At 42.3% G+C, this 61,723-nt stretch overlaps 1 protein-coding gene across 1 annotated transcript; it reads right to left on the bottom strand.

The window, feature by feature from the left end:
• Positions 1-3,130: 3,130 nt before the first annotated feature.
• On the bottom strand, positions 3,131-39,804 carry LOC138854924 (cubilin-like; the record flags this gene model as incomplete). Its single annotated transcript, XM_070100833.1, is given in 5 exon segments — positions 3,131-3,332; positions 10,237-10,296; positions 14,988-15,113; positions 21,134-21,262; positions 39,688-39,804. Coding segments are annotated over 5 exon segments (623 nt in total), but the record flags the coding sequence as incomplete, so codon positions are not given.
• Positions 39,805-61,723: the final 21,919 nt, after the last annotated feature.

The following is a 61,723-nucleotide window of genomic DNA, read 5'->3' as shown; positions in this document are numbered from 1 at the left end:
CTTACTGTGTGTGTGTGTGTGTATGTGTACTCACCTAATTGTACTCACCTTGTCATAAAACTCAAGTAGGTTTGTGACACAGGATTTGCCTTCCATGAATCCGTGCTGGTTGTAGTTTATAAGCTTGTTCGATTCTAGGTGCTCCACCACTCTCCTCTTGATAATTTCCATGACTTTGTATACTATACACGTCAGTGACACTGGTCTATAGTTTAGTGCCTCGTGTCTGTCTCCCTTCTTAAAAATGGGGACTACATTTGCCGTCTTCTGTACCTCAAGTAGTTGCCCAGTTTCAATGGATGTGTTGAAAATTGTTGTTAATGGCACACACAGCATCTCTGTTCCCTCTCTAAGGACCCATGGAGAGATGTTGTCTGGCCCCACTGCCTTTGAGGTATCAAGGTCACTTAGCTGCTTTTTCACCTCCTCCTCAGTTGTGTGAATTTCATCCAACACTTGTTGGTACATCCCTTGTTGGTGTAACTCCCCCCCCCCTTCATGTTCTGACTTCCCAGAGTCCTTGATGTCTTCACTGTACATACTTCCTTAAATCTCATGTTGAGCTCCTTACATATTTTTTAGTTTTCTTTTGAGCTCCCCACCTTCTTTCCTCAGTCTGATCACCTGGTTCTAAACTGCTGTCTTCCTCCTGATGTGGCTGTACAACAGCTTAGGGTCATACTTGACTTTTGATGCTTTGTCATTCTTGTACTGTCGCTGAGCCTCCCTCCTTATCAGTGCATATTCGTTTCTGGCTCTTCAATTAGTCTCTTTATTTTCAATGGACCTTTGTCATCTGTGCTTTTTCTATTTTCTAGTGCACCTAGTTTTTGCCTCCCTACACCTTTGGATAAACCAAGGGCTCGTTCTGGTTATCCCATTATTTCTGTTGCCCTTGGAAACAAACTTTGACTCTGCTTCCTTGCATTTTGTTGTTATGTAGTCCATCATTTCGTTTACTGACTTGCCTACCAATTCCCTTTCATACTGAACTTCCTGCAGGAAGTTCCTCAACCTGTGTAGTCCTATCTTTTGTAGTTTCGCTTTTCCCATCCTACTCATGTTACCTTCTCCACTTGTAACTCTATGTACTTAAAGATCGGAACCACGTGATCACCAACTTCAAGGGGCCTTTCATATGTGATGTCCTCAGTGTCCGAGCTACTCAGGGTGAACATGAGGTCCAGTCTTGCTGATTCATCCTCCCTCTCTGGTAGTGTCCCTAACATGTTGATGCATGAGGTTTCCCAGTACCACATCCATCACCATGGCTCTCCATGTTTTGAGACCCCCATGTGGCTCCAGGTTTTCCCAATCAATTTCCTTGTGATTGAATTAGCCCATAACTAGTAACTTTGCTCTACCTGTGTGAGCTCTTCTGGCCACCTCAACTACTGTGTCCACCAATGCTCTGTAGCTCTCTTCATATTCTTCTCTTGGCATCCTGCAGCTCTGTGGTGGGTTATACATCTCTGCAATGACTGTGTTATGCCCCCCAGACTGAATTGTACCTACTATGTAGTCCCCTTTACCAATTTCGTCCATTTCTTCCAGTTCCTCAAATCCTCAGGATCTGCTATCTGAGTGGTACGATTGCATCTGTTAGCATCCTGGTGAACTTCGTTTCTCTGATTTCTATGAAGTCTGGGGATGTCTCTTGATTCTTTCATGCCACCCCTCACATTTATTTGTTATTCCATTCATATACTAAACCTTCAGCTTCTCTAAAACTGTGGTCTGGGGAGAATGTTGGGGCTGGGGGAACAGGAGACATGGCGGGGAACTATTGGAGGTTGCTGTGTGAGTGAAGTTTGTGATGAGGGGGGTGGGAGCAGAGGGTAGAGAATGTTGGTTTTGGGTTAGATTGTTTAGTTGCATTGGAGTTGCCATGATTAAGGTCCTTCTGTGGGTGGTTATGAGGGAGCTTGACTTGCTCTTCCTCCTGAGTCTGGGTTCTCCTGCTCATCTCTGTCTTTGCCTCTCATGTCTCCTTGCATATTTGTACCCCTCTTTCAGTTTCTGCCTTCTTGTGTTCTGTTGTGGACGACGAACACCCTCTGGTACTTTGGTATGCCCCTTAGGTGTGCTTTCTCCTGCAGGATCCTGTTTCAAGCTGATTCTGCCTTGAAAATCATTTTGACTGGCCAATTTTTTCCTCTTGCAAGCCACCCTATTCTCAGAAAATTTGTCAACTGGGTCGTGTCGTCCTCTCATATTGCTTTTATGATACTTTCAATCACTTTTTTCTCCTTGTGTCTTCTTGCTTCATAAGTTTCCCCTTCAACTTCTTGGCCCGTGTGTGTATGTGTACTCAACCAGTTGTGGTTGCAGGGGTTGACTCACAGCTGCTGGCCTCTGCTTTGGGATTTCGTCGAATGCATAGAATAAATAACACACAAATACCACTGAAGAAAGTATACAGAACCCCGACGACAGATCAGAGCATGCGGGGATTAAGAGACGTCAGGTTCAGGGGACGTCGGTGTGTGTATTGTGAATGTGTACTCACCTAATTGCACTCACCTAATTGTGGTTGCAGGGTCAAAACTCAGCTCCTGGCCCCGCCTCTACACTGATCGCTGTGCTCCCTGAGCTTTGTCATACCTCATCTTAAAGCTATGTATGGTCCCTGCCTCCACTACCTCACTTGCTAGACTATTCCACTTCCTGACAACTCTATGACTGAAGAAATACTTCCTAACATTCCTTGGACTCGTCTGAGTCTTCAGCTTCCAATTGTTGTGACCCCTTGTTTCTGTGTCCCACATCTGGAACATCTTGTCTTTGTCCACCTTATCTATTCCACGCAATATTTTGTATGACGTTATCATGTCTCCCCTGACCCTCCTGTGTGTGTGTGTGTGTGTGTGTGTGTGTGTGTGTGTGTGTGTGTGTGTTTAATTTCCTAATGGAAGCCATGCATGGGGTCTATTTTGCGTGCATACGGTCGTTTCCTGTTACTCAGATTGTGTGTGTAAGGTCGGAGGGTGTCAGGGAATGCCATTGGGATGGCACCTTTTGTAGGTTTAGACCTGTAAGAAGAGCACGATTATAAAGTATGAGTAAGGACATGTTGTAAGAACTAGTAATATTACCTCTGTAAGATTATTAAGACTGTTTTAGAACTTACCCATATTCTAGTTGATTAGTGTTCAAGTTCTTCACAGTTACGTAGTCATACGGGCAGTTATCTTTAATCTCCATGTCAATGTAAATCCATTTTAGTAAAATCTTGTTCCCGGCTGGAAGATTTATTATCCACTCACAGTCAATATTATTATCGTATTTACCTGCTTCTACCACGGCTATGGAACCGCTTGCCGCCGTCAGCACTGGTGGATAGTGGCAAGATAACGAAATATAGTTAGTTTCGTTAACACAGTCATCATCCTGTTAGTAACAACAATAATACGGTTATAAGTTGCTCAGTTAACTGGTATATAGTTAGCAGTGGTACAGTTAAGTGACAGTTAGTGTTGACAGGAAAAAGTGACGCAGTTGAAAGTTGCTGACAAAAGTGACACAGACAACAGTGACAGTGAACAGTGACAGTCAACGGTAAAATCGGACGAGAGGGAGCCGGTTGTGCCGACTAATGGTGAATCAAAGACACATATATGTATAGCATAATTTATTTAAGAGTTGTTAACTTGCTTTGGGATTTCGTCAAATACATAGAATAAATAACACACAAATACTATGGAAAATTTTATAGGGGGTTACCTGTATGTACCTCAACATTACATGCATACGAGTAATCTCATTGGGAGACAACAGCCATATTGTTTACCGTAAACATCCCGTGTAGACATGTGAGAAAACTTATCCACCCCTTGTCACTGCAGGTGATCCCTTCGACCTCGCAATCTTATCCATATCTATCCGAGACCAGTATAAATTGTATAGCACCCACAAGTATGGCGCTACTAATTAATTGTGGACTGTATAGATTATATTAGTTTAACTGAATGAAGGGGGGGGGGTAGGTTGCACATGTATATATCCATCAAGGAAAAAACACTTGTATATAATGCCACCACTTACCAGATATTCTCTGGTGGTCACTTGATGTAGCTGGATCACCCATAACCTATCCAATTACAACATACCTAACTGGCCAGTATCAGTCTGCTATAACTAGAAGGGTTACTTAACTGTGGATGACTGATGCTCCTTATTTCCTCCATTCACCATCTCATTTCGATGTCCTGCTACACCGACACGGTTCTTATTCCAGCAGGACGAGGTATCCGTTGGTTTATCCCGGTTTAGAAGTCGTGACTCCATAAAAACTTCACTATCCTCGGGACAGGAACACGAGGTAAACAGATGCTCACTCTGAGAACGGCGACTCATTTCACTTCACACATTCTCTTAACTTGGTGTTATTATCACTGATTACTTCTTAGCCCACCATACAGTTTAATGTCTCAAAATTATTATACACATTGGAGGCCACTCCATTAAGATCTGAGACCGATGAGTGATGATTAAATCATGGGTATTTTTCCCCGGGACACACTCCATGGCGACGCGCCAGTCACCACTGGTCCTACCATTATTCACTAATTTTGCCACTTTATTACGGTGCTCCCGTAAATCATGTTCCCCCACTCTTCACCAGGAACAGTTACGACACTTCCTATTATGAAGTGAGGCCTATATTAAACCTTAGGCCGCCCTGAACGCCAATTTCCTGGTCCCATGCTTTCCCAGCCTCTTAACTCCATTCCAAACACTCCCGCTCCCTGATGCCCCGTATCGACCTCCCCCCTCCCGCACATCCGCGCAGGTGCAGAGGGAACCCTGTTGGTTCTATTCCATTTTTAAATACATAATACATTTTTTGACACAAATCAACACATTAAACACGTATTAGGCACTATAGCTTCGGAAAATTAAAATATTTTCCACAAATACCATTGAAGAAAACAGAGAATCCCGACGACACATCAGGGCACGACGACAGTTCAGGGCACGCCGGGATTAAGAAACGTCAGGTTCAGGGGACGTCGGCGTCAAGACACATTGGGGTCAGGGAACATCGAGGTCAGGGGCTGCAGAACTCAGGGTCCATCAGGTAACGGGTAATGATACGGTTTGAGAAAAGTTTCGATTTCTCTATTGTTTACGAATAATGAGAAGAATGGACATCACTAATGTGCTATTTTCAGTGTTTTGTTCAATAGTTTTTGTAAAGTGAATGATGGCTGGGTGAAGTTACCATCATGTGACCTTATGGCACCCAGACATCACAGTGATACACTCATCTCAGTGGTACAGTCATCGCAGTGGTACACTCATCGCAGTGGTACAGTCATCACAGTGGTACACTCATCACAGTGGTACACTCATCACAGTGGTACAGTCATCACAGTGGTACACTCATCACAGTAATACACTCATCACAGTAGTACACTCATCACGGTGGTACACTCATCACAGTGGTACAGTCATCACAGTGGTACACTCATCACAGTGGTACACTCATCACAGTGGTACAGTCATCACAGTGGTACACTCATCACGGTGGTACACTCATCACAGTGGTACAGTCATCACAGTGGTACACTCATCACAGTAATACACTCATCACAGTAGTACACTCATCACAGTGGTACACTCATCACAGTGGTACAGTCATCACAGTGGTACAGTTATCACAGTAATACACTCATCACAGTAGTACGCTCATCACGGTGGTACACTCATCACAGTGGTACAGTCATCACAGTGGTACAGTCATCACAGTGGTACACTCATCACAGTGGTACACTCATCACAGTGGTACAGTCATCACAGTGGTACACTCATCACAGTGGTACAGTCATCACAGTGCTACACTCATCACAGTGGTACACTCATCACAGTGGTACAGTCATCACAGTGGTACAGTCATCACAGTACTACACTCATCACAGTGGTACACTCATCACAGTGGTACAGTCATCACAGTGCTACACTCATCACAGTGGTACACTCATCACAGTGGTACAGTCATCACAGTGGTACAGTCATCACAGTGGTACAGTCATCACAGTGGTACACTCATCACAGTGGTACACTCATCACAGTGGTACAGTCATCACAGTGGTACACTCATCACAGTGGTACACTCATCACAGTGGTACAGTCATCACAGCGATACAGTCATCACAGTGGTACAGTCATCACAGTGGTTAAGAGATCACAGTGGTACACTCATCACAGTGGTATAGTCATCACAGTGACAGTCTTTACAGTGGTACAGTCATCACAGTGGTGCAGTCATCACAGTGGTACAGTCATCATAGTGGTACAGTCATCACAGTGGTACAGTCATCACAGTAGCACAGTCATCACAGTGGTACAGTCATCACAGTGGTACAGTCATCACAGCGAAACAGTCATCACAGTGGCACAGTCATCACAGTGGTACAGTCATCACAGTGATACAGTCATCACAGTGGTACAGTCATCACAGTGGTACACTCATCACAGTGGTACAGTCATCACAGTGCTACACTCATCACAGTGGTACAGTCATCACAGTGCTACACTCATCACAGTGGTACAGTCATCACAGTGGTACACTCATCGCAGTGGTACAGTCATCACAGTGGTACACTCATCACAGTTGTACAGTCATCACAGTGGTACAGTCATCACAGTGGTACACTCATCACAGTGGTACAGTCATCACAGTAGTACACTCATCACAGTGGTACACTCATCACAGTGGTACAGTCATCACAATGGTACAGTCATCACAGTGGTACAGTCATCACAGTGGCACAGTCATCACAGTGGTACACTCATTACAGTGGTACAGTCATCACAGTCGTACACTCATCACAGTGCTACACTCATCACAGTGCTACACTCATCACAGTGGTACACTCACCATAGTGGTGCACTCATCACAGTGGTACAGTCATCACAGTGGTACACTCATCACAGTGGTACACTCATCACAGTGGTACACTCATCACAGTGGTACACTCATCACAGTGGTACACTCATCACAGTGGTACACTCATCACAGTGGTACAATCATCACAGTGGTACAGTCATCACAGTGGTACACTCATCACAGTGGTACAATCATCACAGTGGTACAGTCATCACAGTGGTACACTCATCACAGTGGTACACTCACCACAGTGGTGCACTCATCACAGTGCTATAGTCATCACAGCGATACAGTCATCACAGTGGTACAGTCATCACAGTGGTTAAGAGATCACAGTGCTACACTCATCACAGTGGTTAAGTCATCACAGTGGTACAGGCATCACAGTGGTATAGTCATCACAGTGACACAGTCTTCACAGTGCTACAGTCATCACAACGATACAGTCATCATAGTGGTACAGTCATCACAGTGGTGCAGTCATCACAGTGGCACAATCATCACAGTGGTACAGTCATCACAGTGGTACATTCATCACAGCGATTCAATCATCAAAGTGGTACAGTCATCTCAGTGGTACAGTCATCACAGTGGTACACTCATCACAGTGGTGCAGCCATCACAATGGCACAGTCATCACAGTGGTACAGTCATCACAGTGGCACAGTCATCACAGTGGTACAGTTATCACAGTGGTACAGTCATCACAGCGATACAGTCATCACTGTAGTACAGGCATCACAATGGCTAAATTATCACAGTGGTACAGTCATCACACTGGTACAGTCATCACACTGGTACAGCCATCACAGTGGTACAGTCGTCACAGTGGTGCAGTCATCATAGTGGCACAGTCATCAGAGTGGTACAGTCATCAGAGTGATGCAGTTATGACAGTGGTACAGTCATCACAGTGGCACAGTCATCACAATGGTACAGTCATCACAGTGGTACGGTCATCATAGTGGTACGGTCATCACAGTGGTACAGTTATCACAGTGGTACAGTCATCACAATGGTGCAGTCATCACAATGGTACAGTCATCATAATGGTATTATTATCACAATGGTACGGTCATCACAATGGTACAGTCATCACAATGGTACAGTCATAATAGTGGTATTGTCATCACAATGGTACAGTCAACATAGTGGTACTGTCAAGACAATGGTGCAGTCATTGCAGTGGTACAGTCATCACAATGGTACAGTCATCACAATGATACAACCATCACTGTGGTACAGTCATCACAGTGGTACAGTTATTACAATGGTACAGTGATCACGGTGGGACAGTCATCACAGAGGTACAATTATGATAATGGTACAGTCATCACAGTCGTACAGTCATCACAGTTGTACAGTCGTCACAGTGGTACCGTCATCACAGCTGTACAATTATCATAATGGTATAGTCATCAAAATGGTACAATCATAACAATGGTTCAGTTATAACAGTGGTACAGTCTTCACAGTGGTACAGTTATCACAATTGTACAGTCATCACAGTGGTACAGTCATCACAATATTACAGTTATCACAATGGTACAATCATCACAGTGGTAATTTCATCAGTGGTACAGTCATTACAGTGGTACAGTCATCACTGTGAAAAATCATCAGAGTATTACAGTTATTACAGGAGCAGTTATAGTGGTACAATCAACACTGTTACAGTTAACACTGTACTACAGTACATTTATCAGAATGATGCAGTACACAGACCGGTTAAGTTTACACAGTCACAAATCATGGAAAGGATGGGGTTGGTTGAGTGGTTAACGCACTGGCCTGTGTTACCACTCACTTGTCATGTGTGGAAATTATTTAATTTCCGAAGCTATAGTGCCTAATAGGTGTTTAATGTGTTGATGTGGGTCAGGAAATGTATTTGAAAATTGATTAGAACCAACAGGGAAGCTCTGCGCCTACGCTGATGGGCGGGGGAGAGGTCGAGATGGGGCAGGACGAGCGGGAGTGTTTTGAATGGAGTTAAGAGGCTGGGAAAGCATGGGATCAGGAAATTGGCGTTCACAGAGGCCTAAGGATTAATATAGGCCTCACTTCATAATAGGAAGTGTCGTAACTGTTCCTGGTGAAGAGTGAGGGAAAGTGATTTACGGGACCACCGTAATAAAGTGGTAAAATTAGTGAATAATGGTAGGACCAGTGGTGACTGACACATCGCCATGGAGTGTGTCCTGGGGAAAAATACCCGTGATTCAATCATCACTCATCGGTCTCAGATCTTAATGGATGACCTCTAATGTGCACAATAATTATGAGACATTAAATTGTCATGTGAATTGTAATGTAATCGCTGATAATAATGCTAAGTTAAGAGAATGTGTGAAGTGAAATAAGTCGCCTTACTCCGAATGAACTCGTTAGACCTCGTGGTTCCTGTCCAGAGGATAGTGAAGTTTTTATGGAGTCACGACTTCTAAACCGGGATAAACCAACGGATACCTCGTCCTGCTGGAATAAGAACCGTGTCGGTGTAGCAGGACATCGAAATGAGATAGTGAATGGAGGAAATAAGGAGCATCAATCACCCACAGTTAAGTAACCCTTCTAGTCATAGAAGACTGATACTGACCAGTTAGGTATGTTGTAATTGGATAGGTTATGGGTGATCCAGCTACATCAAGTGACCACCAGAGAATATCTGGTAAGTGGTGGGATTATGTACAAGTGTTTTTCCTTGATGGATATATACATGTGCAACCTCCCCCCCCCCCTTCATTCAGTTAAACTAATATAATCTATACAGTCCACAATTAATTAGTAGCGCCGTACTTGTGGGTGCTATCCAATTTATACTGGTCTCGGATAGATATGGATAAGATTGTGAGGTCGAAGGAACCACCTGCAGGAACCAGGGGTGGTTAAGTTTTCTCACATGTCTACACGGGGTGATTACGGTAAACAATATGGCTGTTGTCTCCGAATGAGATTACTTGTGTGTTTATAATGTTGAGGTACATACAGGTAACCCCCTATAAAATTTTCCATACCATGGATTCAAACCCCACCCGTTCCCTGGTTTGTTTACAGTCGTGTTACTAAGATTACCTATGTGACCACTTGAGATGATGTAACCACCTGTGTGACCACCTGTGGTAATGTAGCCAATTGTGTGACCACCTGTGTGATCACGTGTGGTGGTGTAACCACATGTGGTGTTGTAACCACCTGTGGTGGTGTAGCCACCTGTCTGACCACCTGTGGTGGTGTAACCACCTATGTGAGACCATAAATTATTATTATTGTTTTGTATGGTAATATTTTCATACGTCAATGGACAAAAATACTATCAGAATGTTCAATATTTAATAGTTTACCTTGTGTAGCAGCGCAGGTTGATGGAGGGACTGGCCATTGCTGGCTCATGTTCACCAGTCCTGGGGATACCACTTAACTTATTACTAAGTTAATTAAGAACTTATTCTATTAGTAATCACTTAAATTATATCTTACACGTTTAAGTAAGATATTTCGGTGAAATTGTGAGTTTTGCAAAGTTTGTTATGAATGAGGAGTCTTATTTGATCTCTGGTGTAATTAGTGGCTTCAAGTGTGTACAAACTGAACAGAGAAGATGTTATGAATATCAGTGGAGAATATTAGAAGTGTTAAGTCAGTACTAAGCTACTTCAACGCTGAGATGTTGTATCTCCTCTCAATGGAAATATAAACACAAATGCAGTATAATGTGATCCTTTATTGACTACGTTTCGCCCACACAGTGGGCTTTTTCAAGTCATAAACGTAGTCAATAAAGGATCACATTATACTGCATTTGTGTTTATATTTCCATTGTGTCGGTATTTTATACCATTTATTTCCATCTCCTCTCAAGTTGAACTCTGTTTAGTTTCAGTACATTGGTCATTCTATACCAGCACACTTTTATATTTTGGTCTACCTGTCTAGAGTCTACCTGGAGTCTTCTTGAGTCTACCTGGAATCTACCTTGAGTCTACTTGAGTCTACCTGGAGTCTACCTGGAGTCTCTTGAGTCTACCTTGAGTCTACCTGAAGTCTAGTTAAAGTCTACCTGGAGTCTACTTGGAGTCTACTTTGAATCTATCTAGAGTCTACCTGGAGTCTACCTTGAGTCTACCTTGAGTCTACCTTGAGCCTGCCTGGAGTCTAACTTGAGTCTACCTGGAGTCTACCTTGAGTGTACCTTGAGCCTACCTTGAGTCTACCTCGAGTCTACCTTGAGTCTACCTGGAATCTAGTTAAAGTCTACCTGGAGTCTACCTGGAGTCTACTTTGAATCTACCTAGAGTCTACCTTGAGTCTACCTTGAGTCTACCTTGAGTCTACCTTGAGTCTACCTGGAGTCTACCTTGAGTGTACCTTGAGCCTACCTTGAGTCTACCTCGAGTCTACCTGGAGTCTACCTGGAGTCTTCCTTGAGTCTACCTTGAGTCCACCTTGAATCTACCTTGAGTCTACCTGGAGCCTACACTCAGTCTACCTGGAGTCTGCCTGGAGTCTATCTTGAGCATATCTTGAGTCTACCTTGAGTCTCTTGAGTTTATCTGGAGTCTACCTGGAGTCTACCTTGAATCTACCTGGAGTCTACCTGAACTCTGCCTGAAGTCTACCTGGAGTCTACCTTGAGTCAATATGGAGTCTACCTGGAGTCTAGTTGGAGTCTACCTGGAGTCTACTTGGAGTCTAATTGAATCTACCTTGAGTCTACCTAGAGTCTACCTAGAGTCTACCTTGAGTCTACCTTGAGTCTACCTTGAGTCTACCTGGAGTCTACCTGGAGTCTACCTGGAGTCTACCTTGAGTGTATCTTGAGTCTACCTTGAGTCTCTTGAGTTTACCTTGAGTCTACCTGGAGTCTACTTGGAGTCTACTTTGAATCTACCTAGAGTCTACCTGGAGTCTACCCTGAGTCTACCTTGAGTCTACCTGGAGCCTACTTTGAGTCTACCTTGAGTCTACCTTGGGCCTACCTTGAGTCTACCTTGAGTCTACCTGGAGTCTACCTTAAGCGTACCTTGAGTCTTCCTTTAGTCTACCTGGAGTCTGCCTGGAGTCTTCCTTGAGTCTACCTTGAGTCCACCTCGAGTCTACCTGGAGCCTACACTCAGTCTACTTGGAGTCTGCCTGGAGTCTACCTTGAGTCAATCTGGAGTATATCTTGAGTCTACCTTGAGTCTCTTGAGTTTACCTGGAGTCTACCTGGACTCTATCTCAACTCTGCCTGGAGTCTACCTGGAGTCTACCTGGGGTCTACCTTGAGTCAATATGGAGTCTACCTGGAGTCTAGTTGGAGTCTATTTGGAGTCTACTTGAAGTCTACTTTGAATCTACCTGGAGTCTATCTAGAGTCTACCTTGAGTCTACCTTGAGTCTACCTGGAGTCTACCTGGAGTCTACCTGGAGTCTACCTGGAGTCTACTTGGAGTCTACCTGGAGTCTACCCGGAGTCTGCTTGGAGTCTACCTGGAGTCTACCTTGAGTCTACCTTGAGTGTATCTTCAGTCTACCTTGAGTCTCTTGAGTTTACCTAGAGTCTACCTTAAATCTACCTTGAGTCTACCTGGAGTCTACCTGGAGTCAATCTGGAGTCTATTTGGAGTCTACCTGGAGTCTCATGAGTCTACCTTGAGTTTCCCTGGAGTCTACTTGGAGTCTACTTGGAGTCTACCTTGAGTCTACCTTGAGTCTACCTTGAGCCTACCTGAAGTTTACCTTGATTCTACCCTGAGTCTTCCTTGAGTCTTCCTTGAGCCTACCTGGAGTCTACCTTGAGCCTACCTTGAGTCTACCTCGAGTCTACCTTGAGTCTACCTTGAGTTTACCTTGAGTTTACCTTGAGTCTACATCGAGTCTACATCGAGTTTACCTCGAGTCTACCTTGAGTCATCCTCGAGTCTACCTTGAGTCTACCTTGAGTCTACCTCGAGTCTACCTTGAGTCTACCTTGAGTCTACCTTGAGTCTACCTTGAGTTTACCATGAATCTACCTCGAGTCTACCTCGAGTCTAATTCGAGTCTACCTTGAGTCTACCTTGACTCTACCTCGAGTCTACCTTGAGTCTACCTTGAGTCTACCTTGAGTCTACCTTGAGTTTACCATGAATCTACCTCGAGTCTACCTCGAGTCTAATTCGAGTCTACCTTGAGTCTACCTTGACTCTACCTCGAGTCTACCTTGAGTCTACCTTGAGTCTACCTTGAGTCTACCTTGAGTTTACCTTGAGTCTACCTCGAGTCTACATCGAGTTTACCTCGAGTCTTCCTTGAGTCTTCCTCGAGTCTACCTTGAGTCTACCTTGAGTTTACCCTGAGTCTACCTCGAGTCTACCTCGAGTCTACCTCGAGTCTACCTCGAGTCTACCTTGAGTCTACCTAGAGGGTGTACCGGGGATCAACATCAAGTAATTACAACTCCGAGATACTTCCGTCCACTAGTTCCCCTTCCTGTCTTCCACGTCTTGTTAACTCCCTCGGCTGGTCCCTATCTTATACTCTTATACTCTTATACTCTTATACTCTTGTTAGGTAAGACACATATGCAACAGTTGGGTATCTTTATTATGAAACGTTTCGCCTACACAGTAGGCTTCTTCAGTCAAGTACAGAAAAGTTGATAGAAGCAGAAGATACTTGAAGACGATGTAATCAGTCCATCACCCTTAAAGTTTTGAGGTGGTCAGTCCCTCAGTCTGGAGGGACTGACCACCTCAAAACTTTAAGGGTGATGGACTGATTACATCGTCTTCAAGTATCTTCTGCTTCTATCAACTTTTCTGTACTTGACTGAAGAAGCCTACTGTGTAGGCGAAACGTTTCATAATAAAGATACCCAACTGTTGCATATGTGTCTTACCTAACAACCTGTCGGTATTTTATACCATTTTAATGTTCTTATACTCTTATACTCTTATGCTCTTATACTCTGACGTTTAAAACTACAAGTACTTCATGTTCACATGAGATAAATAATGGCGGTGACATGACTATTAAGTATCCCTGGAGGGATGAAGATGCTGACAGAATTATTTTCCTTACAATATAAGTTTTGAAGATTGAGACACTTATGCAACATATAAGAATCTTTATTAAGGAAACGTTTCGCCACACAGTGGCTTCATCAGTCCAATACAAAGCAGAGAGGGGTAACTAGAGGAGGACATTAAGGTAATCAGTCCCTCAGCCTTGAATTGATGTGTTCAGTCCATCACTCTTTTTACAAGATTGATGGACTGAACACAAAGATCCCAGGCTGAGAGACGGATTATCTCAAACTCCTCCTCTCGTAGCCCCTCTCTGCTTTGTATTGGACTGATGAAGCCACTGTGTGGCGAAACGTTTCCTTAATAAAGATTCCCATATGTTGCATAAGTGTCTCAATTTTCAAATAAGGAAAATAATTCTGTCAGTATTTTTATCCCTCCAGGGATACTTATTAGTCATGTCACCGCCATTATTTATCTCATGTGAACATGAAGTACTTGTAGTTTTAAAACTTTTTCGACATGAATCTTGATGAAGGGGGAGAGATAGTATGTTGTAAAGGAAACCCCTTAATACTGCTGCAACGTTCCCTGTTGGGCTGAACTAAGTCATGTAGCATCTGATATAATCCAACACTGGGCGAAACGTTGTAGAAGAAACATAAGGCTTCCCTGCCACACAGTCTTGGTCTCCAGTTTCACTGTTTATCCTGCCTCTTTATACACCTGTTTGGTACTTCTACCTGTCTTCCCCTGTCTTCTAATACATTATTTTTCCCTTATATTCTACGGTGCCCATAATTACTATCGCATTCGGTTTGTCTGCAAATGCGATAGTAATTATGGACAAGTCTGAGCAAAGTTCACACCTCTGCAACACAATTGTTCTCAAAGATTTGTTAAGTTATGCCATGAATTAAGTGAAGATCCTGAACTTCACCTTACGAAACAGACAAATCAAATGCGATAGTAATTATGGACAAGGTAGATTATACTGGACAAATAAACATGACATTAGGAGACAGGGGAACTCAGTAGTCTCTTAAAGGAACTTGGATAGCACAGCACTTGTCAATACATTAGTAACTTGTACACAGACTACTTACTGATGATCGGGGTCTCTAAGTTAGTGATGTGTGTTCTGAGGGAGTTGACCTCAGACCTGCACGTGTCGAGTCTCTCTTCTTGCTCACTCTGCACTCTTTCCAACTCCTCCATCGTTTTTATTATTCCTTAAAATGAAAAAGTTGTATTATTGCATACAATGTTGTATATATGTGTGTGTGTGTGTGTGTGTGTGTGTTTGTATATATAATATATATATATATATATATATATATATATATATATATATATATATATATATATATATATATATATATATATATATATATATATATTATTATTAACACATCGGCCGATTCCCACCAAGGCAGGGTGGCCCGAAAAAGAAAAACTTTCATCATCATTCACTCCATCACTGTCTTGCCCGAGGCGCACTTACACTACAGTTTATAAAACTGCAACATTAACACCCCTCTTTCAGAGTGCCGACACTGTACTTCCCATCTCCGGCCTGCAGGTTTCCCAGAATCCCTTCATAAATATTACTTTACTCACACTCCAACAGCACGTCAAGTCATTCTGTTTTGTTCCATTCTCTCTACATGTCTGAACCACCTCAACAACCTCTCCTCAGCCCTCTGGATAATAGTTTTGGCAATCCTGCACCTCCTCCTAATTTCCAAACTACGAATTCTCTGCATTATATTCACACCACACATTGCCCTCAGACATGACATCTCCACTGCCTCCAGCCTTCTCCTCGCTGCAACATTCATCACCCATGCTTCACACCCATATAAGAGCGTTGGTAAAACTATACTCTCACACATTCCCCTCTTTGCTTCCACAGACAAACTTCTTTGTCTCCACAGAATCCCAAGTGCACCCCTCACCCTTTTCCCCTCATCAATTCTACGATTCACCTTATCCTTCATAGACCCATCTGCTGACACGTCGACTCCTAAATATCTGAATACATTCACCTCCTCCATACTCTCTCCCTCCAATCTGACATCCAATCTTTCTTCACCTAATCTTTTTGTTATCCTCATCACCTTACTCCTTCCTATATTCACTTTTAATTTTCTTCTTTTACATACCTTACCAAATTCATCAACCAACCTCTGCAACTTCTCTTCAGAATCTCCCAAGAGCACAGTGTCATCAGCAAAGAGCAACTGTGACAACTCCCACTTTGTGTGTGATTCTTTATCTTTTAACTCCACACCTCTTGCCAAGACCCTCACATTCACTTCTCTTATAACCCCATCTATAAATATATTGAACAACCACGGTGACATCACACATCCTTTTCTAAGGCCTACTTTTACTGGGAAATAATCTCCCTTTCTCCTGCATACTCTAACTTGAGCCTCACTATCCTCGTAAAAACTCTTCATTGTGGCCCGGTGGCCTGGTGGTTAAAGCTCCCGTTGCACACACGGAGGGCCCGGGTTCGATTCCCGGCGGGTGGAAACATTTCGACACGTTTCCTTACACCTGTTGTCCTGTTCACCTAGCAGCAAATAGGTACCTGGGTGTTAGTCGACTGGCGTGGGTCGCATCCTGGGAGACAAGATTGAGGACCCCAACAGAAATAAGTTAGACAGTCCTCGATGACGCACTGACTTGGGTTATCCTGGGTGGCTAACCCTCCGGGGTTAAAAATTCGAACGAAATCTTATCTTATCTCTTCAGTAACCTACCTCCTATACCATACACCCGCAACATCTGCCACATTGCCCCCCTATCCACCCTGTCATACTCCTTTTCCAAATCCATAAATGTTCACCTATATGTTTCACTGTAAACACCTGGTCCACACACCCCCTACCTTTCCTAAAGCCTCCTTGTTCATCTGCTGTCCTACTCTCCATCTTACTCTTAACTCTTTCAATAATAATTCAGCCATATATTTTACCAGGTGTACTCAACAGACTTGCTCCCAATAATTTTTACACTCTCTTTTGTCCCCTTTGCTTTTATACAAAGGAACTATGCATGCTCTCTGTCAGTCCCTAGGTACCTTACCCACTTTCATACATTTATTAAAAAACGCACCAACCACTCCAAAACTATATCCCCACCTGTTTTTATCATATCTATCTTTATCCCATCAATCCCAGCTGCCTTACCGCCTGTCATTCTACTCACTGCCTCACGAACTATCCCCACACTCACAACTGGCTCCTCTTCACTCCTACAAGATGTTATTCCTCCTTGCCCTAATCAGGAAATCAGTCTCCCTATCTTCATCAACATTTAAAAATTCCTTAAAATATTCCATTCATCTTCCCGACACCTTTACCTCTCCATTTAATAACTCTCCTCTCCTATTTTTAACTGACAAATCCATTTGTTCTCTAGGCTTCCTTAACTTGTTAATCTCACTCCAAAACTTTTTCTTATTTTCAAAAAAATTTGTTGATAACATCTCACCCACTCTCTCATTTGCTCTCTTTTTACATTGCTTCACCACTCTCTTAACCTCCCTCTTTTTCTCCATATACTCTTCCCTCCTTGCATCACTTCTACTTTGTAAAAACCTCTCATGTGCTAACTTTTTATCCCTTACTACTCTCTTTACATCATCATTCCACCAATCGCTCCTCTTCCCTCCCGCACCCACTTTCCTGTAACCACAAACTTCTGCTGAACACTATAACACGACATTTTTAAACCTACCCCATACCTCTTCGACCCCATTGCCTATGCTCTCATTAGCCCATTTATCCTCCAATAGTTGTTTATATCTACTGTCATTACGCCCTACATCATATCTTGTATACTTATTTATCCTCGTTTTCTTAAAATATTTATTACTTATAACTAAACCCCTTTCTATATAAAGTTCAATCAAAGTTCTCCCATTATCATTTGGTTCAAAGGCTCCTATACATTCGCTTAACATCTCCCAAAAACTCTCTCTCTCCTCTACACTCCTCTCTTCTCCAGGTGCACACACGCTTATTATGACCCACTTTTCGCGTCCAACCCTTATTTTAATCCACATAATCATTGAATTTACACATTTGTATTCCCTCTTCTCCTTCCATAACTGGTCCTTCAACATTATTGCTTCCCCTTCCTTAGCTCTAACTCTCTCAGATACTTCTGACTTAATCCATTTATTTCTCCCCACTGAAACTCACCTACCCCCTTCAGTTTTGTTTTGCTTAGGGCCAGGACATCCATCTTCTTTTCATTCATAACATCAACAGTCATCTCTTTCTTATCATCCGCACTACATCCATGCACATTCAAGCATCCCAGTTTTATAAAGTTTTTCTTCTATTTTTGTTAGTGAATGTGTACAGGAGAAGGGGTTACTAGCCCATTGTTCCCAGCATTTTAGGAGGAGGCTTAAGGAGGAAAGATATATATAAATAGTATATATTTTATATAAATGTATATATATATATATATATATATATATATATATATATATATATATATATATATATATATATATATATATATATATATATAAAAACAACATTGCACTAGCCAAGGACTCGAACCCATGCTGCTTTGGCCTGCCTCCTGGTGGGCGAAAACGCATGACGCCCTAATCCACTGGACCATACGATCCTTAAGAGTATGGGGTCGAGTCGTTGGCTAGTGCAGTTTTGTTATTGATCAATACCACTCCTTCGTGGTCACAATAATATATATATATATATATATATATATATATATATATATATATATATATATATATATATATATATATATATATATATATATATATATATGCAAAACAACAAAGAATAGTGAAATTCCAAGCGCTTTCGTGACTGCTCACATTTTACTCATCTATTCTTGGTTGCTGGGGTCGATTCATAGCTCCTGGCCCCGCCACTTCACTGATCGCTGAAAGGTCCTCTCTCCCTGCTCCATGAGCTTTATAATACCTCGTCTTAAAACTATGTACGGCTTCTGCTTCCACTGAACCACTTGCCAGGCTATTCCACTCCTGACAACTCTATGAATGAAGAAATACTTCCCAACATCTATTTGACTCATCTGAGTATTCAATTTCCAATTGTAACCCTTCGTTTCTGTGTCCCATTTCTGGAACATCCTGTCTCTGTCCACATTGTCAATTCCTCGCAGCATTATGTATGTCGTTATCATGTCTCCCCTAACCCTCCTGTCCTCCAGTGTCGTCAGGCCGATTTCTCTTAACCTGGAACTAGTCTTGTTACAAACCTTTGAACTTTAATTTCTTGACGTGCTTGACCAGGTGACGGTTCCAATCTGATGCTACATACTCTAATATGGTCCTGGCGTACACGGTGTACAGAGTCTTGAATGTTTCGCCCAAGATCCTTTACCTTGAGTGAGGTTTGCCGTCACCTAACCTATACTCTGGCGGATTTTTTTGCCCTTCCCCGATCTTCATGACTATGCAGTTGGCAGGGTTGAACTCCAGGAGCCTGTTTCCTGGACCAGGCCTGCAGCCTGTCCACATCCCTTTGTAGTTCTGCCTGGTCCTCGTCCGATTAAATTCTTCTGATCAACTCTACATCATCTGGAAACAGAGACACTTAAGTCTATTCCTTCCGTCGTGTCGTTCACAAAAACCAGAAACAGCACCTGTCCTAGAACTTACCCCTGTGGAACCCCGCTCGTCACAGGCGCCCACTCTGAAACCTCGCTTTTGTCTACCTGACAGGTATTTCCTGATCCATTGTAAAGCCTTCCCTGTTGTCCCTGCCCGGTCCTCCAGTTTTTGCACTAATCTCTTGTGCGGAACTGTATCAAGTGCTTTCTTACAGTCCAAGAAAATGCAATCTACCAACCACTCTCTCTCTTGTCTGACTGCTGTAGTGTGTGTGTGTGTGTGTGTGTGTGTGTGTGTGTGTGTGTGTGTGTGTGTGTGTGTTCTCACCTAATTGTACTCACCTAATTGTGGTTGCAGGGGTCGAGACTCAGCTTCTGCCCCCGCCTCTTCACCGATCGCTACTAGGTCCTCTCTCCCCCTGCTCCATGAGCTTTATCATACCTCGTCTTAGAACTGTGTATAGTTCCTGCCTCCACTACATCGCTTACCAGACTCTTCCACTTCCTAACTACTCTATGACTGAAGAAATACTTCCTAACATCCTTTTGACTCATCTGAGTCTTCAGCTTCCAATTGTGACCTCTTGTTTCTGTGTTCCATCTCTGGAACATTCTGTGTGTGTGTGTGTGTGTGTGTGTGTGTGTGTGTGTGTGTGTGTACATTAGTTTGTTTCTGTGAGGTTTGTTGAGTATAGTATCCCTGGTGAGGTCGGAACATACAGGAGGAGAATGAAATAACTGGGAACCATTCTTGAGCCTCACTGGTGTGTCCGAGGCTAGGAAGAAACATAGCTTGTCACCATGCTACCTAGAGTCTTGAGACATCCGTGGCTAAGTAGCTTAAGGTGTCATGGTGGGAGCTAAGCCACACTCGTGACAGCAATCAGCATGGGTTCGAATCCTGCTGGTAGTGATATTTTCGTAAATATACTTTCGCCAGCGGAAGGCTTCGCTTATATGATCAAAAGCTGCAGTGGCGGGTCACCTGTGTCCTCTTTTCAGTGGAATTTTACTTACCTAAGTCTCTAATTTAGATTAATCAAATTTGGCGATGGTACTAAGCACTGAGTTCTTAACCTCTTCACCCCTTTTATGGTTTCCAGTATGAAAGTCACCTCTGTATTAGACTGCAAAAGCCTGCTTTGCAGGCGATACTTCTCATCAGAGGAAATACCCAGGTGTTGCATTGGTGTCTTAAACACAGGTTTTGTGATTCAGAGTTAGGTTAGGTAAGTTTCGTCAGGAAACAAGTGTTTCCTGACGCGGGTCTTAGTCATTCGATGACCCGCAGCTGGAATTTTTGGTCATCTGACCGAGGCCTTCCACTGGCTTACCACTCTGCTACTTTATAAGTTAAGATTATGATTATAACCATTAGATTCACAAATAAGCCGCATGTATAGAGAGAAAAGCTTTCGACGACGTTTCGGTCCGATTTGGACGATTTAAAGTCACACTAACACAGTAAGGGGGACAGGGAAGGGACACCGAGAGGAAAAACAAGAAGTAACAGTGGAAATAGTAGAAGTAATTGTATTATTAAAGTCTTGGTATTGTACCTTTTTGTACATTATGACCATTATATCCTCATACCGTTGATTCAGAGTTTACACAGACTTACTGTTGTTTATTTCCTCCTCAGACGTAGCCAGATGGGTGGTGATGTTATCCACTTGAGTCTTGTAAACACTGACCTTCTCATCATAAGCTTCAAATAAGCTTCTAAACTCTCCTCTCATATCTTCAAAACCTGAAAATATCGGAAAACAGTATTAAAGTTTTTATAGTTTTTTTCATAGTGTTTGTATTTAAGATTTTTACCTTTCAGTAAATGCACCTCGTGAAATTTATAACTCATAAAAATACAAGTCAAAGTTTGTTGATAGAAAACTTTCAGCGCTAACTAATTTAAAAAGTTGACTAGATGATGTTTCGGCACAAGATGAACCGAAAAATTCTCTAGTTTCCAATTCCATTTTCTGGCTAAGTTCTTGGTCCAATCAGGATTGTGTCACACAGATCTAAGGATATTTAGAATTACGTTTAAACTAGGAAAAATGCAATGCCAGAAGACAGAACGGCCCGGCCTTCTCTGTCTTATTTTCGTTCAGTTATGATATGACAATGGTCCAGAACCAACCGAAACGTCCTCCTAAGGTTCACTTAAGGTTCACTTACCAACACCAGTAAAAGCTATTCCTACCAATATATATATATATATATATATATATATATATATATATATATATATATATATATATATATATATATATATATATATATACACACATATGCAGTGGATCCTCTGTTATCGGCCGTAATCTGTTCCAGTAGGTCGGCCGATAACCGAAATGGCCGAAAACCGAATTAATATTTCCCATAAGAATTAATGGAAACACAATTAATCCGTTCCAGACAAAAATATTCACAAAAAAAAATTATTTTTTTTAACAATTATGTAAGTTTTACATACATTTATTGAAGACTAATGCTGGCTTCTGGAAGATAGGGAAGAGGAAAGAGGGAGGAGTTAGTGTTTGGAAGGGGAAAGCCCTCTATAAAGACTTTAGGTAGCAAAGCCTTCTCTTGGGTTACTTCCCTTCTTTGTCTTTTAATGCTACTAGGACCAGCTTGAGAGTCACTGGACCACTGCGCAAGCCAAGGATTCGAACCCATGTTGTACTGGCCTGCCTAATGGTAAGCGAGAACCACATGACGCTTTAAACCACAGGACCACCCAACCCTACAAGAATGGCGCAGCCAGAAATGCTAGCTGTTGGGCCGCCATCCGAGGGCATACGGAGGTGTGGGAACTTCTAAGCTAATTTCATTCTCATCCCTGTTTGGTGTACTAGCCTCACGAGCAGTATTTATATATTATTGTAACCACCAACGAGTGGTATTGATCAACAACAACATGGGTTCGAATCATTGGCTAGCACAGTGTTGTTGTTGATCAATACCTCTCGTTCTTGGTTACAATAATATATAAATACTGCTCGTGAGGCTAGTACACCAAACAGGGATGAGAATGAAATTAGCTTAGAAGTTCCCACACCTCCGTATGCCCTCGGATGGCGGCCCAACAGCTAGCATTTCTGGCTGCACCATTCTTGTAGGGTTGGGTGGTCCTGTGGTTTAAAGCGTCATGTGGTTCTCGCTTACCATTAGGCAGGCCAGTACAACATGGGTTCGAATCCTTGGCTTGTGCAGTGTTGTTATATATATATATATATATATATATATATATATATATATATATATATATATATATATATATATATATATATATATATATATATATATATATATATATATATGTGCAGTAACATAGTAAACAGGTGGTATCACAAAATGCTTACAAGACCAAGATAACATCTCTTGGTCATCAACAACACCTGTTCCTTTACGATGATGTGAGTAAGATGGTCAAGGACTTCTGTGGCATGCAAAGAGTATGTTACAGTTTATTCTATGTACGTCACACTCCCATTATAGGATGCCTCCTAAGGTTTTAACGATCAGTAGGGTACCCGCCGTTAAATCAGTACCTTGGTTCATAGGCCAATCACAGAGAAGCTCGCTAAAGCAGAAACAATGTGATTCACTTGCGGTATGCATTGGCAGACTTGCCTAGCTGCTGGTTGAGTACGATGCACACTGGATTCTGCTTTGCCACTTGTCACCGTCGTGTACGCTTACTATTCTATCTGCACATATTATTTATACCTGTATATATCTGGTGGAGGGCTTTCGTGCACTTAGCAAGAACTCGTTTAAAATTAAGTCCTTTCTAAAATTTTCTCTTACACGTTTAAAGATATATTTTTCATTTATGTTAACGTAAAAATAAATAATTTTGTACCAAAAGAAGCTTAGAAAACTTACCCAACCTTATTATAACAAGCACAATTTAATTTAGCCTAATCCAACTAAATATATTTTAGATAAGTTTACAATAATTTAATAATAAACAAACACAATGAAATATATTTTTTTTCATTAGGTTCAGAATGATTTTTGCGAAATTATTGCAAACACAATTTTTCGCTTGCCTTATTCGGCAAGAAGAGAGTTTTTATATAAGTTAAAATCACAAGTTTTACCTATTCGGCACGACATATATATATATATATATATATATATATATATATATATATATATATATATATATATATATATATATTAAATATGTATATGTATGTGTGTGCACTCACCTACTTGTGGTTACAGGGGTCGGGTCATAGCTCTTGGCCTCGAAATGTGTGTGTGTAAAAAATGTCCTGTATAAGTAACATTGCTGCAGTTAAAGTTTGTTCAACATTTTTCGTCTACATTGCCACTGTAGATGATTCAGTTAACACATTAAATGAAGTGTTCCACCTGACTATTATTGTATTATTTTGTAATGAGGAAGTGGAAAAGAATCCTTCCTCCTTCATTTGTGCCTGAAGGGGCTAGTAACCCCGTCTCCTGTATACATTATTATATGTAAAAAGAAGAAAAGATTTGTTGTTCTTCAGGTCACACAGCCTCGGTGGGAGACGGCCCACCTTCCCAAAAAATCATATTATTTCTCCTCTTATGGTGATGACTGTACAAAGTTGTGTATATATTTGTGTCGTCATCCTCTGTCTCTGGCTGAGTCTCTGTCTTATACATTGACGACCTTCAACTCTCTCATACATTGACGACCTTCAACTCTCTCATACATTGACGACCTTCAACTCTCTCATACATTGACGACTTTCAATCTTATATATTGACGACCTTTAACTCTGTTATATATTGACGACCTTCAACTCTGTTATATATTGACGACCTTCAACTCTGTTATATATTGACGACCTTCAACTCTGTTATATATTGACGACTTTCAACTCTTATACATTGACGACCTTCAACTCTTATATATTGACGACCTTCAACTCTGTTATATATTGACGACTTTCAACTCTCTTATACATTGACGACCTTCAACTCTGTTATATATTGACGACCTTCAACTCTCTTATACATTGACGACCTTCAACTCTGTTATATATTGACGACCTTCAACTCTGTTATATATTGACGACCTTCAACTATGTTATATATTGACAGCCTTCAACTCTTATATATTGACGACCTTCAACTATGTTATATATTGACGACCTTCAACTCTGTTATATATTGACGACCTTCAACTCTGTTATATATTGACGACTTTCAACTCTTATACATTGACGACCTTCAACTCTGTTATATATTGACGACCTTCAACTCTGTTATATATTGACGACTTTCAACTCTCTTATACATTGACGACCTTCAACTCTGTTATATATTGACGACCTTCAACTCTCTTATACATTGACGACCTTCAACTCTCTTATACATTGACGACCTTCAACTCTGTTATATATTGACGACTTTCAACTCTCTTATACATTGACGACCTTCAACTCTGTTATATATTGACGACCTTTAACTCTCTTATACATTGACGACCTTCAACTCTGTTATATATTGACGACCTTCAACTCTCTTATACATTGACGACCTTCAATCTTATATATTGACGACCTTCAACTTTGTTATAAATTGACGACCTTCAACTCTGTTATATATTGACGACCTTCAACTCTGTTATATATTGACGACCTTCAACTCTGTTATATATTGACGACCTTCAACTTTGTTATAAATTGACGACCTTCAACTCTCTTATACATTGACGACCTTCAATCTTATATATTGACGACCTTCAACTCTGTTATATATTGACGACCTTCAACTCTGTTATATATTGACGACCTTCAACTCTGTTATATATTGACGACCTTCAACTCTGTTATATATTGACGACCTTCAACTTTGTTATATATTGACGACCTTCAACTCTGTTATATATTGACGACCTTCAACTCTGTTATATATTGACGACCTTCAACTTCGTTATATATTGACGACCTTCAACTCTGTTATATATTGACGACCTTCAACTCTGTTATATATTGACGACCTTCAACTCTGTTATATATTGACGACCTTCAACTCTGTTATATATTGACGACCTTTAACTCTGTTATATATTGACGACCTTCAACTTTGTTATATATTGACGACCATCAACTCTGTTATATATTGACGACCTTCAACTTTGTTATATATTGACGACCTTCAACTCTGTTATATATTGACGACCTTCAACTCTGTTATATATTGACGACCTTCAACTCTGTTATATATTGACGACCTTCAACTCTGTTATATATTGACGACCTTCAACTCTGTTATATATTGACGACCTTCAACTCTGTTATATATTGACGACCTTCAACTTTGTTATATATTGACGACCTTCAACTCTGTTATATATTGACGACCTTCAACTTTGTTATATATTGACGACCTTCAACTTTGTTATATATTGACGACCTTCAACTTTGTTATATATTGACGACCTTCAACTTTGTTATATATTGACGACCTTCAACTTTGCTATATATTGACGACCTTCAACTTTGCTATATATTGACGACCTTCAACTCTGTTATATATTGACGACCTTCAACTTTGTTATATATTGACGACCTTCAACTCTGTTATATATTGACGACTTTCAACTCTGTTATATATTGACGACCTTCAACTCTGTTATATATTGACGACCTTCAACTCTGTTATATATTGACTACCTTCAACTTTGTTATAAATTGACGACCTTCAACTCTGTTATATATTGACGACCTTCAACTTTGTTATAAATTGACGACCTTCAACTCTGTTATATATTGACGACCTTCAACTCTGTTATATATTGACGACCTTCAACTTTGTTATAAATTGACGACCTTCAACTCTGTTATATATTGACGACCTTCAACTCTGTTATATATTGACGACCTTCAACTTTGTTATATATTGACGACCTTCAACTCTGTTATATATTGACGACTTTCAACTCTGTTATATATTGACGACCTTCAACTCTGTTATATATTGACGACCTTCAACTCTGTTATATATTGACGACCTTCAACTTTGTTATAAATTGACGACCTTCAACTTTGTTATATATTGACGACCTTCAACTTTGTTATAAATTGACGACCTTCAACTTTGTTATATATTGACGACCTTCAACTTTGTTATAAATTGACGACCTTCAACTTTGTTATATATTGACGACCTTCAACTTTGTTATATATTGACGACCTTCAACTTTGTTATATATTGACGACCTTCAACTTTGTTATAAATTGACGACCTTCAACTTTGTTATATATTGACGACCTTCAACTTTGTTATAAATTGACGACCTTCAACTCTGTTATATATTGACGACCTTCAACTCTGTTATATATTGACGACCTTCAACTTTGTTATATATTGACGACCTTCAACTCTGTTATATATTGACGACCTTCAACTCTGTTATATATTGACGACCTTCAACTTTGTTATATATTGACGACCTTCAACTCTGTTATATATTGACGACCTTCAACTCTGTTATATATTGACGACCTTCAACTTTGTTATAAATTGACGACCTTCAACTCTGTTATATATTGACGACCTTCAACTCTGTTATATATTGACGACCTTCAACTTTGTTATATATTGACGACCTTCAACTCTGTTATATATTGACGACCTTCAACTCTGTTATATATTGACGACCTTCAACTCTGTTATATATTGACGACCTTCAACTCTGTTATATATTACGACCTTCAACTCTGTTATATATTGACGACCTTCAACTCTGTTATATATTGACGACCTTCAACTCTGTTATATATTGACGACCTTCAACTTTGTTATATATTGACGACCTTCAACTCTGTTATATATTGACGACCTTCAACTCTGTTATATATTGACGACCTTCAACTCTGTTATATATTACGACCTTCAACTCTGTTATATATTGACGACCTTCAACTCTGTTAAATATTGACGACCTTCAACTCTGTTATATATTGACGACCTTCAACTCTGTTATATATTGACGACCTTCAACTCTGTTATAATAAGTATCTTTCTATGTGTTTCACTTTGGTATTTTTGCCTGAAAATTCAGTCTACTATCTTAACGTTATCAATGTGTATTATTGTTTTTCCTGGAACATTTAGATAATTGATTATCCTGCAGGTTCATTGAAGTCCGAGATTTTTTTTCAGATTCAAAATTTATTTCAAAAATTTGTTTCGTCCTCTCTACAAAAATCTGTTTCGTCTTCTCTACAAAAATCTGTTTCGTCTTCTCTACAAAAATCTGTTTCGTCCTCTCTACAAAAATCTGTTTCGTCCTCTCTACAAAAATCTGTTTCGTCCTCTGTACAAAAATCTGTTTCGTCCTCTGTACAAAAATCTGTTTCGTCCTCTGTACAAAAATCTGTTTCGTCCTCTGTACAAAAATCTGTTTCGTCCTCTACAAAAATCTGTTTCGTCCTCTGTACAAAAATCTGTTTCGTCCTCTGTACAAAAATCTGTTTCGTCCTCTCTACAAAAATCTGTTTCGTCCTCTTTACAAAAATCTGTTTCGTCCTCTGTACAAAAATCTGTTTCGTCCTCTCTACAAAAATCTGTTTCGTCCTCTATACAAAAATCTGTTTCGTCCTCTACAAAAATCTGTTTCGTCCTCTCTACAAAAATCTGTTTCGTCCTCTATACAAAAATCTGTTTCGTCCTCTGTACAAAAAGCTGTTCGTCCTCTGTACAAAAATCTGTTTCGTCCTCTGTACAAAAATCTGCTTCGTCCTCTGTACAAAAATCTGCTTCGTCCTCTGTACAAAAATCTGTTTCGTCCTCTACAAAAATCTGTTTCGTCCTCTCTACAAAAATCTGTTTCGTCCTCTCTACAAAAATCTGTTTCGTCCTCTCTACAAAAATCTGTTTCGTCCTCTCTACAAAAATCTGTTTCGTCCTCTTTACAAAAATCTGTTTCGTCCTCTCTACAAAAATCTGTTTCGTCCTCTGTACAAAAATCTGTTTCGTCCTCTATACAAAAATCTGTTTCGTCCTCTACAAAAATCTGTTTCTTCTCCTATGCCAAATCAAAATCGAGAACAACGTCCAGTATTGGGCCCCTACTTAAACAAGATGGGTCCTACACAGATGACAGCAAGGAAATGAGTGAGCTACTCAAGTCCCAATATGACTCAGTTTTTAGCAAGCCGCTAACCAGACTGAGAGTCGAAGATCAAAATGAATTTTTTATGAGAGAGCCACAAAATTTGATTAACACAAGCCTATCCGATGTTATCCTGACGCCAAATGACTTCGAACAGGCGATAAATGACATGCCCATGCACTCTGCCCCAGGGCCAGACTCATGGAACTCTGTGTTCATCAAGAACTGCAAGAAGCCCCTATCACGAGCCTTTTCCATCCTATGGAGAGGGAGCATGGACACGGGGGTCGTCCCTCAGTTACTAAAAACAACAGACATAGCCCCACTCCACAAAGGGGGCAGTAAAGCAACAGCAAAGAACTACAGACCAATAGCACTAACATCCCATATCATAAAAATCTTTGAAAGGGTCCTAAGAAGCAAGATCACCACCCATCTAGAAACCCATCAGTTACACAACCCAGGGCAACATGGGTTTAGAACAGGTCGCTCCTGTCTGTCTCAACTACTGGATCACTACGACAAGGTCCTAAATGCACTAGAAGACAAAAAGAATGCAGATGTAATATATACAGACTTTGCAAAAGCCTTCGACAAGTGTGACCATGGCGTAATAGCGCACAAAATGCGCGCTAAAGGAATAACAGGAAAAGTTGGTCGATGGATCTATAATTTCCTCACTAACAGAACACAGAGAGTAGTCGTCAACAGAGTAAAGTCCGAGGCAGCTACGGTGAAAAGCTCTGTTCCACAAGGCACAGTACTAGCTCCCATCTTGTTCCTCATCCTCATATCCGACATAGACAAGGATGTCAGCCACAGCACCGTGTCTTCCTTTGCAGATGACACCCGAATCTGCATGACAGTGTCTTCCATTGCAGACACTGCAAGGCTCCAGGCGGACATCAACCAAATCTTTCAGTGGGCTGCAGAAAACAATATGAAGTTCAACGATGAGAAATTTCAATTACTCAGATATGGTAAACATGAGGAAATTAAATCTTCATCAGAGTACAAAACAAATTCTGGCCACAAAATAGAGCGAAACACCAACGTCAAAGACCTGGGAGTGATTATGTCGGAGGATCTCACCTTCAAGGACCATAACATTGTATCAATCGCATCTGCTAGAAAAATGACAGGATGGATAATGAGAACCTTCAAAACTAGGGAGGCCAAGCCCATGATGACACTCTTCAGGTCACTTGTTCTATCTAGGCTGGAATATTGCTGCACTCTAACAGCACCTTTCAAGGCAGGTGAAATTGCCGACCTAGAAAATGTACAGAGAACTTTCACGGCGCGCATAACGGAGATAAAACACCTCAATTACTGGGAGCGCTTGAGGTTTCTAAACCTGTATTCCCTGGAACGCAGGAGGGAGAGATACATGATTATATACACCTGGAAAATCCTAGAGGGACTAGTACCGAACTTGCACACGAAAATCACTCACTACGAAAGCAAAAGACTTGGCAGACGATGCACCATCCCCCCAATGAAAAGCAGGGGTGTCACTAGCACGTTAAGAGACCATACAATAAGTGTCAGGGGCCCGAGACTGTTCAACTGCCTCCCAGCACACATAAGGGGGATTACCAACAGACCCCTGGCAGTCTTCAAGCTGGCACTGGACAAGCACCTAAAGGCAGTTCCTGATCAGCCGGGCTGTGGCTCGTACGTTGGTTTGCGTGCAGCCAGCAGCAACAGCCTGGTTGATCAGGCGCTGATCCACCAGGAGGCCTGGTCACAGACCGGGCCGCGGGGGCGTTGACCCCCGAAACTCTCTCCAGGTAAACTCCAGGTAAACTCTGTACAAAAATCTGCTTCGTCCTCTGTACAAAAATCTGCTTCGTCCTCTGTACAAAAATCTGTTTCGTCCTCTGTACAAAAATCTGTTTCGTCTTTACAAAAATCTGTTTCGTCCTCTACAAAAATCTGTTTCGTCTTCTCTACAAAAATCTGTTTCGTCCTCTACAAAAATCTGTTTCGTCCTCTCTACAAAAATCTGTTTCGTCTTCTCTACAAAAATCTGTTTCGTTCTCTCTACAAAAATCTGTTTCGTCCTCTCTACAAAAATCTGTTTCGTCCTCTCTACAAAAATCTGTTTCGTCTTCTCTACAAAAATCTGTTTCGTCCTCTACAAAAATCTGTTTCGTCCTCTCTACAAAAATCTGTTTCGTCTTCTCTACAAAAATCTGTTTCGTCCTCTACAAAAATCTGTTTCGTTCTCTCTACAAAAATCTGTTTCGTCCTCTCTACAAAAATCTGTTTCGTCCTCTACAAAAATAAATGCCGAAATTTGTGATTCACTTAAGGTTATATCAATAATTTAGTTCCCATTTATAAAAGTAATTACCAATAGACCCCTGACTGTCTTCAAGACCCCTGACTGTCTTCAAGACCCCTGACTGTCTTCAAGACCCTTGACTGTCTTCAAGACTCCTGACTGTCTTCAAGACCCCTGACTGTCTTCAAGACTCCTGACTGTCTTCAAGACCCCTGACTGTCTTCAAGACCCCTGACTGTCTTCAAGACTCCTGACTGTCTTCAAGACCCCTGACTGTCTTCAAGACCCCTGACTGTCTTCAAGACCCTTGACTGTCTTCAAGACTCCTGACTGTCTTCAAGACCCCTGACTGTCTTCAAGACTCCTGACTGTCTTCAAGACTCCTGACTGTCTTCAAGACCCCTGACTGTCTTCAAGACTCCTGAATGTCTTCAAGACCCCTGACTGTCTTCAAGACCCCTGACTGTCTTCAAGACCCATAACTGTCTTCAAGACCCCTGACTGTCTTCAAGACCCCTGACTGTCTTCAAGACTTCTGACTGTCTTCAAGATCCCTGTCTGTCTTCAAGACCCCTGACTGTCTTCAAGACTTCTGACTGTCTTCAAGACCCCTGACTGTCTTCAATGTGATGTAGTCCAGCTGGGCTTGTGAGGTCTCTAGGGAGACCTAATTTAACCAATTATATGGTCACACCTTGCCTTGGCAAACGTCTGTAGCCACGCCCACGTCTGAGATCTTTTGTTCTTGACGCCTCAGACCTAGGCGTCAGGTCGTACACGTGGTTGTGGAGGGTGCTTGGACCACCATAAAAGCCCAAGGAAGAGCTTAGTAGGGAGATTCGAGCGGAGCTGCTGCTGGGGTGCAGAGCTCCTGAGCAGAGACTTCGAGCGGAGCTGCTGCTGGGGTGCAGGGCTCGGGAGAAGGCTGCTGAAGTCTCTGGAGGAGACTGTTGGAGGCATTGGGCAGAGTACTGGCTTGGCGCATTACTCGTGCTGTATAGGTCTTGGGACCTGTGGCTTAGTTCCTGTAGTGAACTGTCCTCTGTACTATATTGTAAGTTACATTCATTTTCGTCAAGTTGATTGTATTTCCCTGTCTCACTGCTTATGTGTACCACCCCATTTATCTAAACCACAATAATGCTCTGTTCCCAAATATATTATTGTACAAAGACTTAATAATAAACTGTGTTTGAGTAGAATAGTAATATTTACTGCCCACCGTTATTTATTCTTTTTTCTTATATTTTATTATGTTTATATGAGTGAAGAATGGGCGAGGCATATGTTAGTGAGTAGTGTAGAGTTAATGAGAGTGTCGTGGTGGTCACCACTGACCTGTCATTACCTACCTACCTCCGCTAATCATCTCACTCCTACCACCTCGCCTGCCTCTCCCCTGCCTACATAATCCCTTACTCCCATATTCCCCACTTATATCCTATTCAATCATTACCCCCCTACATGACATGGTGTCTAAGCGGTGGTGGTTCTTATTATTTTTATATTAGGAACCAGTCCCATGTGCCTTATTTTTGACTGCTCGGTTATACTTGTTATGCTACCATTTGCTACCACTTTTTTTTTTCTTGTGTGTAAAATCTAAAGTGAATATCTGTATGATATTATAATCCTAGTAACCTTAACTGTCCTTTTTTGACGGTGGGTCTGAATAATTGTTTGGGTGTAATATTATATTTGGTGGAGTTGGTTGTTGGTTTGAGATAAATGGTGGAGAATATCAGTATTTGGGTGAGACTTTTGGGGGAAGCAATTACTGGCCGAATTTGAATATTTACAGAGGAATGAGAAGTCACCCAGCCCGCCTTGGAAGACTTACCCACAACTGTCACCCATTGAAGAGTTGCCTATGATTGCTGTCCACCTGATGTGCCCAGTCACCCAGCTGATATGCCCAGTCACCCAGCTGATGTGCCCCAGTAGATGTATTGCTGCCCTGGTCTGTCATCCAGTGTAGTGGGTGTCTGTCTGCGTCACCCAGCCTCTGTGACCATCACCCACGGACCGCCAGTTACCCGCAGTTGCCAGGGATGGGTGACCGCACCTGCTGTTGATGACCTGAAGTGACCTCACCTCACCCGGAGCAACTGACCATTGCCTGCTACTGCTGATGTCGGCTGCTGTGATGCTGTCTACTATGCTGCGGCCTTGCTATGATGTTGAGATGCTGCGGCCGTGCTGTGATGCTGGGACCGTGCTGTGATGCTGTGGCCGTGCTGTGTGCTGCTGTGATGCGGCCGTGCTGTGATGTTGAGATGCTGCGGTCGTGCGATGATGTTGAGATGCTGCGGCCGTGCTGTGATGCTGGGACCGTGCTGCGATGCTGTGGCCGTGCCGTGTGCTCTGTGATACGGCCGTGCTGTGATGCTGCGATGCTGCCTAGCTCAAGAGGAGGAGATGGCGGTGATGCTGCAGTGGTGTGTGAGGGATTCTGGCTGGTGTGCCAGGACAGGAGAATCTACTATGAAGGAGTTGCCATCCTCGGAGATGTGGAAGGAAGTGATCCGCGAAGATGGACTCCAGCTGCTGGGACCAGCCTGCTTTCAAGGGCGGTATGGAGGCGTATCCTGCCTTGCTGGTCGACCTGTACGACCGGTATGCGGGGATGCTCTGCCAGCCATGAGAGACAATTGAGAGTGTGAGATGTCCCCAGCCTACTTTGACTTGCCAGAAGTGTTAGTGTTACCTGTGTGAAATAAGGTGACCTTGAATACGGTCCAGTGATTATGGCCACCTTGTTTTATAAGGCCAGTGAATCCTAGTAGTGGCATAGGATAATGGAGGGTCTTAGCTGCGATGCCTGCCCTGTCTCGATTTTCAGATGTTGTAGTGTGCATGTGAAGTGTGCCGAAAATGCGACCTTGGTGGTCGTGAAGTGATCCAGTTGCAGTTACTTGAAAGAATGCAACCCGTTGGAGCAGTTTTCCACGCCATAGAAGCCTAGAGAGGTTTGGCCCAATGGTTAACGTACGAGGGTGACTAGCATTGGCTAGTGCATTTCTAGTAGAAGTAGGGAAGGCACTGGAGTCCGATATTTAGGTTTAAGGAGAAATGACGGGTAAGGAGGCTTTGCACCAGAGAGCGACTATTATGCTGGCCAACTGCCAGGTGTACTGATTATGCTGCCTTGTGGTAGTTGAGGAGGTTGAGGGAAATATAATTGTATTATGTATAATTTTGTCTTTGTATTGTAATAGATTTAAGGGATTAGGATTAAAATAGTCTAATAACTAGGACAAATTGTCCTAGTTCTCAGATATTTTAAATTGGGGGAGAAAGGGGGATGTGATGTAGTCCAGCTGGGCTTGTGAGGTCTCTGGGGAGACCTAATTTAACCAATTATATGGTCACACCTTGCCTTGACAAACGTCTGTAGCCACGCCCACGTCTGAGGTCTTTTGTTCTTGACGCCTCAGACCTAGGCGTCAGGTCGTACACGTGGTTGTGGAGGGTGCTTGGACCACCATAAAAGCCCAAGGAAAAGCTGAGTAGGGAGATTCGAGCAGAGCTGCTGCTGGGGTGCAGAGCTCCTGAGCAGAGACTTCGAGCGGAGCTGCTGCTGGGGTGCAGGGCTCGGGAGAAGGCTGCTGAAGTCTCTGGAGGAGACTGTTGGAGGCATTGGGCAGAGTACTGGCTTGGCGCATTACTCGTGCTGTATAGGTCTTGGGACCTGTGGCTTAGTTCCTGTAGTGAACTGTCCTCTGTGTTATATTGTAAGTTACATTCATTTTCGTCAAGTTGATTGTATTTCCCTGTCTCACTGCTTATGTGTACCACCCCATTTATCTAAACCACAATAATGCTCTGTTCCCAAATATATTATTGTACAAAGACTTAATAATAAACTGTGTTTGAGTAGAATAGTAATATTTACTGCCCACCGTTATTTATTCTTTTTTCTTATATTTTATTATGTTTATATGAGTGAAGAATGGGCGAGGCATATGTTAGTGAGTAGTGTAGAGTTAATGAGAGTGTCGTGGTGGTCACCACTGACCTGTCATTACCTACCTACCTCCGCTAATCATCTCACTCCTACCACCTCGCCTGCCTCTCCCCTGCCTACATAATCCCTTACTCCCATATTCCCCACTTATATCCTATTCAATCATTACCCCCCCTACATGACATCAAGACTCCAAACTGTCTTCAAGACCCCTGACTGTCTTCAAGACTTCTGACTGTCTTCAAGACCCCTGACTGTCTTCAAGACTCCTGACTGTCTTCAAGACCCCTGACTGTCTTCAAGACTTCTGACTGTCTTCAAGACCCCTGACTGTCTTCAAGATCCCTGTCTGTCTTCAAGACCCCTGACTGTCTTCAAGACCCCTGACTGTCTTCAAGACTCCTGACTGTCTTCAAGACCCCTAACTGTCTTCAAGACCCCTGACTGTCTTCAAGACCCCTGACTGTCTTCAAGACTCCTGACTGTCTTCAAGACCCCTGACTGTCTTCAAGACTCCTGACTGTCTTCAAGACTTTTGAATGTCTTCAAGACCCCTGACTGTCTTCAAGACCCCTGACTGTCTTCAAGACCCCTGACTGTCTTCAAGACTCCTGACTGTCTTCAAGACTTCTGACTGTCTTCAAGACCCCTGACTGTCTTCAAGACTCCTGACTGTCTTCAAGACTCCCGACTGTCTTCAAGACCCCTGACTGTCTTCAAGACTCCTGTCTTCAAGACCCCTGACTGTCTTCAAGACCCCTGGCTGTCTTCCAGACTCCTGACTGTCTTCAAGACCCCTGACTGTCTTCAAGACTCCTGACTGTCTTCAAGACCCCTGCCTGTCTTCGAGACCCCTGACTGTCTTCAAGACCACTGACTGTCTTCAAGACCCCTGACTGTCTTCAAGGCCCCTAACTGTCTTCAAGACCCCTGACTGTCTTCAAGACCCCTGACTGTCTTCAAGACTCCTGACTGTCTTCAAGACCCCTGACTGTCTTCAAGACTCCTGACTGTCTTCAAGACCCCTGACTGCCTTCAAGACCCCTGACTGCCTTCAAGACCCCTGACTATCTTCAAGACTCCTGACTGTCTTCAAGACTTCTGACTGTCTTCAAGACCCCTGACTGTCTTCAAGACTACTGACTGTCTTCAAGACTCCTGACTGTCTTCAAGACCCCTGATTGTCTTCAAGACTCCTAACTGTCTTCAAGACCCCTGACTGTCTTCAAGACCCCTGACTGTCTTCAAGACTCCTGACTGTCTTCAAGACCCCTGACTGTCTTCAAGACTCCTGACTGTCTTCAAGATTCCTGACTGTCTTCAAGACTCCTGACTGTCCTCAAGACTCCTGACTGTCTTCAAGACCCCTGACTGTCTTCAAGACTCCTGTCTTCAAGACCCCTGACCGTCTTCAAGACTCCTGACTGTCTTCAAGACCCCTGACTGTCTTCAAGACCCCTGACTGTCTTCAAGACTCCTGACTGTCTTCAAGACCCCTGACTGTCTTCAAGACTCCTGACTGTCTTCAAGACCCCTAACTGTCTTCAAGACCCCTGACTGTCTTCAAGACTCCTGACTGTCTTCAAGACCCCTGACTGTCTTCAAGACCCCTGACTGTCTTCAAGACCCCTGACTGTCTTCAAGACTCCTGACTGTCTTCAAGACACCTAACTGTCTTCAAGACCCCTGACTGTCTTCAAGACCCCTGACTGTCTTCAAGACTCCTCACTGTCTTCAAGACCCCTGACTGTCTTCAAGAGTCCTGACTGTCTTCAAGACCCCTGACTGTCTTCAAGACTCCTGACTGTCTTCAAGACCCCTGAGTGTCTTCAAGACCCCTGACTGTCTTCAAGACCCCTGACTGTCTTCAAGACTCCTGACTGTCTTCAAGACCCCTAACTGTCTTCAAGACCCCTGACTGTCTTCAAGATCCCTGACTGTCTTCAAGACTCCTGACTGTCTTCAAGACCCCTGACTGTCTTCAAGATTCCTGACTGTCTTCAAGACTCCTGACTGTCTTCAAGACCCCTGAGTGTCTTCAAGACCCCTGACTGTCTTCAAGACTCCTGTCTTCAAGACCCCTGACTGTCTTCAAGACCCCTGACTGTCTTCAAGACCTCTGACTGTCTTCAAGACTCCTGACTGTCTTCAAGACTCCTGACTGTCTTCAAGACCCCTGACTGTCTTCAAGACCCCTGACTGTCTTCAAGACTCCTGTCTTCAAGACCCCTGACCGTCTTCAAGACTCCTGACTGTCTTCAAGACCCCTGACTGTCTTCAAAACCCCTGACTGTCTTCAAGACTCCTGACTGTCTTCAAGACTCCTGAATGTCTTCAAGACCCCTGACTGTCTTCAAGACCCCTGACTGTCTTCAAGACTCCTGACTGTCTTCAAGACCCCTGAGTGTCTTCAAGACCCCTGACTGTCTTCAAGACTCCTGTCTTCAAGACCCCTGACTGTCTTCAAGACCCCTGACTGTCTTCAAGACCTCTGACTGTCTTCAAGACTCCTGACTGTCTTCAAGACTCCTGACTGTCTTCAAGACCCCTGACTGTCTTCAAGACCCCTGACTGTCTTCAAGACTCCTGTCTTCAAGACCCCTGACCGTCTTCAAGACTCCTGACTGTCTTCAAGACCCCTGACTGTCTTCAAAACCCCTGACTGTCTTCAAGACTCCTGACTGTCTTCAAGACTCCTGAATGTCTTCAAGACCCCTGACTGTCTTCAAGACCCCTGACTGTCTTCAAGACTCCTGACTGTCTTCAAGACCCCTAACTATCTTCAAGACCCCTGGCTGTCTTCAAGACCCCTGACTGTCTTCAAGACCCCTGACTGCCTTCAAGACCCCTGACTGTCTTCAAGACCCCTGACTGTCTTCAAGACCCATGACTGTCTTCAAGACTCCTGACTGTCTTCAAGACCCCTAACTATCTTCAAGACCTCTGGCGGTCTTCAAGACCCCTGACTGTCTTCAAGACCCCTGACTGTCTTCAAGACCCCTGACTGTCTTCAAGACCCCTGACTGTCTTCAAGACTCCTGACTGTCTTCAAGACTCCTGACTGTCTTCAAGACCCTTGACTGTCTTCAAGACCCCTTACTGTCTTCAAGACCCCTGACTGTCTTCAAGACCCCTGACTGTCTTCAAGACTCCTGACTGTCTTCAAGACCACTGACTGTCTTCAAGACCCCTGACTATCTTCAAGACTCCTGACTGTCTTCAAGACTTCTGACTGTCTTCAAGACCCCTGACTGTCTTCAAGACTCCTGACTGTCTTCAAGACTCCTGACTGTCTTCAAGACCCCTGACTCTCTTCAAGACCCCTGACCCTCTTCAAGACCCCTGACTGTCTTCAAGACTCCTGACTGTCTTCAAGACCCCTGACTGTCTTCAAGACCCCTGACTGTCTTCAAGATGCCTGACTGTCTTCAATACCCCTGACTGTCTTCAAGACCCCAGACTGTCTTCAAAACCCCTGTCTGTCTTCAAGACCCCTGACTGTCTTCAAGACGCCTGACTGTCTTCAAGACCCCTGACTGTCTTCAAGACCCCTGACTGTCTTCAAGACCCCTGACTGTCTTCAAGACCCCTGACTGTCTTCAAGACCCCTGACTGTCTTCAAGACCCCTGACTGTCTTCAGGAGGAAGCTGGACAGATATCTTAAGTCAGCAACTGACCAGCTGGGTTGTGGTTCGTGTATTGGAGTACGTACTGCCAGCAGTAACAACCAGCTTGATCATGCACTGATCCCCCTGGAGGCCTCGTTAAGGACCGGGCCGCGGGGGCGCTGACCCCTGGAGCAGCCTCCAGGTATACTATGGTCATTGTTGTCAAGATCTTACAAGCTGTGTCGTGATAAACAACTTCCACAATACATTACTGTTGTCTCCCGATCTTGTTTATGACTTATACAGTAAAAGGTAAAGATTAAAGATTATATTTGTAAAGGTTACAATGTGTAAGGACCATTTTGGTTTGTTATGTCAGCATAGTTGCTGATCCCTGTGTTATATAGCATAGCATACAGTATCATCCATGTGCTTTAGATAGGAGATCCCTTTTAGGCCTGTGACTTTGTGTGACGTCACTGGATGCGCATGTGTACGTTCGTACCTCTGCCTCGGCCTCAGTCGGCGTTTGACACAGGCTAGGACAGGCAGAGGCTGGACTCCAATTCCCATCATCACAGTCTGACAATATATCGTTACCATCCAACCAGTGTGTCTACCTTCAACCCTCGATATCTCCATTTAAGAACCCCTACGATAGTTAAGTACAAAGAAAGTTAGCATCATGCCGGGGCTTGAACCATCTCCTCTATAACAGTTTTCTCTTTTCGGTTTCGTTAACATGATTTACCGCACGATTTTAACATTGTGGTTAATTCCAGATAATTAAATGAACTCATTTACTTTCGTAAAATGTATAAACACTGAGACTAATAAAGTTTAGAAGTGTTTAATTTAAGTGATTCAAACTACACTCCACTATGAGGTCTGGTCTCAGACCGAACCGAGGGGGCGTTGACCCCCGAAACCCTCTCCAGGTACACTAAATTTGATGACAATACTTGAATGCAAAATAGCCACAGGGGGAGTTGAATGATAGATCTAGGCCTTTCGTGTTGCAATCAACACATCTTCAGCAGCTTGCAATGTTGCAGAAATGAGTAAGAAGTCTAGGTAGAGTTGTTCAGGAAAAAGGCTCTAGCTAGAGCCCTAACACTGTAGTTGTTTTGTATTTCGTATTTCTTGTTCACGATTATTACAGAGCCTAAATTATCTAATACTTACCAAAAGTAGTTTCATTTTTGATTGCAGTTAAGTGTTGCAACACATCAATCATGGCAGTATTGCGTTCTTGTTTGTCTTGCAGGAACTGACTTTCAAGTTTCTCCATTATGTTAGGAGGAACTGCAAAAAAATAACCATAGGTGAAACTTACAAATATATTAAAATTACCCATTACTAAATTACGTTTACAGTGGACCCCCGCATAACGATTACCTCCGAATGCGACCAATTATGTAAGTGTATTTATGTAAGTGCGTTTGTACGTGTATGTTTGGGGGTCTGAAATGGACTAATCTACTTCACAATATTTCTTATGGGAACAAATTCGGTCAGTACTGGCACCTGAACATACTTCTGGAGTGAAAAAAATATCGTTAACCGGGGGTCCACTGTACAATCTCCAGAGGAAATAAATCAGTGGAGGAGTGAGGTTCGAACCCATGGCACGTGATGAACGTCTAAAGAATATACAATAAACCTAATAAATCATAGATTTACACTCGAAATTAAAAGTGCTAAGTGTTGAGTGAGTCAGTCAACACTCAGTCATGAATAAAAGCCACATAGTGTCCTTAAGTGTAGACCAGATGACTGGATGAGTGTAACAAGTGTGAGTGTAACAAGTGTGAGTGTAACAAGTGTGAGTGTAACAAGTGTGAGTGTAACAAGTGTAAGTGTAACAAGTGTAAGTGTAACAAGTGTAAGTGTAACAAGTGTAAGTGTAACAGGTGTAAGTGTAACAAGTGTAAGTGTAACAAGTGTAAGTGTAACAAGTGTAAGTGTAACAGGTGTAAGTGTAACAAGTGTAAGTGTAACAGGTGTAAGTGTAACAAGTGTAAGTGTAACAGGTGTAAGTGTAACAAGTGTAAGTGTAACAAGTGTAATTGTAACAAGTGTAACAAGTGTAAGTGTAACAAGTGTAAGTGTAACAGGTGTAAGTGTAACAAGTGTAAGTGTAACAAGTGTAAGTGTAACAAGTGTAAGTGTAACAAGTATAAGTGCAACAAGTGTAAGTGTAACAGGTGTAAGTGTAACAAGTGTAAGTGCAACAAGTGTAAGTGTAACAGGTGTAAGTGTAACAAGTGTAAGTGTAACAGGTGTAAGTGTAACAAGTGTAAGTGTAACAAGTATAAGTGCAACAAGTGTAAGTGTAACAAGTGTAAGTGTAACAAGTGTAAGTGTAACAAGTGTAAGTGTAACAAGTGTAAGTGTAACAAGTATAAGTGCAACAAGTGTAAGTGTAACAGGTGTAAGTGTAACAAGTGTAAGTGTAACAGGTGTAAGTGTAACAAGTGTAAGTGTAACAAGTGTAAGTGTAACAGGTGTAAGGGTAACAAGTGTAAGTGTAACAGGTGTAAGTGTAACAAGTGTAAGTGCAACAAGTATAAGTGCAACAAGTGTAAGTGTAACAAGTGTAAGTGTAACAAGTGTAAGTGTAACAAGTGTAAGTGTAACAAGTGTAAGTGTAACAAGTGTAAGTGTAACAAGTGTAAGTGTAACAAGTGTGAGTGTAACAAGTGTAAGTGTAACAAGTGCAAGTGTAACAAGTGTAAGTGTAACAAGTGTAAGTGTAACAAGTATAAGTGTAACAAGTGTAAGTGTAACAAGTGTAAGTGTAACAAGTGTAAGTGTAACAAGTGTAAGTGTAACAAGTGTAAGTGTAACAAGTGTAAGTGTAACAGGTGTAAGTGTAACAAGTGTAAGTGTAACAGGTGTAAGTGTAACAAGTGTAAGTGTAACAAGTGTAAGTGTAACAAGTGTAAGTGTAACAACTGTAAGTGTAACAAGTGTAAGTGTAACAGGTGTAAATGTAACAGGTGTAAGTGTAACAAGTGTAAGTGTAACAAGTGTAAGTGTAACAAGTGTAAGTGTAACAAGTGTAAGTGTAACAGGTGTAAGTGTAACAAGTGTAAGTGTAACAAGTGTAAGTGTAACAGGTGAAAGTGTAACAAGTGTAAGTGTAACAAGTGTAAGTGTAACAAGTGTAAGTGTGACAAGTGTAAGTGTAACAAGTGTAAGTGTAACAAGTGTAAGTGTAACAAGTGTAAGTGTAACAGGTGTAAGTGTAACAGGTGTAAGTGTAACAAGTGTAAGTGTAACAAGTGTAAGTGTAACAAGTGTAAGTGTAACAAGTGTAAGTGTAACAAGTGTAAGTGTAACAAGTGTAAGTGTAACAAGTGTAAGTGTAACAGGTGTAAGTGTAACAAGTGTAAGTGTAACAAGTGTAAGTGTAACAGGTGTAAGTGTAACAAGTGTAAGTGTAACAAGTGTAAGTGTAACAAGTGTAAGTGTAACAGGTGTAAGTGTAACAAGTGTAAGTGTAACAAGTGTAAGTGTAACAAGTGTAAGTGTAACAAGTGTAAGTGTAACAAGTGTAAGTGTAACAAGTGTAAGTGTAACAGGTGTAAGTGTAACAAGTGTAAGTGTAACAAGTGTAAGTGTAACAAGTGTAAGTGTAACAGGTGTAAGTGTAACAAGTGTAAGTGTAACAAGTGTAAGTGTAACAAGTGTAAGTGTAACAAGTGTAAGTGTAACAAGTGTAAGTGTAACAAGTGTAAGTGTAACAGGTGTAAGTGTAACAAGTGTAAGTGTAACAAGTGTAAGTGTAACAGGTGTAAGTGTAACAAGTGTAAGTGTAACAAGTGTAAGTGTAACAGGTGAAAGTGTAACAAGTGTAAGTGTAACAAGTGTAAGTGTAACAAGTGTAAGTGTGACAAGTGTAAGTGTAACAAGTGTAAGTGTAACAAGTGTAAGTGTAACAAGTGTAAGTGTAACAGGTGTAAGTGTAACAGGTGTAAGTGTAACAAGTGTAAGTGTAACAAGTGTAAGTGTAACAAGTGTAAGTGTAACAAGTGTAAGTGTAACAAGTGTAAGTGTAACAAGTGTAAGTGTAACAAGTGTAAGTGTAACAGGTGTAAGTGTAACAAGTGTAAGTGTAACAAGTGTAAGTGTAACAGGTGTAAGTGTAACAAGTGTAAGTGTAACAAGTGTAAGTGTAACAAGTGTAAGTGTAACAAGTGTAAGTGTAACAAGTGTAAGTGTAACAAGTGTAAGTGTAACAAGTGTAAGTGTAACAAGTGTAAGTGTAACAAGTGTAAGTGTAACAGGTGTAAGTGTAACAAGTGTAAGTGTAACAAGTGTAAGTGTAACAAGTGTAAGTGTAACAGGTGTAAGTGTAACAAGTGTAAGTGTAACAAGTGTAAGTGTAACAAGTGTAAGTGTAACAAGTGTAAGTGTAACAAGTGTAAGTGTAACAAGTGTAAGTGTAACAGGTGTAAGTGTAACAAGTGTAAGTGTAACAAGTGTAAGTGTAACAGGTGTAAGTGTAACAAGTGTAAGTGTAACAAGTGTAAGTGTAACAAGTGTAAGTGTAACAGGTGTAAGTGTAACAAGTGTAAGTGTAACAAGTGTAAGTGTAACAAGTGTAAGTGTAACAGGTGTAAGTGTAACAAGTGTAAGTGTAACAAGTGTAAGTGTAACAGGTGTAAGTGTAACAAGTGTAAGTGTAACAGGTGTAAGTGTAACAAGTGTAAGTGTAACAAGTGTAAGTGTAACAGGTGTAAGTGTAACAAGTGTAAGTGTAACAAGTGTAAGTGTAACAAGTGTAAGTGTAACAGGTGTAAGTGTAACAGGTGTAAGTGTAACAGGTGTAAGTGTAACAGGTGTAAGTGTTCCAACTGCTCAAGTACACATGGGTAATTTTTTTTTAAATTTTATTTAAAACAACATAAATACAAGACTGCTTACAAATTAAATAACATCACCATACATATTCTATAGTGTACATCAAGATTCACACCAGAAATACCAGAGAAAAGTCTTTGTGACTAATAAGAACAGATATATACGACAAACACACCATAAAACACACACGTACGTTACACTAAACACACAATACCAGAAGATATAACTGCGCAACAAATATAACACTGGTGGACACCCCACTAAACCCATTATAAGTTACATTCACATCATACAAACATGTTACATTAATAATTAAACAATAGTTTATGTAATTTGCATACAAAATATACAATTGATTATAGAAATTCCAACTTAGACACAAATTCAATGATTTACTCTAACACAAATTCATTAACATAATAAATATTATATAAATTGACGATCATATTAATAGTCAGCAATTTCCATCTATTCTATATGTGTGATCAATCTTGATACCTATGAACTACGTTTGAATCACAAACAAAAATCACAATATTACGAAATATTTATAGGATAAATTCGGACGACTTTGTGTAATGTACTCGTGTTATATCCCTTTAATACTTTGGTGACTCACAGACTAGACTGAACAGTAACAGGGAAGGGATAAAACATGCATATATATATATATATATATATATATATATATATATATATATATATATATATATATATATATATATATATATATATATATATATATATATATATATGTAGGTTCGTATACCCAAGTATCTGGACCTATAAAACACAATCAAAAACAAAATACTAAGAAAACTTGACTCAAGAAAAAACGAGTCTTTACACAAAGGAAAACTTCAAAAACATTACAAATACTGTAAAGGCACCACTGTCATTCTGTACACAAAAGTTATAGTAAGTAACACTAACTCCAGAATCAACAACCACACATCCATAACAACAAGAATACATCCATGCCTCAAGAGACGAGCCAGCTGTTGCCCACTGATCTACACGGAAACTTACCCGGCTTGCCCGTATATTTATTCACAGATTCACAAGGCTTTCAATAGTTAGCCTTTTATAACCGTCCGAAAAACCCTTATCCCACCTCCTCTCCTCCCATAACAATTCCCTATTCCTACACATTGTACGATAAAACGTTATTGCAAGGACACGCCTTCTCACCTCGCTTACCCCTTTCCCCCTCATTACCCACGAAATATAAATGTAATCCACGATAATATAATCTAAAGCTCGTCTAACTTCCTGGTCTAATCCACCGATGTCGAGACTTAACGCGCGCAGGACCTGCACCCGTCTCCCCCCACCCCCCACCCACTGAACAACCCTATCTAACCAACCCCTGACATCTTCTAAACCTTCGCAAAAATAGACAACATGAAAAGCCGTGTCTTCTCCTCCACAAAACCCACACCCGCCACCCTCCACGACTCTTCTGGATCGTAGTATTGCCCCTGACGGCAATATACCATGTAAAAAACGGAACATGACTTCACGCCCCCTAGGCCGTAATTTCAGCTTACTAAATCTGAGCCAAATATTTTCTCACGAGTACATGGGGAACAAACCTTCTACTGGAGCTGCGCACGTACCCCCCAGTAACCTACTTAAAACCCTTATGCGAATGTTTTTCCGTTCCCTTACCATCAACAAAGCCCGTAGTACAACCTCACATTCCCTCAATTCCATTCCCCCATACCACTTTTTCAACCTCATATATACCTGTTCCATATTTCCCGCCATCACACCTACACGCCAAACCTCCCACTTTAGAAAAACACATTTCACCCTACGCTTTAAGTCCAACAATCCCAAACCTCCTCGACGTACAGGTAACATAACAACCTCACATTTTAACCAATCACACCTCGATCCCCACAGAAAGGTAAATACTCGTCTCAATATTCCATTGATCGCTGTTCCTGTAATGGGGAATACAGCCGCAGCAACGTGCCACACCTTACTATACAATAAAACGTTAACAACGATCACACGCACATCTTCCAACACTTTCATAGACATCCGTTCACACACCAAGACAGTCGTATCATCCACATAACCTATTAATGCCGGCCAACAAGTCCCTTCCCCCCCCCCCCTCATCCTGGGAACTGACTGTGCTCTCAACCATCCTGTAAAAGGGATCCTGAAAACACGCAAATAAGATCTGTGACATAGGGCACCCTTGTCGTAAATCTCTACCCATCTCAAAGTCCCTCCCCATACACCCATTTATTTGTACTCTCATCTTTGCTCCCTTATACAGCGTGTTTACCCACCCAACTATTTCTTCCTCATAACCCTGTCTCCTAAGTATACTCAGCAGTGCACCTCTTTCCACTCTATCATAGGCGGCCCGCCAGTCTAAGGCCAGTAAAGCCGCCCCCTCCCCCCCCCTTCCTTTGACTCCACAAAACTTCTTAAAATCCCATGACCTTCTAACATCGACCTGCCCAGCAACCCAAACTGCGATGGTGAAACAACCCTCCCCACCACGCATTTTACCCTATATTATATTATATTATCACACCGGCCGATTCCCACCAAGGCAGGGTGGCCCGAAAAAGAAAAACTTTCACCATCATTCACTCCATCACTGTCTTGCCAGAAGGGTGCTTTACACTACAGTTTTTAAACTGCAACATTAACACCCCTCCTTCAGAGTGCAGGCACTGTACTTCCCATCTCCAGGACTCAAGTCCGGCCTGCCGGTTTCCCTGAATCCCTTCATAAATGTTACTTTGCTCACACTCCAACAGCACGTCAAGTATTAAAAACCATTTGTCTCCATTCACTCCTATCAAACACGCTCACGCATGCCTGCTGGAAGTCCAAGCCCCTCGCACACAAAACCTCCTTTACCCCCTCCCTCCAACCCTTCCTAGGCCGACCCCTACCCCGCCTTCCTTCCACTACAGACTGATACACTCTTGAAGTCATTCTGTTTCGCTCCATTCTCTCTACATGTCCGAACCACCTCAACAACCCTTCCTCAGCCCTCTGGACAACAGTTTTGGTAATCCCGCACCTCCTCCTAACTTCCAAACTACGAATTCTCTGCATTATATTCACACCACACATTGCCCTCAGACATGACATCTCCACTGCCTCCAGCCTTCTCCTCGCTGCAACATTCATCACCCACGCTTCACACCCATATAAGAGCGTTGGTAAAACTATACTCTCATACATTCCCCTCTTTGCCTCCAAGGACAAAGTTCTTTGTCTCCACAGACTCCTAAGTGCACCACTCACTCTTTTTCCCTCATCAATTCTATGATTCACCTCATCTTTCATAGACCCATCCGCTGACACGTCCACTCCCAAATATCTGAATACGTTCACCTCCTCCATACTCTCTCCCTCCAATCTGATATTCAATCTTTCATCACCTAATCTTTTTGTTATCCTCATAACCTTACTCTTTCCTGTATTCACCTTTAATTTCCTTCTTTTGCACACCCTACCAAATTCATCCACCAAAATTTTAGCAAAAACCTTATAGTCTGCACAGAGCAACGATATTGCCCAATACTTCCCAAGGTTTGACTGCCCTTTGCCTTTCGGGACCAGCACCACAACTGCTGTATTCTGCTTATTCCCTAACGTACCCTTCTCCTTCATACAATTTAATAATCTTACCATGAACTTCCCAATCAACGCCCAATGTTGTAAATAAAATTCCACCGGTAAACCATCAATACCCGGGGCTTTGCCCTTTCTCATTCCGTGTAAAGCAATTTCAATTTCCTCCTCAGTAATATCCCCACCCAAAGCCTTCCTATCACTATGACCCAAATTGCACTTGGCATATGTGCACACCCTATTTAATTCCACTTCATCCACATCACGCTCGTTGTGCTCCCGGTTTTTTCTGGTGTTTTCACGGTCGCTCTTACGTGCTAGAACTTTAATTTGTGTCATCAATCCTATACGATACATCCCTCTAGCGCCTGGAACCAATCTTGGGCGGAAAACATTATATACTGAGTAAAAAAAGGAGAATTAGTGTGCACTTCCTAGCAGAGTTTACTGCCAGAGGGGAATCATAGGCCTGTCCCGTGTGGAAAAATAATAATATTGAACTTTGTGTCAGAGGAAAGAAAGTCTCCCTGAAAGCATTGAGTATACATAGTGTATAGTGTATACTACAGTGGCTCCCTAGTATATTGATGATAAAGGCTAAAGTGTCATTTGAAAACAGGTGATTTTGTAAATGAAGTGATAAGCCTATAGAGGCAGGTGCCAGAAGTCGCCAGAAACTTACCACAGGTCAGCTGTTTTTAATAATCTTCCTGGCTTGCTAGTGTACTCGCATATAATCTAGTGATACCAGTGAATAGCAGAATACAGTGTTGTAGTAGCAACTAACCAGTATTATAATGGTAGTGAAGTGGAGTGACTTTCATTAGTTTCTTTTTCTTGAAATACCAGACGTTACTGTGAATTTCATATAACCTGTAGTTACCAGCGGTCGCAATATACACAACGAGAAGCAATTATTACTACAGAAAAAGCGCCCTTCCTCCAAAATTTGCACCAGTCAACTATAGTGATAATATAGCATTTATTGTGGTGGAGACGGAAAAAAAAAAAAAAAAAAAAATAGAGAAGCTAGATACAGCGATTGATAAACAAAGGTGGAGGCTCGACCGTTCGTCATTGTAGGAGTGCCAGCAGTCACCGGCTCTTCAACACGCAAGTAGATAATTTCCAGTAGATCCTTCATGTGTTAGCTCAAATCACCGACCAGTATGGTTTAAATAAGTGACCCACTGATCAGATCAGATAGACTGGTCCGAACCCTTGACTGGTCCGAACCCTTGACTGGTCCGAACCCTGGACTGGTTTCAAACGGTTTCGTTGTGCACCACCTAGCAGGTTATTAATAGAATATTCAAGAGGTTGCTAGTAGAATTGCAGTAAATAAACCATTCAAATCATTATGAAGCTGTGTGTAGTCTGTGGTCAGTCAAACAAACGGGCTTCCACATGCATAAATTGTCATTTCTGTGGAAATTGGTGTCACGCCCCTTGTGCAGATATCCAAGAACTAGCTACAAGCAGTATTAAAACAGGGAAGTGTTTTTGGGTATGCCCAAATGAGATAAATCTGTGGACTAAAATCACAAGGGTATTAAAAGAGGTCAACATCAAAGCTGCTTTCATAGAAAACCTGGAAGCTTTCTACAACAGATGGGAACATAAAAAGTCCGGGCTGAATGGTACTGCCCTTGATACTGGCCATGTAGTCAGAAACTGTAAGGCTGGAGATGATGTCCTGGTAGTCAGTAAATGGGGGGCTGATAGTGCTGTCCTGGGAGACAGTAATGGGGAAGCTGGAGGTGCTGTCCTGGGAGACAGTAATGGTGAAGCTGGAGGTGCTGTCCTGGGAGACAGTAATGGTGAAGCTGGAGATGCTGTCCTGGGAGACAGTAATGGGGAAGCTGGAGATGCTGTCCTGGGAGACAGTAATGGTGAAGCTGGAGATTTTGTCCAGGTAGTCGGGAACTATATGCAGGAAGGAATACATATGAATGACCGCATAGGGGACAGGAGCCATAGTAGGGAAACAAGTGTAGTCAAAGATAAGATAAAACCAATATTGCAAACTAGAAATACCGCAGGAAATAGCAAACAAGAGGACTCCACTAGCAATAGTGAGGATATATTACCAAAAACAAATGGTGGGAGCTCCATTGTTGGTGGTAGGGAGGATAGAAGTAAGACAGGGAAACATGCACCAACAGGGAATACAGTCACAGAAACCCAAGGCAAACGGAAACCAAGCCTGTGCACATACTATGCACTCGGTATCTGCTGGCATGGGAAATCTGGAAAAACAGATGGGACGTGCAACTATGACCACCCTAGGAAATGCCATGCCCATATGACAACAGGAAAATGCAAACTCCCTTCCTGTAAGCTTTTTCACCCTGAACTGTGTACCTCTTCAGTACAGGAAAGACTGTGCTATAACTTAAATTGCCAGGCATACCATCTAAAGGGGACAAAAAGATACAAAACATCCAGGCCATGGGAAAACCTGGGTAGCCACAGCCACTCAAGAGGGAGAGGTTTTTTAGTGCCAGGAAGGAAAAAAAACTGGCAGGAAATGGCAGAAATCGTACACCAAATCCAGTCATTCCTGGAGTGGAACCACAGTCGATGGCCTCCACTCCAAACCAACAGATACAGATACTAATGCCGGAAAAAAAATCCCCCCCCAGTACCAACAATACCACCAGTCCGATAACATTCTTCTTTGCAAATATACAGGGTCTAAAGCCAGCAACAAACAACAAAATACCTTTCATCCGTGGACTGCTTGCAGAGGCAAAGGCAATGTTCGCGGCTTTCACTGAGACCCACATAAAGGATCACTTAGACAACGAAATATGGATCCCAGGTTACAACCTATACAGATGTGACAGAGTGAACAGGCAAAAGGGGGGGGGTTGGCCTGTACATTGCAGAGTCACTTGTTTGCACAGAACTGCTAAATGCCTCAAATGATGTAGTGGAAGTTTTAGCAGTAAAGGTCGAGAACCAAAACCTAGTCATTGTGATAGTCTACAAGCCTCCGGATGCAACATCCCAGCAATTCCAGGAACAGCTGTTAAAAATTGACCACTGTCTGGAAAACCTTCCAGCTCCTGCACCCAACATCTTGCTCCTGGGGGATTTCAACTTAAGGCACCTAAAATGGAGGAATATAGCAAATAATATTGTTGCAGTAATAACACCAGGAGGCAGCTCTGATGAAAACTCACACTCACGCGAGCTTTTAAATCTCTGCACAAAATTCAATTTAAACCAGCAAATAATAGAGCCTACTAGACTGGAGAATACACTAGACCTCATCTTCACTAACAATGATGATCTGATAAGAAATATCACCATATCAAAAACAATATACTCAGATCACAACATAATTGAGGTTCAGTCATGTATGCGCGGAGCCCCAGACCGACATAATGAGATTAGTCACGAGGGAGCATTCACCAAATTCAACTTCAATAACAAAAACATAAAGTGGGACCAAGTAAACCAAGTCCTAACCGATATAAGCTGGGAAGATATACTAAGCAACACAGACCCCAACTTATGCCTAGAACAGATTAACTCGGTAGCACTCGATGTATGCACAAGGCTTATTCCTCTAAGAAAAAGGAGGAGTAGATGTAAAACAGAAAGAGACAGGCGCTCCCTTTACAGGCGACGGAAAAGAATAACAGAGCGGCTAAAAGAGGTCAATATATCTGAAATGCGTAGGGAGACACTGGTCAGAGAAATAGCAAGCATCGAACTTAAGCTAAAAGAATCCTTTAGGAGTCAGGAATCGCGGGAAGAACTAAAAGCCATAAATGAAATCGAAAGAAACCCAAAGTATTTCTTCTCCTATGCCAAATCAAAATCGAGAACAACGTCCAGTATTGGGCCCCTACTTAAACAAGATGGGTCCTACACAGATGACAACAAGGAAATGAGTGAGCTACTCAAGTCCCAATATGACTCAGTTTTTAGCAAGCCGCTAACCAGACTGAGAGTCGAAGATCAAAATGAATTTTTTATGAGAGAGCCACAAAATTTGATTAACACAAGCCTATCCGATGTTATCCTGACGCCAAATGACTTCGAACAGGCGATAAATGACATGCCCATGCACTCTGCCCCAGGGCCAGACTCATGGAACTCTGTGTTCATCAAGAACTGCAAGAAGCCCCTATCACGAGCCTTTTCCATCCTATGGAGAGGGAGCATGGACACGGGGGTCGTCCCACAGTTACTAAAAACAACAGACATAGCCCCACTCCACAAAGGGGGCAGTAAAGCAACAGCAAAGAACTACAGACCAATAGCACTAACATCCCATATCATAAAAATCTTTGAAAGGGTCCTAAGAAGCAAGATCACCACGCATCTAGAAACCCATCAGTTACACAACCCAGGGCAACATGGGTTTAGAACAGGTCGCTCCTGTCTGTCTCAACTATTGGACCACTACGACAAGGTCCTAAATGCACTAGAAGACAAAAAGAATGCAGATGTAATATATACAGACTTTGCAAAAGCCTTCGACAAGTGTGACCATGGCGTAATAGCGCACAAAATGCGTGCTAAAGGAATAACAGGAAAAGTCGGTCGATGGATCTATAATTTCCTCACTAACAGAACACAGAGAGTAGTCGTCAACAGAGTAAAGTCCGAGGCAGCTACGGTGAAAAGCTCTGTTCCACAAGGCACAGTACTCGCTCCCATCTTGTTCCTCATCCTTATATCCGACATAGACAAGGATGTCAGCCACAGCACCGTGTCTTCCTTTGCAGATGACACCCGAATCTGCATGACAGTGTCTTCCATTGCAGACACTGCAAAGCTCCAGGCAGACATCAACCAAATCTTTCAGTGGGCTGCAGAAAACAATATGAAGTTCAACGATGAGAAATTTCAATTACTCAGATATGGTAAACATGAGGAAATTAAATCTTCATCAGAGTACAAAACAAATTCTGGCCACAAAATAGAGCGAAACACCAACGTCAAAGACCTGGGAGTGATCATGTCGGAGGATCTCACCTTCAAGGACCATAACATTGTATCAATCGCATCTGCTAGAAAAATGACAGGATGGATAATGAGAACCTTCAAAACTAGGGAGGCCAAGCCCATGATGACACTCTTCAGGTCACTTGTTCTATCTAGGCTGGAATATTGCTGCACACTAACAGCACCTTTCAAGGCAGGTGAAATTGCCGACCTAGAAAATGTACAGAGAACTTTCACGGCGCGCATAACGGAGATAAAACACCTCAATTATTGGGAGCGCTTGAGGTTCCTAAACCTGTATTCCCTGGAACGCAGGAGGGAGAGATACATGATTATATACACCTGGAAAATCCTAGAGGGACTAGTACCGAACTTGCACACGAAAATCACCCACTACGAAAGCAAAAGACTTGGCAGACGATGCACCATCCCCCCAATGAAAAGCAGGGGTGTCACTAGCACGTTAAGAGACCATACAATAAGTGTCAGGGGCCCGAGACTGTTCAACTGCCTCCCAGCACACATAAGGGGGATTACCAACAGACCCCTGGCAGTCTTCAAGCTGGCACTGGACAAGCACCTAAAGTCAGTTCCGGATCAGCCGGGCTGTGGCTCGTATGTTGGTTTGCGTGCAGCCAGCAGCAACAGCCTGGTTGATCAGGCTCTGATCCACCAGGAGGCCTGGTCTCAGACCGGGCCGCGGGGGCGTTGACCCCCGGAACTCTCTCCAGGTAAACTCCAGGTAATATCCACATATGCACTCATAGCTTTCGAGTTTCATATCACTTGACCTGCTCTATGGATTCCCATCATCTCATGTACCTCCAAGCTCGGGATTGCCATCAGCGCCTGCTTTTGCTTTTGCTGCCGCAACACACATGCGGATGGCTTGTCTCCCCACAAAACTTCTTCTAATCCTGCTTGCACCCGCACTGCTTGAAACCGCTCATTATGCAACGTTCGCAAGCTCTCTTTTATGTCTACAATCTCGTCCATGGGGTAAACACCACCAACCATCCCCTGCCCATAACAACCTCTTAATCGATCCTCCAAATAATTCACTAGCCCATACTTTAGAGTGTTTATACGTTTACCCTCCCTCACGTAAAAGGATTTTATCCTTTCTTTTGCTACCGAGTCCCACCACGTTACAATGTCTTCTACCTCCTGAGCTTCCCTTGAAAGCTCTTTCCATAGCATAGAAAAACCCTCTAAACCTTCCTCATCACTTAACACACTAATATTTAATGTTGTCATTGTTCGTATCGCTCTTGGGCAGTGCGGACAGGCTGCGCAGTAGCTCCTGATTCGTTTAGTCTCTGCACAGTTTTCACCAGTCTACTCACAATGGCGGAAGGAGGACGCAGGCGCGTCAACACTGTCTGCCTTGATTTAGTGACTGGCTCATTTAATAGTCAGAATACTCATATTCTGCTGACGGCGATCCTGAGAGATACGTATGGAATGGAGGCATTAAACGTTTTGTTGGAAGCTTCAACAGCTGATGGACTCCAGGGTGGGCTGGAGGATGTCCGTGTACAAGAGGGAGAGGGAGGTGTCACAAAGCCGACTGTAGAACACCAGGTTGTGACCGTGGAGGTACACAGGGATGATAGTTCCGAAGTTGATATGATCATAGATCGTGGCTGTCGCAAAAGGGCTGCGGTGACGACAGATAGTGACGACGTGCTAACTCCCGGACAAAGATCGGGGAAAAAGACATGGCACGATGAGACCCGTAGAGGAGCGAGCGGATCCAAAAATGTTCAACAAGATAGAGAGGAAAGCATAGGAGGTCGTGGGGGAAGAAGTGGAGAGAATCGCAAAGGTGTTAAGAGTGTTAGGATATCTAAGGGTAAACCATCAATGAAACCTTCAGGTGTATTACTCTAAATGTTAATGGTTTGAAATCAAACAACAAGCGTAACTGTCTGGTGGCGTTTTTGAGGAAACATGTTCCTGACGTTGTGTTTTTACAGGAACACAATCACAAATCTCCCGGGGAATTGATAATTCCTGAATATGTAGTGTACATGGGCTGTTCTAGCAGATTGAAAGGAGGTGTGGCAGTGTTAATAAAAGAGGCCAGCCCGTTTTCTTTACACACCTGTGAGGTTGGGGAGGAGGGGAGGGTGGAGCGGGTGGTTGGGGCATGGGGTGGGGTGCAGGTGGGATTCATAGACGTCTATGGACCAGCGGAAAGTGATATGCGAATAAAAAACGTTTTTTTTTAGGGATGTTTTGGTGTATCATTTAAGGTCGCTGCCAGCCGTCACGATCATTGGGGGAGATTGGAATTGTCTTGATCGCCGCAAGGATGTCGAACCTAGGGGAAGGTTTTTTTTTCGGGTTTTTTTAGGGGACTTACTGCGGGGTGTGAATGTCTTTGATGTGGGGGGGATGAGGTAGGGAGGAGTGTGCATACGTTTATTAGGAGGGAGTATGTAGCACGATTGGACCGCATATATGTTTCTAGGGGAATCATGGTTCGAACCGTTTGTGCTCTAAATGTGAGTTTCTCTGACCATAGAGGAGTCATGGTGGACGTAGATTGGGAGGGATTACCGAGGCGATACAGGGGTTTTTGGAAAATGAATGTTGGGTTAATGCGTAAAAGGAGCGTGAGGGAATCTTTTGCGAGTGTATGGAAGGAATGGTGGGATAACCGTAGGGTAGGGAGTGATATTATTGAGTGGTGGGACACGATTGGCAAGAGGAAGGTGAGAGACTTCTATCAGAGGAGTGGGGTAGAGGAACGAAAAATGCAACGTGGAACTTTGTCTTATCTGGAAAATCAACTGCAGGACTGTTATGTGAGTGGTACGGGGGTGTACCCGGTGGCGGAAATTGAAAACTTAAAGCGCATGATAGGGGATATCCATAATCGTAATTTTGATGCGGCGCGGATAGCGAGTGGCATACAGGAGGTATTATGGGGAGATCGCCCTTCGGCAGTTGTCCTGCGGGAGCAGGGCAAACGCCGAAGGGCGACAGAATTAATGGGATTGGAAGTGCACGAGCAAATGGGGGCGTATAGCAGGGGACAGTACATTACGACAACTGAGGGAATGAGTTGCTATGTGGATAAATGGTACGAATCGCAATATGAGAATGTGGGGATCTCTAAGGAGGTGCTAGAAAAAATGGGTGAATGGGTATGTTGTGAGTTAGAGAATATGGATCGAATGGATTTGAATGGAAGCATAAGTGAGGAGGAGGTTATGATAGCGGTAGAGAGTATGAGTGTTGGGAAATCACCGGGGATCGATGGTATCCCTTGTGATTTCTATAAGGAAAACTGGGAATGCCTACGCGACTTTCTAGTGGTATTATTTAACGAAATGAAAACAAGCGGAAGACTCGGGGAACAACAAAGAACAGGCGTTGTGGTTGATTCCAAAAATGGCTACGGGGAACTGTGTCCAAAATTATAGGTCGATAACATTAATGTGTGGTGATTATAAAATATTTGCGAAAATGTTAGGTAATAGAATTAAAAGGGTATTAGAGAAGGTTTTGGATGAAGGGCAATATAGGGTACCCGGAAGATCAATGTGTGTGGGGCAAGGTATTATACGCAGGTTTATTGACGAAAGCGGGAAGGGTAATGCAGGGGGAATACTGGCTTTGGACTGGCATGCGGCATACGATTGCGTGGAGCGTGAGGCTTTATGGAAGTTCATGCAGTGGAAAGGATTCGGGAAGGAAATAGTAAGTTGGACGATGGCTTTGTATGAGCAGGCTATGTTTAGGGTACAGATAAATGGCAGGTTAGGGAATTTAATTGGAATGAAACGTGGTTTGAGGCAGGGGTGTCCTGTATCGCAGATTCTTTTTGCGTTACTTCAGGACCCTTTTTTCAGAGCTGTACGGGAGAGTGTGAATGAGGGTGAAATGCGAGGAAGGGTGGGGATAAAAGCGGGAATCGTAGGCTATGTGGATGACACCACGATTTTATATAGGAGATCACGAGATTTACGAAAAGTAGGTGAATTGGTAAAACTTTTTGGGAGAGAAACGGGGATGATGGTCAATAAGGATAAGTCAATGCTTATGCACGTGGGAGATAGCATTAGTGGGGACATAGGTCAGGAGGAGGGTTGGCCTTTAGTAACTCACATCAAGGTATGTGGAATTGTTCATATGAGAAACATTCAGGAAGCGAGGAAGGTTAATTCGAGTGAGATTGTGGATAGGGTTTTAGGTCGATTGGCGGGGTTGCGTGCAGGAGGCTTAACCTTGCATCAGCGTGTAATTGTAGCGAATGTGCTTTTGTTTGGTAAGTTGTGGCATGTGGTAAGCATGTATCCGTTAGTTGCGTGTGATGAGAAACGTTTATTGAAGCGTGTATTTAGATATATATGGGGTTCCGGTTGTGATTGGTTAGCGAGAGATGTTGTGTATTTACCGACTAGTCGGGGTGGACTGGGGTTATTGAATCTGCACATGAGAATATTAGGTATGTACGTTAAACATAGTTATTTGCGTGAGGGTCGGAGGGTTGGTACAGGTTTGAATTGGATTCGAGGGGATTTGGTACGATGGATGAATGGTGGGGATGTTACGAGATGCGAGAACATGCTGAGGGTTTTAATTTATGCAAGGGATCCAAGTCGAATCAAGATTAGAAAACTGGCAAGGGTGGGAAAGAGAGAGGGGGTGGCTAGCGTAGAGGGGATATATCCAATGTATGCATGGCGCGATATTTGGGGTCGCTTGAAGGAGTTACGATTGAGGGCCGGGGTACGGGAGGTCATGTATAAATTCCTTCACAATATATTGCCTTCCGGGGAGGTGTTAGCGAATAGACGTGTGCAAGTGGGTAAGGAGCGTTGTGTGTGTGGGGATATTGACACGGCTTTCCACGCAGTGTATTTTTGTGAGAGATTGGAAGCGGTAAGAGTGTGGTTTAGCAGAGTTATACAGATGGTGGGAGGTGAGGGAATTAGTATCTTAAGAGCGTTAAGTCTAGATGTGGGGGGGGGGTAGGGTTGCCGGTACAAAGGGCGATTGGATATTTAGTCACTGACTTTGTATATACTTCATGGGCCTGCAGACACGTATCAGCAAGAGAGAGGATCAGGGCGCTGGCAGCGATTTTTTATGGTACACAGCAGAGGAATAGAGAGATTGCTGGGGGTAGATGGCTTTCATCTTTTTCGGTGGGATATTGTAATTTCCATGTTCGTGTGTGAGCGAGAGTGACTGTTGGATTCGAAATGGTGAGGAATAATGATGAAACATTGGGAAGAGGCAGTCATGTAAGGTCTAGAAGGTATAAACGAGAACGAATCGGGGTTTTGGAAAAAAAAATTATGTTATATTGTTTGCCAAGTGAATACATCGAATAAAATGTACGTTAACCTTTTATAATACACATCATTTGTGTAGTAGAATCGACACATGCTATAGTAATATTGTCGTCAGTATGATGACGCCTTAAGGTTAGATTTTGAAACTATAGAGGTTTGAGCAATCCCTGGCATACGTCGGCGACCCTCGTCGCTATTAGTTATACACTGATGTACCTTAGGGTCGACATTTAAGATAACTGTATTGTTATTGTGATACTGATAATGGATAAATGTCGAACACCGACGCATGAGATAATCTCAAGCAATGGCCTGTCGTGTATCGCTAATAGGTGAACGTGACGGTCATATGTGTATATATCCTGTTAATGCTTGGCTTAGCTCAAGCATATTCAAAAAAGTATGTACTTGATGTATGGTTCTTTAAAAGGTATCAGCCTTCATATGGCTTATATAATCTGGGATATATGTATATGAACCTACTATCACAATCTTTAATTATTACGTGTTTTGTATTTTTTTTCTACGTTAATGTTACTCAATGACAGATTTAGGCTTGTTATATAACTTCTCATGATGTATTTTGTGTTTCAAATAGGGAAATAAGGTTTTAATGTACTGTAACTAGATCGTTTTGATACCTTACGATAGAATTTTGTTATTTGTAGGGATTGTACTTGTATACATAATGTTAAATTTTTTACTTGCGGATGTGTCTTGCCCAATGTTTAGGTGGGGTTTCATTGTGAGATGCCCTAATGTAATGTTTATTATAGGCTTTTGCCTAACGTTTTATGTTCTGTATTTTTTTAAATTTTGTAGGTTGTGTGATATTTACAGTGCAACTTGTGCAAGGGTCTTATTTAACAGAGCAGCGGGGGTTGGTGTGAGCGCTGACATAAATTGTAAGCTTTGTTTGTGTTAATGGTTTTGTTACGTGCTGGAGCTCTCGCTATTTTATTCTGTTCGGAGGTTCCAGCATTTCGCGGGACGTATTCTGGTGGTATGTCTTGGCAATTTTATTGAAGGCTTAGGTTTGCCTTTTGTTTCATTATTGTAATGTATAATGTTTTTATGCCTATGTTTATCATATCTTGTGTGTGCTTTGTACAAGGGGGTTTTATTGTACAGTGTAACAGGAGTGTATTGTAGGTTTAGATTCTGTAAGTGTATTTTCTGAGCAGGTATTATCATGCTTTTTTCATTGTTAGGTGAAGGTTTACCCTTTAATATGATATGATTGTAACACTTAGGGTCTGATGGGGTTGACACTAGATCATTGTATTCGCAAGTGGCTAATTATTGTGTTCTTTTATTTATTTATATCTTGTATTGTGTCTTTTTCAATAAAATATAAAAAAAAAATGTGATTGTAGTAATGTGATAGTGACTGCTGAAGGTATGGTGATTGTGTTGAAGATATAGTGACGGCGGTCAAGGAATAGTGATTTTGGTCAATAGCGATAGTGGAATTATAGTGATAGCGTTAATGTTATGGTGATAGTCAAGAAATAGGGACTGTGATCAAGTGATAGTGGTCAAGATATAGTGACGGAGCACAAATAATGGTGATAGTGCGCATAATGTGGTGATGACATTCAAATTACGGTGATGGTGGTCATGTTATGGTAATGGTGAACAAGAAACAGTGATGGTAGTCACGAAATCGTTATGGTGGCCATGCAATGGTTAAGCTCTAGTTATGGTGATGGTAGTGAACTAATAGTGACAATGATCATAATATAATATGCTGCTTAGGCTATAGTGATGGTGTCATAATTAAAATGATATTGGTCAAGGTATAGTGACGTTCAAGGTTTAGCGATGGTCTTCATGTTATGGTGATGACTGTCAATGTATAGTGAAATGATTATGGTGAAGGGTGTTAAGTTTGGTATTCATGTGATGATTGTGGTGATTGTGGTAAAGGTATGGTGATGTTGGCCAAGAAATAGTGATAGTGGTAGTGAAAAAAGTGACAGTGGAAAAGTAATATGTATAGTGATTGATATCAAATAGTGATCACTGTCAAGTAAGACTGATGATGTGCAAATGATTGTGATTGTGTATAAGTTACAGTCATGGTGCTCTGATGACAGTGTATGGTGGTCAGGTGATAGTCATAGTAGCCAGGTAATAGTCACAGTAGTCAGGTAATAGTCACAGTAGCCAGGTAATAGTCACAGTAGCCAGGTAATAGTCACAGTAGCCAGGTAATAGTCACAGTAGCCAGGTGATAGTCACAGTAGCCAGATAATAGTCACAGTAGCCAGGTAATAGTCACAGTAGCCAGGTAATAGTCACAGTAGCCAGGTAATAGTCACAGTAGCCAGGTAATAGTCACAGTAGCCAGGTAATAGTGATAAACAAATAACCCGCACATAGGAGAGAAAACCTTAAGACAACGATTAAGTCCGACTTGGATCATTAACTAGTCACTCTGACACACGAAGGTGAGGGAGCCAGTGAGAGGACAGAGACGGGATCATGAGCGGAAGAAAGAAGTGGAGAAGTAGTGGAAAAGGTAATGCTGGTAGTGGAAAAAGTAGTAGTAGTAGTGGTGCTACAAGTAAAAGGAGTAGTGGTAGTGGCACAAGAGACAGAAAGGGGAATGAAGCGAGGCAATAGTAGTAGTAGTAGTAGTAGCAGTAGTAGTAGTAGTAGTAGTAGTAGTAGTAGTAGTAGTAGTAGTAGTAGTAGTAGTAGTAATAGTAGTAGCAGGAGTAGAAGCGGAAAAAGTCTAAATACAAGAAAAAGGAGCACTGCAGGAGAGCTACTGGCCCACGAGGTGGGACCAACAGCACAGGGGGGAGGGGAGTAAGAAATGAAGGACAGAATAAACATAGGCAGAAGAAAGGAAGACAAAGAAAATAAAGGAAATACGAAGATGTAAGGAGAAGAGGAGAAGAAAAGATTAGTCACGAGTGTTTTGAAATCTGGAGCACTTGACACTACATTGTTAAAGGAAGTCATCTATAGAGACAAAGCCACGACTAAGATACATATTAGGAAAGTTGTGTATAAGGGATACTTGAACAAGATGGCGACTGTTTTAGCAGAGGACCAGTCAATAGGATGACTGTGATCTCTAACATGACAGAAAAGAGTGTAATTGATATCGGCGAGTCTAAGACTTGTTTTGTGCTCTGTAAGTCTGTCAGAAAGACAGCGGCCAGTTTCTGCAAGTATTGGAGAGTATAAGAGGAGCAGGAAATGGAGTAAACTATGGAACCATAAGTAGCAGGAGAAGAGGCACGAACGAGATTACTATGAAGGGAGTTAGTTTTGCCAGAAGTAACTTTAATGTCTAAGTGAGGGAGAGAGTTGTTAAGATCTGAGAGAGTGGAAATATAGCGAGGGTAAGGAACAGGAGGTTTCACAGGAGTAGAGACTTTGGCAGAGAAGAAAGTCCGTTTATCTCGTGAGAAGTTAAAGTTTATGTCACTACATGTGTACGTGACAGTGACATGTGTACGTGACAGTGACATGTGTACGTGACAGTGACATGTGTACGTGACAGTGACATGTGTACGTGACAGTGACATGTGTACGTGATAGTGACATGTGTACGTGACAGTGACATGTGTACGTGACAGTGACATGTGTGCGTGACAGTGACATGTGTACGTGACAGTGACATGTGTACGTGATAGTGACATGTGTACGTGACAGTGACATGTGTACGTGACAGTGACATGTGTGCGTGACAGTGACATGTGTACGTGACAGTGACATGTGTACGTGACAGTGACATGTGTGCGTGACAGTGACATATACACTCATTATGATACTTCAGCCACGGATCTTTCAAAGAATTAACTAAAGTATAAATAAATAAAGAGAAATTCCAGCATATCCTCACTATTAACATAGCTACACCTGAACTAACATAGCCACACCTGAACTAACATAGCCACACCTGAACTAACATAGCCACACCTGAACTAACATAGCCACGCCTGAACTAACATAGCCACACCTGAACTAACATAGCCACACCTGAACTAACATAGCCACGCCTGAACTAACATAGCCACGCCTGAACTAACATAGCCACACCTGAACTAACATAGCCACACCTGAACTAACATAGCCACACCTGAACTAACATAGCCACACCTGAACTAACATAGCCACACCTGAACTAACATAGCCACACCTGAACTAACATAGCCACACCTGAACTAACATAGCCACACCTGAACTAACATAGCCACACCTGAACTAACATAACCACACCTGAACTAACATAGCCACACCTGAACTAACATAGCCACACCTGAAGTAACATAGCCACGCCTGAAGTAACATAGCCACGCCTGAACTAACATAGCCACGCCTGAACTAACATAGCCACACCTGAACTAACATAGCCACACCTGAACTAACATAGCCACACCTGAACTAACATAGCCACACCTGAACTAACATAGCCACACCTGAACTAACATAGCCACACCTGA

The sequence above is a fragment of the Cherax quadricarinatus genome, chromosome 75 (genome assembly GCF_038502225.1).
Source record: "Cherax quadricarinatus isolate ZL_2023a chromosome 75, ASM3850222v1, whole genome shotgun sequence".
Lineage (NCBI taxonomy): Eukaryota > Metazoa > Arthropoda > Malacostraca > Decapoda > Parastacidae > Cherax > Cherax quadricarinatus.
Note: the sequence above shows the minus strand (reverse complement) of the source record. Positions and strands in the feature narration are given on the sequence as shown.